Source organism: Podarcis pityusensis (genome assembly GCF_964106645.2).
Source record: "Podarcis pityusensis genome assembly, chromosome: 1".
Classification (NCBI taxonomy): Eukaryota; Metazoa; Chordata; class Lepidosauria; order Squamata; family Lacertidae; genus Podarcis; species Podarcis pityusensis.
Genome location: NC_138028.1, coordinates 27,116,569 through 27,188,657, shown reverse-complemented (window position 1 = coordinate 27,188,657; position 72,089 = coordinate 27,116,569). Strand labels below are relative to the sequence as shown.

At 44.9% G+C, this 72,089-nt stretch overlaps 1 protein-coding gene and 2 long non-coding RNA genes across 3 annotated transcripts; 2 read left to right on the top strand and 1 right to left on the bottom strand.

Annotated features, from left to right (window-relative positions):
• Nucleotides 1-24,520: 24,520 nt before the first annotated feature.
• On the bottom strand, nt 24,521-53,033 carry LOC308459301. The gene is made up of 3 exons (XR_013977964.1): nt 52,551-53,033; nt 28,023-28,175; nt 24,521-24,735 (listed from the first exon to the last, which is right to left on the bottom strand). It is a non-coding gene; the product is annotated as an uncharacterized lncRNA (long non-coding RNA).
• Nucleotides 33,985-34,827, top strand: LOC308486254 (uncharacterized protein; the record flags this gene model as incomplete). The annotated part of the gene is made up of 2 exons (XM_081022859.1): nt 33,985-34,314; nt 34,393-34,827. 2 exons carry the CDS (start codon nt 33,985-33,987, stop codon nt 34,603-34,605), a joined length of 543 nt encoding a protein of 180 aa, XP_080878985.1. The 3' UTR covers nt 34,606-34,827.
• LOC308459306 lies at nt 46,182-52,820 on the top strand. The gene is made up of 2 exons (XR_013977975.1): nt 46,182-47,132; nt 52,091-52,820. It is a non-coding gene; the product is annotated as an uncharacterized lncRNA (long non-coding RNA).
• Nucleotides 53,034-72,089: the final 19,056 nt, after the last annotated feature.

The window sequence follows — 72,089 nt, the reverse complement described above, 5'->3', positions numbered from 1 at the left end:
GTGGAATTTGGTATTTTAGTCAGCAATAAACTTCAGAATTGATCTTGGTTTCTCAGTCCTTGTTTTAGCATGTTTACAATCAGGGAGGGGACTGACTTCCTTTTTAGATCCCCCCCGCTCGTGCCGAATCCGAAAAAAAAATTCCTTTTTTTTTCCCTCCTTTTGTACCCGGTTACCCAATTACTCACGGGTTTTTGTTAAATGTCCGAATTTCAAATGGAAGAAGCCAGCGCTCTCCGACGAATGGCATGCGGCTGCACTCGGCAGGGGAAGCGATAGACTCAAAGTACCACGCCACTCCCAGGCACCCGATCCGTAGCCTTTAAAAAGGCTCCTTCACGAGTCGGGAGGGCGCTGACGGTACCAGCCGAGTCCCCATGTCCACGGGCCCCGTGCCCGTGGTTTTTAAGGGTCCCCGCGTCGCCGGCGCGGTAGGACCCAGCCCCTGCCGAGCCGGCTCCCTCCGGAGCTCGGAGGGAGTCCGCCATTCGGCGATGGCGCCAACCCGGAAGTCCATTTACTGTTAAATGTTGTCTACCCTGTATATTGCCTTTAAGCTATGCAATTTAATAACCCCACACTTCTTATTATAATATTTTTAATTATATTATATCTCATTGGGGATCTAACTTGGGTGGCTAACCCATGGTTTGGGCTGTACTTGGCTTCCCAAAATGTTTTTTGTGGTCCCTAAAAAACCAAAATAACTCTCTCATTTTACTGACTATTCCTGAAAGTCCCCTGTTGTGATACTCTGCTGCCAAAATCTTTTCATGATTCCTCACTGCCCACAGAATCGCTGATGGAAAACCCTTTTGAAACAGTCCTCCCACTTTTGCCTTACTATGCCCAGTTTGACATGAGGCACCTGGAGGGTTGACCATGGGGTCAGTGCAGCCTTTGTTGGCCAACTCTGATCTAATCACAATGCACAGAGTGGATGCTCAAGTACTTTTTATGTTTATGTCAGGATTTATCAGTCCTCTGATGCAATGGAACCCCCTCCAATATACACCATCAGCTGTGCTTCCCTTTTGTACTGTTTGGATTCTCCCCAGGATGCCCTTGAAAAATCATATGGCAGCTTCTGTGACTGTGGACTATTAGCACACTACATACATATACTGGAGCTGGCCTAATCAGTACAAACTCCCTTTATTCAACAAGCTGTTCAGCTTTGTGATTCTTATCTATCTGATGATGATGATGATGCGTGATCTCAGGCTATCTGGGATTTGCAATCTTGATGTGTACTCAGTTCAATGTCCTTTATCAAACTGGTGCTTTGCCAGTTATATTGTACACAGAGTGTTACTGATGGTCTTTTTTTAATGTCAAATTATTATTGTGTGTGGAGGGGTATAGTTAACATCCCATGTGATTGGTAATTGGGGGGACGGGACAAAACCAAACCTTAAACCAAATCAAAAACAAAAAAACCTACCCACTGAGACTGCTAATCAGGCTATATTCTAAGAAATGGAGGTACAGATCTAGTATTATGAAGATGTTGAGGTTATTCACAGAGAATTTTTCTAATTCCTGTCTCAGTCATCTTCAATGTAGAGATGGGGAAGAAATTTGGTTCATTTTGTATTTTAATGTAAACCTACCTAATTCACAGGGACGCGGGTGGCACTGTGGGCTAAACCACAGAGCCTAGGGCTTGCCGATCAGAAGGTCAGCAGTTTGAATCCCCACGACAGGGTGAGCTCCCATTGCTCGGTCCCAGCTCCTGCCAACCTAGCAGTTTGAAAGCACATCAAAGTGCAAATAGATAAATAGGTACCGCTCCGGCGGGAAGGTAAACGGCGTTTCCGTGCGCTGCTCTGGTTCGCCAGAAGTGTCTTAGTCATGCTGGCCACATGACCCGGAAGCTGTACGCCGGCTCCCTCGGCCAATAAAGTGAGATGAGCGCTGTAACCCCAGAGTCGGTCATGACTGGACCTAATGGTCAGGGGTCCCTTTACCTTTACCTAATTCACACTTCCCAAAACAAAGACAAAACCTATCTCCCACAACACATCCAATGAAGCTGTGCATCCATAAAATAGAAAGTACTTATTTATGCAGCACATACTTAAAACTATGGAACTCGCTTCCACAGGAAGCAGCGATAGCCACCAACTTGGGCAAATTCATGGAGGATAAGGCTATCAGTGGCTACCAGCTATGATTATGAACAGAGACTGTGATGCTTCCGAATACCAGTTGCTGGAAACTACTGGAGGGGAGAGTGCTCTTGTGTTCGGATCTTACTTGCGACTTTCCTACAGGCATCTGGCTGGTGACTGTGAGAACAGGATGCTGGTCTTGATGGTTCATTAGCCTGATCCAGCAGGCTCCTCTTATGTTCTTATCCTTCGCAATGTGAACTTTTCTAAAATTTTCAACACAGTTCTCTTACCAAAAAAAAAAAGTGTACAAACACGTCCCAGATTGGCTCTGCCAGTGCATTTGCATCATGTCAGCCCCGCTTCTACCTCCACTCCTCATTAGACACTTTGGACCTTTTGCTAAACATGCAAAAGTCAGAAGTGGAGCAAATGAGCATGCCAATATCAGGTGCAGCACCAGAAGATGTGGTCTGCTCTCACTTCTGTGTGTAGTGGGACTGAACGTGTAGTGGAACATCTTCAGGAGAAGAAAAGGCTAAGGCAGACAAAGGCAAACTCAGCCCTCCAGATGTTTTGAGTCTATAATTCCCATCATCCCTGACCACTGGGTCCTGTTAGCTAGGGATGATGGGAGTTGTAGTCCCAAAACATCTGGAAGGCCGAGTTTGCCTATGCCTGGGCTAAGGAGTAAACCCTACAGAAATCCAGAGTGGAGTGCCTAAGGCAGTTGGATGGCGTCTTGTTCTCCTCCTTTGCAACTCCTGCAGTCAAGCTGGTGCCAAATGAATGGCTCTGCTTTCCTTTGGACCACATCAGCAAGGCTGAGAGTGGGCTCTTGTTGTCTGGAAAGCCCAGGACCTCCATCCACACACACTGCCAAGGCTTGCATCTTGAAGAGGTCACTTTGGTGCTGCCAATGCAGCAAAAGCAATGCGGGAGGCAGCAGTTACGAGCTACCAATCTCTGCAGCCACAGCAGATGCTGTGATTCTCCATTGGTTTGACTTCACCTCCAGAAGCACACTCCAATATCTCTTGAGACAGATGGATGCCAACAACAAGTGGGAGTGGTGGTGGGGAAACCTCTGAAGAGGTTTTGATGATTGGCTAGCAACAAAAAGACCAAGGTGGAATCTACACACATATAAAAAACGCTGTGAAAATGCTTTTTGAAAAAAACATTTTGAAAAATACAATGAAATTGCCATAGTTCACTGTTGCCATCTAGCGTCACATTTGTATATTTCAAAAATGTTTTATTTGCAGCTATATAGCTGAGTCCCAAAACAGAGAGACTATTTTCTCCATTTATAGCTGTGTTTGTACATGAAGTTATCTGCTATATGGATCTAGTTTTATGCTATGTAACAATAAAAACAAATTCTGTATACCAAGTAACTGCTGATGAATACATTTATTTCACTGTGCCTAAGGTATAATCTCCAGTACAAGTGCTCAGCCTCTACCCAAAAGACTAAATCGCTATGTTATGACACATCATTTTTAGTTTCTTTATTCCACCCCATTGCCTGCTTACTAATTTTACCCAGTATGATCATTATCAGTAGACCATTAGTACAAATTGGCCCTGTTGTACAGGGCATTTTATTTTTCCCCAGTTGTTCAAAGCTGATAAGCTCTCCCCTGCATATCAGCAAAAATGGGAACAGCACCATGTGGCAGTGGGATATTGAAGGCAGACTTACTACATTCATCAAAACCTTGCCCAATTTATTATCATGCTTTTATATAATTCTACCATTCCACCTCTTGTTTGCCAGAAAAAGATACCTTTGCAAATGGGGATTGGGAAGCTGGAGGTAGAGAGATAATTTCAAAAACAGGTACCTAGCTGACTGTAGGCTGAATGCTCAGGTGTATCATTTTCAGGTTAGAGGCAGGCATCAATCTCCCAAGTCAGGGATGGGAAACCTGTGGCCTCCAGAAGTTGCGAGACTACAGTTCCCATTATCCCTGATCATTAGCCATGCTGACTGGACCTGATGGGAGTTGGAGCCCAACACATCCAGAAGGTCACACTGGCCACAGGTTTTTCTCCATTCCACTAAGCCTTCACCTCCAGCTGGCAACCGCTTCTGCCTTTGCAAAAACAAGCTGGTTTCTTTCTTTCTTTCTTTCTTTCTTTCTTTCTTTCTTTCTTTCTTTCTTTCTTTCTTTCTTGCTGGTAGATAAAACTGGCTGTGGAGGCAGGCTGCACAAAAATACCATTTGGGTTTTTGTTTCTTACTTTTCAGTCCTTGAAAAAGCCCTTACAGTTTTTGAGCAGTGCAAGTGAGCACTCAAAACCCCCAAATGATTTTTCAAGTGTGATGAAGATTCACACACCACAATCCTCCTTTTCCACTTGGACAGCGGCATAGATGGGCTAGTGTTTTTGCAAACTTCTGTTTTGAGGTTGTACATACACGGCTGCATGTGGCTACATTTGGATCAAGGCCTAGCTATTCTATTCCCTGCCTTTAAACCAGAACAAAGTGTAGTATGAAAAAACAAACAAACCCTGACAGATGGCTTGTATCCTAAAGGTCATTTCACACATTGTGAATTTCTGTTCCTGGGACTCAAGCAACAGATCTGCAGAAAAGGTTAGATATTGATGTAAAATGCAATGTGTTTCCTCCCAAATCCCATGGCAGGAATCCTAAAACAGGATGGGCTGATGTGCCTATACTCATGGAGCACATCTCCAACTGGCAGAGGAAATGAGATGCACTTGCTCTACAAAAAGTGAACAAAGCCTTTGTGGTGTTGTGACAAGCCAGTGACATGATGCTCCCAAGGGATTTGTTGCCGTGGCCTGCCAATCTCATTCTGAAATATGAGTTTCAAAAATATATATATGCATTTCCCAAGATTCAGAAAGTAAATACAGGTTGACATTAACAGGTCATAAATTAGCACAGTGCCTCACAACATCTCACTTTTCGGAATGTCACAATTCAGGACATGCTAGTAAAATTGTCAAATCCAGGTTCCAAGAATAGCAAACACCAATATGCCAGCTAAAATGGATAAAGGCAGCAAATAAGTCCCCTTATCTGATAAAGCTTAGTACATATCAACAACCTGTACAGCGGGGGTGGGGAACTTGTGGCCTTCCATATATTGATGGATTCCAATCAGTGCCAGCTGGCATGGCCAATGTTCAGGAATAGTGGGAGATGTAGTCCAATGACACCACAGGTTCCCCATCCTGCTGTACATTGTAAACAGACATTGCATTTCTATTAAATAGTTCCAGATGAAAGGGTGGAATCCTAGACTAGTAGACACATGTATGTTTGTAAATCTGCACTAGGAAGGCATCATCCAGGTCTTAAGTCTGGCTTGGAGGTCTATAGCAGATATCAACAGTAAGGTCACTGTTGTTTCCCTCTCCTACAATTTTTACCCATATACTCTCAATCTGCCTTCTCTGCTCCAGGCCATTGATCTCTTCACAAGTGAACACATCCTTTACATATAATGCTACTCCACCTCCCTTCCCGTTTGGTCTATTCCTTTTGAATAGGTTATATCACTCAATAGCCACATTCCTGTCATGAGTCTCATCCCACCAGGTTTCAGTAATGCCTATTAGGTCATATTTGCCATCCAGTAGCTCAAATTTATATTGCTTGTTTCCCATACTTGGTGCATTAGTATAGAGACAACTGAAACCACGACTCATTCCATGCAACTTCTTCTTTCTTGTGGTTTTCTACCCTTTTGTGGGTTTCTGAAGCACCACCTTACTTCCCTGTGCATTAATGAAGCTGGTGTTACAGAAATAGGGGGTGGGGTCCCTCAAAACACTAGGAAGAAATAAATACTAGAATTTTGATTGGGATATGGATTAAAACCATAAACTGTAGGGCTGTGCCAGACAGAGAATTCCTGAGCTGCCTTATGCAAACCAGTCTGCCTGGCTGAGGGAAAAGCAGAGCTGAGAGCCATTGAGGGTCCTCAGTAACTCCTTGCCCCAGGTGTGACCAGAGACTGGAGATTTGGAAGTTTGCCTGGGTAACTGTTCTGGGGGAAGGCAAGGAGCTTCTGAGAAGAAGAAAGAGGAAGAAAGGCTGAGATCCATTTCTGGCGAGTGAGAAGGAAGGACTTCCTGCAATGCTTTGGGCTGTGCTGTAAAATCTGGACTCCCTCCATGCAGACGGACGATGTAAATAGGTGAAAAGACCCTATTTCTTAAAGCATGACAGCCTCCACCGTGTCTTCTGTTCTCCAAGGGGACACAGACCCTGTGTGGGTGCCTGAGATCCCATGTGCTCTTTCCATGGCTTGGCAGAGAGAGGGATGGGTGCCAGGCTTTTGTAACACTATTATCCCCAGTACCAAGTGTTTCCCTGTCATCTGTAATTTTGTCTCCCTCCCCCTCAGGATTAAGTTTAAAGTTCTCCTGATCAGATTCTTGATACTCTTAGAAAACACATTCTTGCCAGCCACTGTGAGGTGCAACCCATCTCTTGCCAGAAGTCCTTTCTCGAGGAAGCATAGACCGTGGTCTAAGAAGCCAAACCTTTCCTGACAGCACTACTTGCAGTCATTGGTTTACTTCAGTGTTTTCCTCTCTTTTCCTGAGCCATGACCTTCAACAGGAAGGAGTGGTGGCAAAACCACCTGTGCCCCAAGACCCTTCAGCTTCCTACCTAGAATCTCATTGTCCCTTGCTATACATGGAAGACCGGGTCTGGCAGTATTGTTTGTACCCACATGAATAAGAAGGAAGGGGTCGTAATCAGTGAGCTTTATAAAACTTAGCATCTCTGTTACATCATGAATCTGGAATCTGGAAACCTCCTGGTACATCCTGTTTCCTCTGCACACTGCTGCCTCTGTCCCCCTCAGTAGGGAGTCACCTGCCACCAGCACATGTCTCTTCCTCCTCTGGGGAGTGGCAGGAATCATTCTGCACACTGTATCTTCCGCAGCCTCCTTAGTGGCCTGCCACTGCTGTCCTTGTTCCTCTGCCCCAGAATCGGAGTCTGAGGTGAGGGCATGGAATTGATTTTGCAGCTCCATTGACACAGCATGGCTCCTGATAGTCCCACTTCTGTGTGCTATGCTCCTCTAGGGGTTCATCTCCTGCAATGGGCAGTCTTCCTTCTCCCTAGGCACACTTCCCTATGTTGTTGTTCCAGGACAGTCTAGTGAGAAATTCCTCGTCTTTCCCAATAGCTAGGCAGTGAGCTCTAGTGAGAAATTCCTCGTCTTTCCCAATAGCTGGGCAGGCCTCAAGTTGCTGTACCTTCTCTTCCAGCAACACTTGCACTTGCTGCAGGTGTAGTTTTGCACATTTTCAGGGAGGAAGACAAACATGGTGCAGGTGCTGCAAGTCACTGCAGCAGCTCCCTCACCATCCATATCTCTTGGTCCTATGCAAGGCAGCACTCTGGGCCTCTCTCTCAAACACCCCTGCTAAATGCCCCTGTTTACATATACTGGTCATGAGCTCCCAGAGACTGTGACCAGCTAAGCAGAACTGCTGCTAACCACTCCTGCTTGAATTAACAATGTGACTCAATTGAATTTGTCCCCCATCCCAAGGCAGGTAGCATGTGCTTGAGAGCAAGAAAGTGCATTACTACTAATGCATTAGAAAGTCTGCTCATACAGGCCAGCTCTATCACATGAGGCAATGTGAGGCAGAAAATGCTGGGAGGCAGACAGTGGGCAGAGCTGTGTGCCATGCAGCCTGCCCTCTTTAAGCTAGCTTGCTGCTCTAGTGCCATGCCCTTGAGTGCAGTGGATGGCTTTGTGCCCTCGCCAGTGTTGAAATATGATGCAGGTATCAGCCCAGACAGCTTTTGTACATGGAGCGAGGGAGGCAGCATCTTTTCCTTTGCCTCAGGTAGCAAACCGCCTTGGGCCAGCCCCGTGCTAATGATAAAATGACTATCAGATGTGTGCTTCCTTTCATGTAGGTTTAAAAGTGGAAGAAATGCCTAAGTGTTTTATGTTGAAAAGGTACAGATACAGCTTCAAGAGAAACCCAGCAGAGATAAATAGCTAGTCTCCTTTGAGGGAGAAAACAGGAGGGCTGTGATGTATATACATGGTTAATGAACAGGCTGATTATGCGGAGACCTGTTTACCTCACTCTGAGAAGCCTACATTTGGGTAAGACACAGCTTCTGAAAAACACCTCCAGATTTATATTTCTTTAGTGTGTCTTCACCCACCTGTCACCATGGAGCTGAGAATCTTGAAGTCACGATTTCAAGGGGGCTTCCTAATGAGCAAGTCTACCGTCGAGGTCTTTGTTTAGTTTCACAGAGCTTTGTGAGAAGTGGTGCGGTGGAAAGGCATGCAGGTTTGAGGTCTTGAACATTTAACACGAGCACTTCACAGGACTTGTTCTCAGAAGGAGCAAGAACTGCACAACTCAGGACCCATGGCACGGATCACTGTGTCTCGTGTAGCATGCCAGGTACTTACAAACCCCCAGTTTCTTTCTTCTTTTCTGCAATTACAAGCAAGCCACATAAATAAGAGGCTGTCACATCTGGCTGATCATCTACAGTTGTGCAGGCCCAGCGCATATTAAGATCTTGAATCACATACCTTGCTACTTTATGAGTTTAGTAACTCCAGGACCTATTATCAACGTTTGTATCATGCTGATGTGTAGATTAGCAAGGCTGGCCCATGCCAGTTCTCAGAAAACACTTGGCTGGTAGAAAATCCAACCTTTTCGAATTTCTACTACATCAAACAAGTTTGCTAATTTGCAAAGCTGATACTTGCAAAACATTGTAGAGAGGAGGAAAATCTACTTCTTCCGACCACCCACTTCTTCCCCTTGGCTGGATCTAGACACATAAAAAAAAAACAACGTTTCAGGAAAACACATTGTAAACCTCATACTGTAATGGGAAATCATGTTGCTGAAAAGCCGAACTCTAAAGCACCATCTGGTGTCACAGTGTTATAACACATTTAACACACCCACCCACCCAATTTACTAATGTAGCTGAGTCCCTTGTCTCTCCTGTAAGATCCTTAAGTGCATATTATGAGCCTCATATACTGGCTAGGAGAAGAGGCTAGGGAAGAAATATCCCTTTTAAAATATGTTTGCTGTTCCCTGCTGATAGGCATGGATGAAATGATTATACACATGGTGAGTGGCAGCAGATGCCTCCAAAACAGGTCCCACCCAACCTTTCAAGTCATTCCCATTGGAGCTGCCCTTAACTTTTAAGCTTCACCGCCTATGGACACCTATCAAGCAGTAATTGAAATGGTCAGAGTGTTGGAGTGAGACCTGAGATCCTGGGGTTCTGGTCCCCACTCAGATATGAAGCTCCGTTGGTAACATTGAGCCATTCACTGTCTCCCAGCCTAACCTAACGCACAGGGTTCTGAGGATGAAATAGAGAAAGGAAGAACCACACATGCCACTTTGAGCTCTTTGTAGGAAATGGGGGAAATAAACATAGTAATGTGGTCTAAACCACAGAGCCTAGGGCTTCCCGATCAGAAGGTTGGCGGTTCGAATCCCCGCGATGAGGTGAGCTCCCGTTGTTCGGTCCCTGCTCCTGCCAATCTAGCAGTTTGAAAGCACGCCAAAGTGCAAGTGGAGAAATAGGTACCGCTCCAGCGGGAAGGTAAATGGTGTTTCCATGCCCTGCTCTGGTTCGCCAGAAGCAGCTTAGTCATGCTGGCCACATGACCTGAAAAAACTGTCTGCGGACAAACGTCGGCTCCCTCAGCCAGTAAAGCGAGATGAGCGCCACAACCCCAGAGTCGTTTGAGACTGGACTTAACGGTCAGGGGTCCCTTTACCTTTACCTTTTTAGGAAATGGGGGAAATAAACATAATAAAAACAAAATAATGGAAATAGGAGATTAAGGTGGCAATATCAAGGGAATGTCCCTGAAAACAGGTACATCTTCAAAAGCCAGCAGAATCGTCAGGACTTTTTTTCAGCTGGAACTTGCCGGAACTCAGTTCCGGCACCTCTCAGGTACGTACCATTGCCTTTCTAAGAAAACGAGGGAGATGTTCAGGGTGAGTTCTGGCATCTCTTTTTCTAGAAAAATAGTACTGAGAATGGCAACACAGATTTGGCCTCTTGCACTTCAGGAGTGTTGAAAGTACAAGTAGCCCCATCTGAATTTATTCATTTATTTGTTTTCTCTCCCCCAATGAGTTTGAGGAGTTGTCTCCCAGTTTTATCCTCACAGCAATCCTGTGAGGTAAGTCAGGCTAAGAGATAGTAACTGGCCCAAGATCACCCACAGAGCTCTACTCCTTGTTGGATCTATTTAGAAGTTTTTCTGTACAAAGGGTGGGCAACTGGATGCTTTGGCCCTCAAGGTTGCTCCGTCTATCTTAGGTGGTGTAGTATTCTTGGGTATCAGCCAACCACTAGTTGGGGAATTAGAGGAGGTTCAGAACTCCTTCCCAAAGAAAATGCTGGCTTTTCCAGTTATATCTCACATCTCCCTTTTCCTTTCATTACGTGGCCCACAGATGCACATGAAATGTATATATGGATGAACATTACCCTCTCCCAAGGCTCATTCTCAGAGGAAAAGCATAAATTGAGCCATTAGCAAGAGAAATGGCACCCAAATACGCAACAGCAACCGCTTTTTAATGAGCCTATTTGTACTGGGCCAGCGGGCAGCCCTGACATTGAGTCAAGCCCAAGACAGACCAGCTTTGGCAGCCAGCCAGCGTTCAGCCGAGCTGGAGCTAAATTATGCATCTTATTTAGTACATTTATTAAAAGATTTTCTAATGTTCTCAGGCAGATGCCCCTAAACAAATGCTAATCTTTATTAGGAGCTTTGCATCCCCACGTCCCATTTAGTGCCTTATACAATCTCTTTGTAATAGCTTCTTCTTTCTTGGTGTTTGCTGAAGTTCAATTGTTAATGAGTGTTATATGGGTTGTGGACGGGCATTCCAAGGAGATTTATTTCCCCTTTCTTGTATGGAAAGGAATATTGTGCAAGGCTCCTCAGAGGCCTGTTTCACAAGTCTGTTGTTTTTGGCTCAGGGTATCCTCAAAAGGTGCCTATGCATTTTCAGCCTAACCTGCTATGTTTCTAGCTTAAGGCTCCAAGACTGCAGAGATGTCTGCCATCTGGGTGCCTGTGCACAAATAGCACCACTTCTATGAACATGCTTTGGACAGTAAGCATGGAGATTGTACTGAAACCTACAGGAAAACAGTATTCCTGGACTGTCCACTACTGATAAATAATATTTAAACGGACACATATCCATCTTAGTAGCATGAGAAAGGGAACTGTGGAATGGATTCAACAGCCTTGTTCTCAGAGTCAACTGGCGGAATGACTCCACCTAGCACAATGGAGCTTCCACCATCTCCTGCTCCCCCTTGTTGTTGTTGTTGTTTAGTCGTGTCCGACTCTTCGTGACCCCGTGGACCAGAGCATGCCAGGCACTCCTGTCTTCCACTGCCTCCCGCAGTTTAGTCAAACTCATATTTGTAGCTTCAAGAACACTGTTCAACCATCTCGTCCTCTGTCGTCCCCTTCTCCTTATGCCCTCCATCTTTCCCAACATCAGGATCTTTCCAGGGAGTCTTCTCTTCTCATGAGGTGGCCAAAGTATTGGAGCCTCAGCTCCAGGATCTGTCCTTCCAGTGAGCACTCAGGGCTGATTTCCTTATGAATGGATAGGTTTGATTTTCTTGCAGTCCATGGGACTCTCAAGAGTCTCCTCCAGCACCATAATTCAAAAGCATCAATTCTTCGGCGATCAGCCTTCTTTATGGTCCAGCTCTGACTTCCATACATCACAACTGGGAAAACCATAGCTTTAACTATACGGACCTTTGTTGGCAAGGTGATGTCTCTGCTTTTTAAGATGCTGTCTAGGTTTTTCATTGCTTTTCTCCCAAGAAGCAGGCGTCTTTTAATTTTGTGGCTGCTGTCACCATCTGCAATGATCAGAGAGCCCAAGAAAGTAAAATCTCTCACTGCCTCCATTTCTTCCCCTTCCATTTGCCAGGAGGTGCCATGGCAGTGGCCATGATCTTCGTTTTTTTGATGTTGACCTTCAGACCATATTTTGCGCTCTCCTCTTTCACCCTCATTAAAAGGTTCTTTAATTCCTCCTCACTTTCTGCCATCAAGGTTGTGTCATCTGCATATCTGAGGTTGTTGATATTTCTTCCGGCAATCTTAATTCCGGCTTGGGATTCATCCAGCCCAGCCTTTTGCATGATGAATTCTGCATATAAGTTAAATAAGCAGGGAGACAATATACAGCCTTGTCGTACTCCTTTCCCAATTTTGAACCAATCAGTTGTTCCATATCCAGTTCTAACTGTAGCTTCTTGTCCCACATAGAGATTTCTCACAAGACAGATGAGGTGATCAGGCACTCCCATTTCTTTAAGAACTTGCCATAGTTTGTTGTGGTCGAGACAGTCAAAGGCTTTTGCATAGTCAATGAAGCAGAAGTAGATGTTTTTCTGGAACTCTCTAGCTTTCTCCATAATCCAGCGCATGTTTGCAATTTGGTCTCTGGTTCCTCTGCCCCTTTGAAATCCAGCTTGCACTTCTAGGAGTTCTCAGTCCACATACTGCTTAAGCCTGCCTTGTAGAATTTTAAGCATAACCTTGCTAGCGTGTGAAGTGAGTGCAATTGTGTGGTAGTTGGGGCATTCTTTGGCATCTCTTGCTTCCCCTTACCTCTCCCAAATTTGTTCATGAGGGTTGGGAGAACCCCCAGAAAGGTGGGGGGGAGGAGGAGGAGAGGCAAGATCATTTCATTGGGCTGGCAGGAATATTGTGCTGACAGGACAATCTCCTTGCAATTGTAAGCGTTCACTAAAAATGTCTTAGGTGTTTACCTAAAAATGAAATGTGGGAATTGGCTCTCCCAGAGGCAAAAGAAAGTATTTCTTTGCAAAACACATATTTAATTTAAGGAACATACTACCGGGGCTTCCTCTCATTGGGCTTTTAGAGATCGGGAAACACGGGCAGCTAAGAAATACATTTATTTATTATAATTTTATCCTACCTTTCCTCCAAGGAGCTCAAGGTGGCATATATGGATCTCCTTCCGCATGTTTTATCTTCATAACAACCCTGTGAGGTACGTTAGGCTGAGAGACAGTGGACAGTTCAAGGTCGCCCAGTGAGTTTCTTGGCTGAGTGAGGACTAGAACCTCAGTCCCCCGAGTCGTAGTCCAACACTCTAATCACTACACCCCACTAGATCCCACAGACTACCATAGACTGCATTGTATAACATGAAAGTAAGCTAAATCCCACACCTACCAAAATTTGAAAGCAATTCTAAAGAAATCCAAAAGTATATAAGGCAGAGAAACAGATGCCTCTTTTGTGGCGGAAGACAACTTTCAAGAAAGTGGAGGAGAGGTTTCAGTACAGCACTAATCTGCATGGAAAAATTCATGACACACTGAAAGCTTCTTGTAGCTGTTCCCATTTGGTTCAGACCCCCAAACTGAAAACATAAGTTGGGGAGGGGAAACCCCCAAACACACTGATGCCCAAGAACTGATGAATGGGATACAAACTGTGTGGATGGATCTCTTCTTAGATACAGTCCTCAGAAACATGACCTGTATCTAAGAGCTCTTGACAAGCTGTGCCATCCTTAGGGAGTGATTCTCAGGCAATCTTACATGGAAATCAAAGTAATCTTTGAATCTTTCCTGTTGGAAATCATAATGATATCGTTAAGCCCCAGCTGTGAACTTAGCAACATACAAGCTGTGGAGCATAATCCCCTGCTTCAAAGATGCTGCATTTTCATTTCACACAAGCAACCCCAGAGACACAGGTAAAGGTAATAGTAGTTTATATAGTTTACATTGTCTTTTTGTGTGTCTCCCCCTACCCCAGTCAAGGAATCATTTATGTTGTACTCTTTCAGTCAATGTAGACTAGACTCCAAGTTCTAGCTGTTTTGCAAAGGAAAAACAGGGCATATGGCATCATGGTGACATCAGGTGGTTGACAGGTGGGCTTGCCCACCTGTCAAAGTGGTCCAATGGAGGTGGAGGACTATAGGATCCAGCCCATTGGGCTGAATAGATTCCCCATCCCTGCAGTAGAGATAGCCCTCCTGGTGGCCGGGGCCCCGTTCCATTTGCCAAAGCTTAGGCAGTACCAATGGGAAAGAAAAGGAGCAGTAACCCTCACTCTAACAAGCAGGAGTAAGTTCATACCTTGATTACCTCCTGTCCCATTCCATGCCAACCCCATTTATTTTTCTTGGTGGCCCAGTTGTGCCAGAGGGTGCCGATCAGGCCTGCAGCATAGCCCCTGATCTAATAACTCTTGTCCTTACTGTTCGGCATGTTAGACACATTTCCCCTAAGCTAAGGGGCAAACGAGATGCGATGCTAAATGCATACCGTATTGGCCCAAAAATAAGATGCACCCGCAAATAAGCCACACCTTTAAAACTCAAGGCTTATTTGCAGGTGCGGTCTGCCTCCCGGCATTACTGCTCTGAATGGGGGGGTGGGGGGCAGTCGGCGCTTGGTGCCCCACTTCCCAAGCAGGCGCCGGTTCTCGGTTTTGAGTGTGCTGCGCGCCCTCCCCCTCGCACTAACACCTCCAGGCAATCCCAGCACTCCCTCCCCAAGGCGGCACCAGGAGAGGCTTGGGAGTGGCAGGCAGACCCCTGGGCTGCTTCGGGGGGGGGGGAGCCGTAAGGTCATGAATGTAAGCCGCACTTTAACTTTTCACGGCCCAATTTTTTTTGGGAAAAGTGTGGCTTATATTCAGGCCAATATGGTAATTAGGGAGTGCATTGGCTTTTAAAAATAATTATTAGCAAGTAATAAGGTGCTGGATTTTCATCAGAACGGCAGGATGCAGGGAGGGGATGTTAACCTATCATTTCCCAGCTACAGTCCCAGTGAGAATACGTCTTTCATTGTGCTCCGTGGTCCTGATGAGAATCTTGTCCCCAATGCTTGCTAATAATTGTTAACCACTGAAATTGATCAGGTTTCTAATGCCACCTTTAGTGCCACATCTAACTCAAGAGCTCTTTGAACCTGTATATACTAGTGTGAGCAGAACAAAGGATTTCTGTTGGTTTTCATATGCACATCTGCTGCTCACTCCCATGGATGAGCAAAGGCACAGATAAATGGGAGTGAACAGCTGATGTTCAAGGAGGAGGTGCTCTGCCAAAGCCTTTGACTGGCAAGGGAGGGGGAAGGAGGAGCATGAAAGCCTGACCATGGTTTATGAAGCCAGGAAAGATAATCCAAACTGACTCAATGAGTAGCATCAGCCTCTAATTCAGTTGTGGGTGATTTGTGCAGATTAACATTTCATCACAATGGGTTTGTAGCTTTCCCTGCAAGTAGATCTACTGATTATTGGCATTTATGTTCCTGCTCTCTTAAGGCCTCATTAATCCTCCTTGAAAGATAGGTAAAAATAAAATTTTGGGTGCCCTGTTTTTGACCATTAGTGATCCACTAGCAGAGCTGCAAAAATAATGCTGGACTCCAACTTACACAGGTTGACATGATTAGTATTCATTCCACTTTGCACTCAGAATGATGAGGATTTTCCTAAGCCTTAGTCCATGACCTCTATTTAATTCTGTCTGAGAAACCATCATGCTTCTTCTGTAGAAGACAGCTAAAGCCCTGCCTCCAACCCAAAAAGGCAGGTGAGGTATCTTGGCACTCAGGAGAGGATAAAAAAACAACAGCCTGCAAGACAGTCTCTCTCTCTCCCCCCCCCGCCCCCCGCTAAAGCCTTGACCCAAGCAAGCCAAGGAATGTATTGTGCATTTAAATGAAATTCATTTTGCTGTCACATTAGTTCCACTCGAGGATTTTATATTCAGCAGAGAGGACTGGGAGGCACACAGTTTCCACAACAAGTCTTCACGTGAACCCAGGGACAATGTTTAACTCACATGGGGCAGGAGTGGATTGGAAAAAAATCACCTCTGGTTGAAGTGGGGGCAGAAACAGAATTTTCTCGCTAAAATCAGAAAGGTAAAACTGACTTCATTTGGTCTAGCTTGGAGATGAATGACTATTAACTTATTCACATGTTATGTAAATGTGTGGAGGCTTGAAATGGGATCACTCCAGTTGTCCCTGATCATGTTTCTATGGATTCTAATTATACAGACAGTTCTTACTTCTCTGAGTTTTGTCCTTTAAGACTAGACTTAAGGTTTGTTCACACATTACAATGAATGCAGGCAGAAGCCATTCTACACATGTACAAATGTGAAAGAGTGCACACTTGTTGACTTATGGCACTCAACTATTTGCATACACAACTACACAGACTGTATACCCATTGAGCATTGCATGTGAGCACACATTAGTGGCCTTTTCAAAATTACATTCGCTGTTTGGGAGCTGCTTTTCTGTGAGTGGTTCCCCCCCCCCAAAAAAAAATTGGTTTCCCGCACTACGTTCTTGATGAGTCCAAATGTTTTTCTTGTTGCCACATTATTTCTAATTCACATTCCATTCCTTATAATTAACCTTATACTAAACCACTGAGCCTCATGGGCTTGCCGATCAGAAGGTCGGCGGTTTGAATCCCCTTGAGGAGGAGCACCAGTGATGGGGTGAGCTCCCATTGCTCTGTCCCAGCTCCTGCCAACCTAGCAGTTCGAAAGCACACCAGAACAAGGAGATAAATAGGTACTGCTGTGGTGATAAGGTAAACGGCGTTTCCATGCGTTCTGCCTTCCATCACAGTGTTCCGTTGCGTCAGTAGCGGTTTGGTCATGCTGGCCACATGACCCAAAAAGCTGTCTGTAGACAAACGCCGGCTCCCTTGGCCTGAAAGCAAGATGAGCGCCACAACCCCATAGTCACCTTTGACGGGACTTAACTATCCAGGGGTCCTTTACCTTTTTACCTTTACCTTATATTACAATAGCTTTTTGTTGTTTTTAAACTTATTTTCCTTAATCATCAGCCATCCACTTGCCAATTTGCGTGTCAGTGGGGTAACTTTTAACTTGCCCAACCACATGAGTGAGGGCCAATAGTTTGGGTCTTTCCCAGGGAAATCACACTATAGAGGAATGACAATTTCAGGATAGGGATTAAGAACACAGAAAAAAGTCTTATTCAACTCCATCCTTCCCAGTGTGAACACTAGTGGAAGTTTTTGCTTTTGCCCAACTTCTCTTCTCTTCTCTCCTCTCCTCTCCTCCTCCAACCCCCACCCCTGTGCCCATGCAGCAAAGCAAACACTGGAATGTGTTGCTTCTGCTTAGAACAGCTAATTTTTCAATTTACATACATAAACATACATAAATAACCTGCCAAAACTAATTACCTCTCTTCAAACCCTAAATATATTCTTCCACCCTTCCCCACTCAACTCTGTCTTGGTTTAATTATTTTTGCATCAGTTGTCATTATAGAAGCTAGTTTGGACTAAAAGAGGATAATCAGAAGTGTCTTGCTGATTTAATTTGATTAATTAAGATGGTTGCTTTTGTCTAGGTATACCCATGCAGAAATGGAGGGTCTGTTCATATTTTCATATTGGTGGTTTCTGAACAATGAAGAGGTGGTTGAGATCGAATATCAATCAGGCAATCAAGAAAGTGCCAAATAAAGGATTTCCAAAATTACCAACTGGAATTACAAATTATTCTTTGAAATAGTAGGTACTGGCTTGGGTCTGTTCATACCTCAGATGCAGAACCTGTGGCTCTCCAAGTGTTGTTCACCTGTACTCCTCCCTATCCTTGATAGCAGGTTATTGTTAGGCACATAAGCAAATCTTTAATTGTCAGAACTTGGGTGGAAATGGCATTGGGCAGCATCTAATCACGAGTGGACTGCCTAGGGGTCTTGAGGAGGCACACTAGCTCCTGTTACAAAATTGCATGCCCTCCAACATGTGGAGTCCCAAAACCGGGACACACACCTGCCCATCCATTCTCCCACGTGAGCCATGAAGGATCATGGAACCCAAAAGATGGGCATGTGTTCTCATGGCACCCCAAAATTGGTGTTTTGGGGCACCATGCAAGATCATGCCCCCCCCCCGTGTTTATTTCAGGGTGAGATCACGGCACAAAATCACGTACGATCACGGCACCCAAAATAGCCACCATGCTCTCGTGGAAAAAAAATGGGATGTCTCATTTTTCCAGGACACTTTGGGGGGTATCAGCGGGTGCACCAGGTCTGTTGCTGTTTATCTCAGATTGCCAGCAGGTTCATGGTCTGCATCATCCTGGTTCCTGATTATGCTTGTTAACTCCCCTGGGATTCCCCAGTGGATTATCTGGGATGGTATATTTAGCTTCAGATGGAAAGTCCTATTGGCCAACAGATTCTTACCCCAACACCACGCGAACCCTCCTTACTTTACTTTGTTCAACAAAGATGTGGCCTGTTTCAACCCACATTATTACATTCATCCACCCTGGCCTGAGGATGCTGCCTACTGTACCAGACTTGCAAGTAGTGCTTTTTTTTTTGAGGCGGTGTATGCTAGTATGCCGTACCACCACATCTCCACCCACCTCTGCCAGCATTACAAATTCACGTGACCCTTTTAAGTATGGCAAAGTTTGAGGAGGCCGGGGTTCCCCCAAAGTTGATGGACATTCCCATTCAAATGGTGTGTGTGCACTGCGCCATGTGTGGCAGGGCTTACTTGGGCCTCCACAATATTTTATTCAAGTTGGCACCCAAGTTGGCCTGACGATCGTAAAAAGGTTGCGCCAGAAACGGAGGAGCTTTGGTGTGACCCTTTTACAATCATCTGGCAAGTTTCTGGAAGGCACGTTGCCAGTTGTAAAAGTGTCTTGTGAAAGAGTGTCTGGGAGGCAGTGGCTGCTGCTGCGGGAAGCAGCAGAGGAGGAGGTGACAGGCAAGGGTGTGAGGGGGCGGGAGCGAGTGAGTGTGCAGGCAAGCGGTGGCCGTATGGTAGTGGGGAAGGGGTGTGAGCAGGCCAATGACAGCGGGATGGTGGTGGTTGGATGCAGGGGGCATGGTGCATACTGGCTCCTTTATTCCTAGAAATAAAGCCCTGCTTACAATCCACTTTTGCTCAGAAGTCTACATGGGAGATTTCCAGTAAAGTGCTGTACATGATTTTGCAGCTTTATACAATTGCTTTAAAAGGTCTCCATGCAGGAGCTCAAGGCCATTACATTCAAAATGATGAAGCATATATTTAGTTACCTGCAGTCTAATGTGGAGAAATTCCTAGTATTTGTCCTCTGTAAGATCTGCCTATCCGTAAAAAGGAACTTATCTTACACATTTGTTTTCAGACTGAAAGAAAGCTGTGGTGTATATTAACAGTGCTCTCGAAATGGTTATTTATCTATTGGAAGTATAAATTCATTATGTGTGCACTGAGCCTGGGTCTAGCTCTTTAATTTATCATAGGACTGTTTTATTTGCTAGGTATCCTCAAAAACTCCATCAACTGGAGCTCTCATCACCTTTAACTTGTATTCCACACACTTCCTCTGGTGCTTCTTGATATTTATTCTTTATGTGGTTTGTATTTGAACAGTGCTGATTTTATGTGTGTTTGAGGGCTTTTTGTTTTTGAAGAAAAACAACAAGCTTGTCAGCTTGCCTCCTTTTTTTACAATGCAGATTTATTTTGACTCTCCTGTGTACATGAACCATAACTAACTTATTCTTCATCTATACAAGGCAAGTCAACACATCAATAACCCTTCTTGGATCTTCTGGTATCTCACAGAGACAGAACTGATCAATTCCGATTGCACACATAAACAATAATGATCTTAAAGTCATAAATATTTAAAGTAGACATTTCTTTATCTAATACTCTTCTGGTAAAAAGATGGGGGAGCATTAAACATTTAATGTGTTCTTCAGTGACGTATAACTTTCACTGTTGCGACATGTTTATATTGTTATTAAAGCCTCATAACTTCCCTGAGCAAAAAGAAAGGTTCCAAAGCAATGTTTCTGGATTTGGCTTCCTTTGGAGGAAGGGTTACTAGAGATGGAAGGTGTTTCTGTAATATTTGGGTTTATCTAAAGTAGGAATATAGATTCATTTTCAGCCAGCGACCGGGGCCTGACTACAGACAGGTGGGTGGGGCTACTCACCAGCCAATCACCTGAAGTCACTATGACAGCAGGTGACCCATATTTCCTTTGTAGCATGACTTTTGTTCAAGCCACACTGCAAAGGAAGATCCAAGTGGGGGGTCTGAAGTCATTTCAAACCCAGCTTTCTGTAGTAGTTGACTGTGCTATGGAGATCTCTAGGATTTAGAATCCTGATCTTTAATTTAGTAGAGAAATATCCCTTTGCAGAAGGTCCCTTCCCAACACAAAGGGACAGGGACACAACAGGGCAAGGCCAGCAGCATGATCCTGAAGTGCCTGAGGAGGATTTACACATTCTCAGATCCCAGCGGTGCTGAGCATATCTGAGTGGGGCAGTGGGAAGAAGAGCAATACATCACCAACATGGTGCTGTTCAGATGCTGTGGGAATAGAACTCTTACAATCTCTGAGCATTGCAGCTGGTTGCAGCTGAGGCAAGTGTTAGGATCGTCCTACTCGCGTGTACGACCTTGGCAGAGACACATGCCCAACTGGCATGTTCTCTCCCTCCTGGTCAGTTGGTCGGGAGCTTTAAAAGCTTTCTCCAGCCCAAACATCACAGCGACTGATACCAAAAGGCATCAGCACACTTAAGGATCCTGTAGAGTATTAGTAGTGTGCGTAACAAACTCAGCAGCACAGCATTTTGGCTAATTTACTTTTATTTACATATAATACACTCAGAGTATTCTGACTCAGCTCCTTCCTCTTTCTCATCAGACAGCAAAGAGTAAGAACAAAGGACAATAGTCCCACTTCACGGAACACAGTAATACCAAAACATCCTGTCTCCGTCACTACCCACTCTGTGGAATGAAAACATACACCATCATGTGTTAGAAAATAAGCCCATGACTGCAAACATGGAGCAGGAATCCTATCTGAGTGGGGCAGTAGGAAGAAGAGCAATACATCACCAACATGGTGCTGTTCAGATGCTGTGGGAATAGAACTCTTACGATCTCTGACCATTGGCCATGCTTGTTGCAGCTGAAGCAAGTAGCAGCCCAAAAGTTTCTGGAGAGGAGTACCAGATTGGCTATCCGTGGTCTACATCAGTGTTCTTCCATTTGGGGTCCGTATATGTTGTTGGACTACAAAACCCATCATCCTCTGCCAACTTAGAGAACTAAGGTCAGGGAGGATGGGAATTGTAGTCCAACAATATCTGAAGACCCAAGGTCAAAGAACACATAAAAAGGGACTTGGTTCTCAAACTTGGGAAGTAATGCTCAGATGTAATCTGTTTTACAGCCCTCAGTCTATCTTCCCTATTATGAAATTGGAGAGGACACTGATGTGTCCAGAGCATAGGTATGGGGCTTTAGGGTATTTACTAAAGGCAAAGGCAAAGCTATGGTCTGAATCTTGTGTAAATACTGTTGTTGTCTCTATGTAGTATATTTACATAAATGCTGTTAAAATGCCCGCATTCCCATATTATATGGTTGCTGGAGACCCTTGGAACAGCAGATTGCCTGTAATCATAACAATCAACTCAGATGTGAAAGCTCCTTGTTATGCATAGCAGAAAGGTAGTAGCTGTTGCTGGTGTCAGCAGAAGCAGGTTGACAGACGCAGAAGTGCTGAAGGTCAATGGAAAATGGAATTGTGGACCAGAGTGCCAGAAAAGATAAAACCACAAACAAACGAGGTATATCGGAGCTGAGAGAAGTTACGGCTTCTCTTATTAAATGTGCAGAATCACTGCTTCTCTGCATTCCAACACTAGTGATTTCTATTCAAAGCTATGTCTGTTGCCTTTAAGTGCCTGAATAAAGGGAGGCGATTGAGGCCTCTGAGTTTGCAATTCAAGGGCTGAAATGGTCTTTTGTCATGCATGTCCAGCGAAGAAGAATGAGATGAAGAAAGATCAATTGCCACTCACATGCACAATGTGTTGGGAGGGAGGGGAGGGATTCAGCAACAGTCGCAAAATGGCTATTTCAAGAAATTTGCCGTGGTTTCAAGGACTTTCATTATTCTAATAGGCGTCATTTCTACACACAAACACAAAAACAGCAAATGCAAGCTATTGTTCAGTGTTTATAGAGTGCTGAATTCTGATACGTGAAACCCCAAGTGTTTAAAGAAGGGTTACATTAACACCATGCATTTTAAGTGCTATGATGCCACTCTAAACAGTCATGGCTTGCCTAAAAGAATACTGGGAGCTGCCGTTTCTTAAAAGTGCTGAGAGTTGTTAGTAGAGCCCCTATTTCCTTTGCAGAGCTAGAATTCTCAAAGTGGTTTAACCATCAATCCCTCTTCACAGAGACCTCTGAGAATCGTAGCTGTGAGGGGAAAGGGGGCTTCCTGACATCTCTCAGCACCTTTAGCAAACTGCATCTCCCAGAATTTTTCAGGGGAAGCCATGACTGTTTAAAATGGTATCATAGTGTTTTAAATATATGGTGTGAATGTATACCTTCCAACATGTTGAGGCTGAAAACTGGGTCCTGCGTCTTCCCAGGTGCACGCCTGCGCAAGTTACATGAGATGCATGAGAGCATGGAACCCAAAAATGTGTGTTTTGGGCTCCCCAATCTTGTGCGTTTTTTGGTGCTGTGCTGAGAGCACTGTGCCCAAACATGGGATGTCCCTTATTAATGAGGGCAATTAAGGGTCATGGTGAATGTAACTTTGGTGTGCCCCTTTTAATGTGTAAATTGCATCCCGGTAAATAGTTTGTGTTTGAGGTGGTGTGAGCCTCTGAGGGCTGAGCAATTACGACCTCCCAAAATGTCCAGATTATTAGGTGGCAAAATGAGGGACTGGGGACAGACACAGTTCAGCAAATATTCTTGGGGGAAGAGAAGTATTCCTCAGTAGTGTCGCTTATCATCAACGAGCAAGCAGAGGTTTATCTCCAGCCTTAGTACTCTCTGGCAGAAGAAACGTCTTCCTCAGACAAGGCATTGTTAATTTACATACTGCATTGTGAATTTACAGGGTTCACTGCCATGGTACACAAACAGTGGTGATGGTCACCGTCTTAGATGGCATAAAGAATTAGACCAATTCATGGAGGAACTGGATACCTATGGTTCTGCCCACAAGCTGGCCTGCCTAGGGTACAGGCTGCTCTGTTTCTCCGGCTATGCAAGGGCTCCTAGGTACTGCAATGGCTGCACCCACTCAGGCTGCCCACTGACTCTCCCCAAAGAAACCTACAAAAGCCAGGAAGCATCCAATGAGGTAAACAAAAAGAGCGAGAAATGTTTTTCAGGGATTGTAGCTTATTAACACATAAACCCAATACATTTAGTCTTGAATGAGCCTTCTTCAGGGTCTTGTTTCTTTACAAGCTGCTCAAAAACCACCTGTTTTTAAGATCTTACAGGACAGAGCTAATTTCTGAGCAGCATATAAAGAGGCTAGTCAGACACACCCTTGAAGAAGGCTCTTTTGAGATGACATGTATTGGAATGACATGTATAACTGTCATTCTTTCCAGAAGCATTGACTCTCTCAAATAGGAAGTTCTATAATAGCTTCCTGTTCAGGCTGAGGTTTTCCCTGGGCATCTTCCAGGCTCTGTCCTCAGTTTGTTGCTCCTGCCTGACAACTTGCTGGATTGAGAAATACTGATGAGGGATAGTGAAACATCTAGAAACCAGCCTGATGCTCCTCCACTTGTCACCTAATTAAAAGAAGAAGAATCTGCTGAACAGCTAAAGGCATGTGAATCCTTAAACTTGAGGTGGTTTTCTTGGTCTTATTTTGACTTATTGTGAAATTCCTCAGGTGTTTCTGCCCCAAGCGGCACCCACAAGCTCACTTCACACCTGGCTTTGTGTGAAATTTCACTAGCAACTCTAATCAAGCCTGGGCCCTGTGGCTGACTGCAAATGGTGCAAACGGTGAAATGCTGCAACATCAAGTGGACTGGAAGGACACATATCCCACAGCCAATTCCCTTCTCCTTTGTCAAATAAAAGTCCTCTGTCATATTATTAAACAATTCATAATTCCACAGGGCTTGTCAGACTTCCAAGGTTGGACCTCTGCAACTGCCCGAGAATTATAACAGCCCTGTGATATTCTCACTACATTTCACAAGAGGTCTGATGTGTCTGAAACCTGACAGCTGTCAGGGTCTTATTGCACCAAGCAGGACAGATCATTAATAACTGCAGCTTTATTATTCTACCTCCTTCTCTCCAGGCTCATATTGCCTTTCATCTTTTTTATTGCTCCACTCAAGAGCATCAAGAAAATAAACAAAGCCGGAACAAATGAATTCAATAGAAACACATATTAAAATACATCCATACATTATTTTATAGACATGTACGGCAGTAATTTCACTTATGCTGTCCTTGGTTAAATGTTCATGCTATCCTTACAGGCTCTCTGGTTAGATTTAAGGAGCCATAACAACACCTTCTCCATTCTCCGTCTCTGACTAGCCCATCAGGGAATATGGGTCATGTCAATTACTTTCAGTCAGTTCGCTGTGACTATCCCTGAACAAAAACTCCTGGGATTTTGTGGGTATTCATAACGAATCTGGAGAGCCTGTTCAATGTGGAGAAACTGCATGGAAACATTAAAGACTGATCTCCGTTGTACTAGTGTTAGACTCCACCTATGACCTCTAAATTACTATAATTAAACACAGTACTTTCAAAGGACAATTAGAGTGGGAGGTTCTGGCATTGTCAAATGTATTTATTTGTATTATTAATGGTAGTATCCAACTAAATAGATCCACTAGCACAAGAATTTCTGCTTGTGCAATGGAACTGCCTCTCCTGTCCCCATTTGCCCTTGTTCCTTTCTGAAATCTGCTCCAGAAGATTTTGGGGAAATCCCAGAGCAGATGTAGGGGGTGGAGCAGGGGGGTTCACAGGGAAAGGAGAGAGAAGGGACATTCCCTTGTGCAGCTAAAAGTCCTTAGTGGCTAAATAGTTGGTTAGTTAAATTTCCATCCCAGCCTTTCTCCCAAAGGAGCCCAGGGCAACAAACACTAAAAGAGTAAAACAATGGAATTAAGAAATAAAAACATTTTAAAAACATCTAAAAACATTTTAAAATACAGTGGTACCTCAGGTTACAGATGCTTCAGGTTACAGACTCTGCTAACCCAGAAATAGTACCTCGGGTTAAGAACTTTGCTTCAGGATGAGAACAGAAATTGTGCGGCGGCGAGGAGGCCCCATTAGCTAAAGTGGTGTTTCAGGTTAAGAACAGTTTCAGGTTAAGTACGGACCTCCGGAACGAATTACGTTCTTAACCCGAGGTAGCACTGTAGTCACATACACACAGAGCCAATAATGTAAAGGTTGTAAGGATCAGTATCTACTAGCTACCAGATGCCTAGGTAAATGAGAATGTTATTAAGTTCATCCTGAAAGTTAATAATAAGGGAGACAGATGCACTTTACCATTCCACAAAAGGGACACTGCCACCAAGAAGGCCCTGTCATGGGTTAGCATCAAGTAGCCAGTGCTTAGTGGTGACACTACCAATAGGGTTTCCCCTGCTGATTGTAGAGCCTAAGGTCATTAATAACACTGATTGTGGTTGCATACCTTCCAACATTTCCCCAATGAAAATAGGAACACCAAATTCCATAACGATAATTTTACTATTTATACCCCACACATCTTACTGGGTTGCCCCAGCCACTCTGGGTAGCTTCCAACATATATAAAAACATAATAAAACATTAAACATTAAAAAAAATCCTATACAGGATTGCCTTCAGATGGCTTGGTGGGTCAGATAACTCCACATCCTCCAACACTTCTCCAATGAAAATAGGGACATCCTAAGGAAAAGTGGGGCATTCCGGGATCAAATCAGAAACCAGGACAGCTTCTCTAAATCAGGGATGTCCCTGGAAAATAGGGATACTTGGAGGGTTTGTGATTTCCAGGACCGAAATGTTGATAGGAATTTCACTCACAGCAATGAAGAGTAATTTGATGCCATGGCCTTTGGCTACTGCAATAAAGTTTATGATGGAAATGACAAAGAGTATTTCATCTCCCATTTTGCTGTGTCTTGTTTTCATGGTGCATGGTACTTTTTAGAAAGTACAGGAAGGATCATGCTCTACAGGGGAACAGGCAGGAAACATCAGGGGAACAGAGGTTGGACTTAAACTCCCATTAGCCCCAGTCAACACATGCAGTGGTCAAGGATGATGGGTTTTGTAGTGTGTAACAACATCTGGAGGGCTACAAGTTCACTATGCTTGCTTTATACAGTATATTTCTAGATAGAAGCTATAGGGAGATGAGCAATGGACCTCTCTGGAACTGGCTTGGGCATGATCACTAATAACGAAGCTGAAATCACACTGTGGCAGCCCTCTAAGCATGGATTTCATTCAATTTATTTCCATTAATCTGAATATGGCTGAGATGACCAAGTAGAAGCGCTGGGTGGATTACAGATAGTTTGTTCAGAACTGTTTTAAGAAGAATGCATAGAGGCAACTCTCTGTGTTATGTCACCTTGAACACAATAAAGCCTCATTCATCTAGATCTCTTCAATATGGGTCCATTTGAGGTGGGAAAGGCACATATTTTATGTCCCCCATTGCTCTATAGCTATATGCTTTATGTGTCTATCTATTTTGGAGGCCTTTCTGTTGCATACAAATTTTGTAGCATTCCTGGTGACTGGATGTGAATGAGGCTGTGCTCGATTTGAAAGGGAAAATAGAAGGGATTGGTAAGAGAAACCATTTTTTAAAAATGCTTTACGGTTCTTGTCACATTCATCTTCACAGGTATAGGCAGGGAGAAAGCAATTTGTCCAAGGACACAGGATGATCTTCATGGATGATGGGGAGAATGGGCTTCAGGTTGCCACGTTTAATTGTCATGTTCAAATGCAACATGCTATTGCTGGTGCCCTATTGCCCACAAGCCATAAAATAAACTTGTTCGTTGTGCCAGAAGTTGTTGTTCCCCAAAGGACTTATATGTGATCTAAGAAGCAGTGAATAAATACCTTCATGCCAGTTCTAGAACTTTCAAGATATTCAAGCATCTTCATATGCCTAAATCTTTGTAAAAACAAAGGTTGATCCAAACAATGAATTTTTTCTGCCCGCTCTGCCAAGTGTTTATATTACGGTTTGTTTATATGCCGCCTTTTGGCTAAAAAAGGCATCTGAGGCAGCTCACAAAGAACTGATGCACAAATACAAATATATGAAAAATACAAATGCTAAGCAAAGAAAACAAAACATTAACATTTCAAGAGTATTAAAGCCCAAATACAAAAAAATAAATAAATACATGATTCCCCTCAAAACTGTTATACAAAAGCAAAAGTGAAGCAATGGACGCACCATGGAGGAGAAATTTGATCCAGTTCACAGTTAAAGCTGAATCTATCAAACTCACACTTTCAGAAACAAAATGAGAACACAAAGGCATCCTCCAAAATTCACACTTATCCAATTTTGTGATGCTGTTCTCCAGCCAAGTGGAGCCTAAAAATCAATATATTCATGAAATTAACAAAAAAAAATGTATTATAGTAGGATAAAGGGTTGCACAAATGTGTGTGCTAGTCAAAACTACATACAAAAATGAATTTATTAGGGGAATTCATACTAAAATGCTTTAGAATTTTCCAGAAGGGAGGGATTGCAGATTGCTGCGGAAATGTGGGGAACTGAATTGAAGATTGGGAAAATGAGACCATTCCATTCCTACTCAACAAAGAAAGAAAGAAAGAAAGAAAGAGAAGAAGAGAGAAAAGTCACTTCACAACAAATTGATTTCCCAGCTGCTTCTCCTTCCCCCACCTCTGGTGCTCTAATTGTGAGTTTATTCTTACAAACGTATGTTTGGAACTCCACAGCGAAGGAAAGTGGTGTCAGGGCGAGGGGACAGTCCACGGTGGAGAAACAGCAGGCTCAGCAAAGGTTCAGTAATTCGTACACCCACCGTGTCTGTGTTATAAATCAGTCCATCCCGGAGGACCTTTTCTCTGAAAAATGAGAAAAAGAAACCATCAGGGTCATGTTAAACACACAGGCACATTTAACTAATTCCTGAAAGGTAGCATCCATTGAAAAGCAGCCTCTAAAACAGATCTGGCACAGATTTGGCTGTGCTGTTCGAAAAGAGAATGGGAGAATAAATGGGCACTGCTTTTCTGATGTGCCCTCCTTACATTTTCTGTTCATGATTAACTTGATGTATGGAGCCTTCTGCTTTCATCAAAACAAACCACCTCCCTGCCCCTAAATCTCAGAATCCCATGAAGGGTGACTGTTTGACTTTTCTATACTCTTCACAGTTACTTCACTTTGTCAGGACAAAATGTTTCTCTGTCTCTGTGATTTCCTTTTTCATTTCTGAGGCAATACCACCATAGCCCATCCCTTTCCCTCCTTTTCTTTCTTCTCCTCTTCCTTTTGCTCCCTGAAATCTGATCTTTGAAGAGGATTGGACAAGGTGTGTTATCTTTGTGGACTTCAAACACCCGATGCTTCTTGGGAAGATCTGAGCTGTTTGATCTCACTCTACACCTCTCCCCCTCTCCCTCTTTGTGTTTTTCATTTCCTTTTGCGTGTTGAGTCCCACAATGCCACCCCCCCAAAAAATTCACACTTCACACGTCAATTTTTGTTTAAGGTTTTTGGCATAATTTTGGCCACAACTTTATTCAAAGTACAAAATGTGAGTGGTTGCTTAGGCATTGGTTATGACTATCTGTCCTTGCCCCAGGGACAGAGCTGACTTCCGGATTCCAGCGGAAGCCAGCGTGGGAAACAAGTATTGGGTGAGAAAGTGAAGCTGGGCATCAGTCTCACACTTCTCACCCTCATGTTCCGGTGGGGCTTGCACGGCCCAAGTCCGATACCAGGGACAAGGACGAAAGAATGGCAAGCCCCTGGATTCCTTTAACGGAATTCCCATTTCCGCACCACCATTGGAGGGGTAGGCACTTACCCCTCCACCAACCAAATTTAACCAATGCCTAACCGCCAACCTTACAAGTTGTGACGATTTGCTACGCAGTAGGCAAAAACCAAATGGCACCAGCCAATCAGCCAATTGGCAAAATTCCTACCAGGCCCCCGCACCAAGGCGGACGACCCCATGACAGGCATAGCAAGGTCAAGATCCAAAAAACCCCCCCCCTTTTAAAGGGAGGGTGGGCGGGTGAATCAGTGCAAAAGGCCAAGAGGACGCCCAGCGTTGGACGCCCTGTATTTAAGGCCTCTGACCCCACCTCCAAATTGGCAACATTCAAAACTCCCCAGTAACCCAAGTTAACCATTTAAATGCTTGGGTTCCTCACCAAATCTGCACAGTCACTGCAGGGTGGCATGTTCCCCCAACCGCAACACGTGCTCTCTTTTATGGAGAACACGCTTTGCGTGTTGAGTCCCACAATGCCACCCCCCCAAAAAATTCACACTTCACACGTCAATTTTTGTTTAAGGTTTTTGGCATAATTTTGGCCACAACTTTATTCAAAGTACAAAATGTGAGTGGTTGCTTAGGCATTGGTTATGACTATCTGTCCTTGCCCCAGGGACAGAGCTGACTTCCGGATTCCAGCGGAAGCCAGCGTGGGAAACAAGTATTGGGTGAGAAAGTGAAGCTGGGCATCAGTCTCACACTTCTCACCCTCATGTTCCGGTGGGGCTTGCACGGCCCAAGTCCGATACCAGGGACAAGGACGAAAGAATGGCAAGCCCCTGGATTCCTTTAACGGAATTCCCATTTCCGCACCACCATTGGAGGGGTAGGCACTTACCCCTCCACCAACCAAATTTAACCAATGCCTAACCGCCATGGAGCCCTCCGCTCACCGCCAAACCACTCACAGGCCCAGCCAATCCCTTAGCTTAGCCACCACCGCACCTAGCCAAGCCTCGTTCCCTAAGGCCGAAAGGTGCACACCATCATCTCTGAAAAATGATTCATTCTGAGAAATAATCTCGGGATGTGAGATTACGTCACCACCCAACTCGAAAACCTTTTTGGCCACCGCAGAATTGACACGTTTTCTGGCCCTTTCGATGGCAGCCGGGCAACGACTCCCTCTCCACGCGCGCCGTTGCAAAAACTTTGACCAAAATATCTTTGCAGTCGGCAACATAGCCCGCAGCACGTCGAGGTCGCCCAAAATTGCTGCACGTAGCGAAAAACAGTCCATGGAAACCAGGTCGTTCTCACCCAGCTGCACCACAATGGCTGCAGGAGGCCCCTCCGACACCATCTGCCTCCGAATCAGCGGCAGGAACTCTGACCAGCGCATTCCCCGTCTGGACAGCCAAGCCAAGTGGACATGTGGAGGAAGGCCGAGACCTGGTCCTAATCCGGATTGCCGGGCTCCGATGCCAGCCCAATGCACGATACTGTGCCCCACCAACCAGATGCGAACAGTCGCTAAACCTGAGGTAAAAGCAAAACAAACAACAAACCAGATGTAAACATACCAAATTGTCAACGGACGTAATCTCTGAACGCATTTGATTTCCAACGACCCAATTCCTTTATCCTGTCGGCCGACAGGCCCCAATGCGCTGCAGTCGTAGCCGCCCCAATTCTAAAGGAATGGGGGGCAAAACCATAAGCCGAATCGCCACAAGCGATGATCGCCTTCCGCATCACCATTGTGAACTGGTGTCTTGTCAGAGGCGGCCCATCCTCATGCCGCAGCATCGGACCCTCCCCTGGGGGGCGAACAGCCAGGTACCTTCTAACATCTCTTACGGGGCAGGGGCCAGCTTCCCCCGTAGCCGGGAGACGAATAAGGGCTCCCCTACCCTTCTGATCTGTTTTTGAATTCCTAATCGTGAGTCTCAGCTCCACCGGGGATAACTGTATGTCCTGGAGCAATAGGCCCCTAGAACGACCATCCCTGTGAACTTCCAACACCAGCTCGCCCACCCGTAAGGCCCCAAAGAAGGCAATGGAAAAGGCTGCCGAAAAAAGGCGAGCCTCATATGCGGACCAACAGACACTCCGCAATTTCTTACGCATCCTGCTAAGCAAGTCGAATGAAATCGGGCGCCGGGATGCGGGTCGGGAAGGACATAGCCTACTCCAACCTTCCAGGGCCCTACGCACTACAAACTTTGCACAAGGATCTTTGTCAAAATATGACTTAGAGAAAAACGCTATTGCCGCTGCCTGAATCCTAATTGTCTTGGCTGCACGCCCCAACTGAAAAAGGTGCGCCAAATATCTCAGCACCTGAGAAGTGGAGGGTGGAACCTTCCCTACCACACTGACTGACTGCTGGGTAAAGGCCAAAAAGTCAGCCCATGCTTTAGTGTATGACCGGAGGGTAGAGGGGGAAATAGATGCAGCTACTCCCTGGAAAACTAATTGCTGCCAAGGTTCCAGAGATGATCCGGGAAATATTCCGGACGTTCCCGAGCCTCTGGAACCAGAAGTCTGAACCGCTCCATCTGAAAACGGGACAGAGCATCAGCAATTTCGTTAGACACCCCCGGAATGAAACGTGCAGAAAACACTATATTATAACGTAAACAATGTAAAACAAAGGCCCTCAAAAGGGCCGACACCCTGGGGGAGCGTGAAGACAGCTTGGCCAGCACGTTCACCACCGCCTGGTTATCGGTCCAGAAGCAAACACGGCGGTCCCTGAACTCATCGAGCCACAAGTGCACTGCCACTGCAATGGGAAAAAACTCAAGAAAAGTTAGGTCCCGCGTTATGGCTTCCCCCTGCCAGGCGGGTGGCCAAGGCATGGCGCACCATCTGCCTTTCCAATACAGACCAAAGCCCAAGGAACCTGCAGCATCTGATTGCACTTGAAAATCATTATGCAAGTTCAACGTGCCTTGCCACAGGGATACCCCGTTGAATTCCTCCAAGAATTCAAGCCAAATGCAGAGATCCGCCTTCACCTCACTAGAGAGGCGGACCCGATGATGCGGGGCCCTCAACCCCGCCGTAAGTCGAGCAAGGCGTGAACAAAAGGGGCGCCCAGGCGCCACTACCCTGCAGGCAAAATTCAGGTGCCCTAATAGCGACTGGAGTTGCCTCAGGGACACCTTCTTCAAAGGGAGCAATTCCTCTATGACTTTCTTCAAAGCAACCAGCTTATCCTTTGGCAAGCTGGAAGTTTGAGAAACCGTATCTAAGAGGATACCCAAATAAGTCAGCTGGGTCGAAGGACCCTCCGTCTTTTCCGCAGCAAGCGGAACGCCCAATTCTTGCGTAAGGTCAGCGAAGGCATGCAGCAGCACCGCGCAGTTGCCGGTATCATGCGCCGAGGCCAATAAAAAATCATCCAAATAATGAGTGACTCCGCCCAATCCAGTTTTTTGTTTGAGGGCCCACTCCAAAAATGTGCTAAAAGATTCAAAAGCGGCACACGCTATTGAACAGCCCATAGGCATAGCTTTGTCAAAGTAATACTTGCCCTCAAACTGGAAACCTAGTAACCAAAAATCCTCAGGATGAATAGGCAATAAACGGAATGCCGATTCAATATCGCATTTTGCCAATAAGGCGGCAGGGCCGAACTTCCGAATCATCTTGATCGCATGATCAAGAGAAGCGTACTTCACAGAGCAAAGCTCCTGAGGAATAACGTCATTGACTGAGGTGCCCCTAGGGTGTGATAAATTGTGAATTAAGCGAAACTCGCCTGGGGCTTTCTTTGGCACGATGCCCAATGGGGATACGTGCAACTTACGAAATGGGGGAGCACTGAAAGGACCAGCCATACGATGCATAGCCACCTCCTTTGCAATCTTCTTCCGAGCGATTTCAGGCAGCTCGCAAACTGATTTTTGATTAGAAGGATTCCGTGCCACGGGAGGCATGGCTACCGGAATCCGAAAACCAGCGGAAAAACCATCAACCAGATAACGTGCAGCAACCCTATTGGGGTAAGACTGCAACCAAACTCGAAGGGTCGACAAACGAACAGGGGTATGAGCCAAGGAAGACAATACACTATTTTCCTGTTCCTGAGGTGGAAGGAAGGGGGGCTGACTTGGGGGGTTGCTGAGAACCCCCCCTTCCCCCCCGAAAGGGCCGCCTACCGCCAAAACAAGAGGAGGCAGGATGCGATCCATTGCATTTCTCACACGAGTGAGCGAATCTGCACGCTGGACGCTGGCAGGAGCCCTTATTGAAATCCCAGCATAACAGACGCCGGCCCGGCCTAAAAGGAGAAATCCTCGGCTTCTGCTGCTCCGGCGCCTTTTTATCAATGAGTGGGGCTACATAGGTGGTCCACACATCGAGATCCTTGCGATCCCAGCGGGCCGAAGGGATCCTGGCAGCGCGGCGCCTGAAATTCTCATCATATTTGATCGCAGCTTTTTCACCAGCTTTGGTGAATGCAGAGCGAACAATAGATAGATAAACTATCAAATGAAGAGATCTCCGAGGGTAAGCTGCCGTCACCACGCCAGCGAAGACCTGGAAACAATCGAGCCAATGTTCGAATGTCCGGTCCGCGGCAGAGGCCCCAGAGCGTTTCTTAGCAGAAGAACTCCCCTTCTCCTGTTCCTCCGAAGGTGGGAGCAATTTGAACATGTCTATGTAGCGGCCATTCAAAATCCTGGACCGCAACTTTGCCGACAAATGTGAGCCTGGTATGATGTCCCTGGCAGAATTGGTTGAGACTTTTATGTCGGGAACCAACACACCATCCCTATACTCCAGGGTAGCCCCGTATTTTGCCCGATGTGTGTTGGCCCTTCGTTCCCACGCCCACCGTGGAAGTCCCGAAACCGACTCGCCGAAACCCCAATAAAGTTCCATGGAGTTACCCTCATCATCGGAACTAGAAGATGATGTACCTGAATAAGAGGAAGAAGTGTCGTCCTTCCTCCGTTTGGCACGCTTCCGAGACGCTCTCCTGTGGCGACGCTTCCCTCCTGAGGACTTCCTGGCCGGGACAGGAAGACTGTCCTCGATGGACGACTCGGAATCAGGATTCAGCAGGGATGGAGCTGACACTGACTGCGGAGAGACAACAAGTGAGAGGCCAGAACCAGATGCCACCTCGGCGGGCGGCTGAGCAGACGTACGCCGACGGGCAGGAGCTACGGAGGGGCCCTTTTTTCTTGAGGCCCTTCTGGCGGGACCGCCAGACCCGCGTGACCGGCCCCGGACAGCAGGTAAGACAGGGGATTGGGCTAACTGGGGGTCCACAATCAAACCGCCTGACGATGACCCTTCTCTCCCATCTTCACTAGATGACGGCGAAACCGGAGACGACGCCGTTGCTGAGGGAGTCGGCCTCCCAGATACCGACGACTGGGTGGAGCAATGTTGAAGGAAGCCGTCCATTTCGGCCGCAAAACGAGATAAGGCTGCTGGGTCACCGGCCATACTTGCTACCAAGGATTGCACCCGCCCTGCAGGTTGACCCACCGGGGGTGAGCGGAACGCCTGGGATGGACCCTTAATAGGCCGTTTTGAAACGGTGGCCGGACCCGAACGAGCAGCAGCCTTCTTTGGCGCCATACCTGCTAGGCGGAAATAATATTATTATCAATAAACTCGACAAGCAACACGACCAATAAATCTAACAAGCTTCAAATGAGTGAACCACTGCTGGCCCATACACCAACAACGCCGAAGCACCACTGCTACCTGTCAGCCTTTTAAATCAAAACATTAGAAGTAAAATAAATCAGAATTATAAGAATTAAAGCAAAATTAACTCAATTAAAATAAATTAATAAATCAACCAACTTGTCTGTGTCGGGATAATTAAGAAACAAAGTGACGCCCTGAATTCAAACCAACGTTGGAATATGGAGCCACGCGTCCACTTATCTGTCTATCTATCTATCTATCTATCTATCTATCTATCTATCTATCTAATTGTCTATATATACTGACTAAATGTCAGCTTATTTTACGAAATGAGCCAAAGGGAAGTGAGCCTGCACTTCCCCTAGCCAGCCAGCAGAGGGCCTCTCAATTACCAGAGGCTCAGTGGCTGAGTCAGCTAAGCAGGGGGGGGGGGGAGGAGGCGCAATACCGCGCCTTGCCACTGGGGGAGCTAAGATGAATCAGGAGCAGTGCAGCCAACGGCCACAAGAGGGCCAACAATCAGCACGCAACGCAGGCAGGCACTCTCCCAGCCCCCTGCGTGCCAGGAAAATTAGAAAAATTAGAAAAAATAGGAAAAATAAGAAAAAATTAAGGCCTCACAACTGCGCAGCCAGCCACCCCGATGGGACAGGCACAGGCCGCGCCCAAGGACCCAGGGAGGGCCGCGCAGGCCCCGCGCGCAGAGCGAAAGGCGCGCGGCGACCAGGCCCCCGACCGGAAAAAAGACTCCCTAGAGCCTAGCCGGAGAAGGCGCCCGGCGCGCCCCAGGAACCGCGGCAACGGCCGCCCGCAGCGCCGGGGTCCAACGGCCGAGCCCGCCGCCCCCGGGAGGCCCAGGTAAGCGGCCTCGCGGCCCCGCGGGTCCCCGCCCGCGCGGACGACGGGCCTCGGCGACCGGCGTCGCCGCGCCGCGTCCCAGGGCCGGCCCCCCGGCCGGGACCCCGCGGGCAGGCGGGCGCGCCGGAGCGGAGTCGCCCCGGCTCCCCGAGCGGGGAGTCTCCTAATAGAGGGGGGGGAGGGGGTGCGAACGAGCAGGCCCGGCGACGCTCCGCGGCCGCGGAGCGTCGAAGAATTAAATAAGGGCGCTCGCGCGGCGCAGGCGGGAGGCGCCGCGAACCTCCCCCCGCCGCAGGCCACCGCCGGGGCCTGAGGGGCGGCGAGGCAAAGCCTCCCGGGGCTGGGGGGGGGGGTCCCCACCCACAGCCGATCTCCTGTCGCCCCCCAAGCAAACAAACAGAAAAGTAAAATTAAGTAGGGTATTCAAAGCACAGGAAGGTATAGGGAGGTAGGAAGAGAGAACAGGAGGAGTGAGGATGGACAAGCAGAAGGGGGCTAAGGGATCAGAAAGCGGATTCGAATTAGCAAGGCCTAAATACAACCGTCTCCAGACGCAGACTGCTCCTGAATCAGTGCAAAAGGCCAAGAGGACGCCCAGCGTTGGACGCCCTGTATTTAAGGCCTCTGACCCCACCTCCAAATTGGCAACATTCAAAACTCCCCAGTAACCCAAGTTAACCATTTAAATGCTTGGGTTCCTCACCAAATCTGCACAGTCACTGCAGGGTGGCATGTTCCCCCAACCGCAACACGTGCTCTCTTTTATGGAGAACACGCTTTCTAATAGTGCTCACACCATCCCTTTCCCCAGACCTTTTGTTCTCCTCATAATCCTATTCTTTTATTTCTCTCGTAAACTTATTTCACCTCACAGATGCCTCCCACTATGCAACCCCCCCCCCCTTAATAGTGATGCCTGCTACCATGATACTGAGCTGCAGTTTTTCCCATCGACTCAATTCTCTGAATTGTGTTCAAGAGCCTAGAAATGAAATTAGGAAACCTTTACCTTTCTGTTTAGCAGGTTGTGCGTGATAAATTAAATTATTTGTATATATTAGCAAGCTTATATATTTCAATGGATGACCTATGAAACTTCTAGTTACAGATAGGTAGCCGTGTTGGTCTGCCATAGTCAAAATAAAAAAAATCCTTCCAGTAGCACCTTTAAGACCAACTAAGTTAGTTCTTGGTATGAGCTTTCGTGTGCAAGCACACTTCTTCAGATACACTGAAACAGTGTATTTTGACTATGAAACTTCTGTAAGCAACTTGTGTGTGATGTTCTCAGGTAGGGCTGGTGTGGGGGGTTGAGACATGACTGTGTCAGTTATGCAGCTAAGTTCCCTGTGGGGAACTGAATCATACAGCTAAACCCTCCAGAAAGCAGGGTTGAAGTCACCGCTCATAAGCTGAATGATGTCATAATTAAGTTCCATGAATGACAGGTGGGTTGTCCCTCTTACCTGTCAGACCTGGTCCATGGGTCTGGCAACCAATACGGATCTGGCCTGTTAGGCCAAAAAAGTTCTCTACCCTGATCTACAGTATACCTCAACCAGACGATTCCTGTTTCTCCATCTGACTTTATGCAGCATCTACCTACAGTACTTACCCCAATACTTTTCACCACACTACCATTAATGCAGGAGCAATATTATAACTCTCCTATTGAATTACTAGGCCTTGCTTCAGGTTTCCTTTTTGTGTGATGTTCAGCTTTGTGGGGCCCATAGCAGCTGGATCAAGCAACCCAGCAATGCTTGCCAGGCAACTTCCATGTAGGACTTCAGATATGGAATTAAATTTTATATGTTCTCTCAGACTTTTTTTAATTTAAAAAGTTAAAGTTTTAAATTGCCTCCTTCATTTTATTTTTTTTGGTAGATCGCTACTGCCATTATTTAAGGGACACAGGTGGCGCTGTGGGTTAAACCACAGAGCCTAGGGCCTGCCGATCAGAAGGTTGGCGGTTTGAATCCCTGCGATGGGGTGAGCTCCCATTGCTCAGTCCCTGCTTCTGCCAACCTAGCAGTTCGAAAGCACGTCAAAGTGCAAGTAGATAAATTGGTATCGCTCCAGCGGGAAGGTAAATGGCGTTTCCGTGTGCTGCTCTGGTTCACCAGAAGTGGCTTAGTCACGCTGGCCACATGACCTGGAAGCTGTATGCCGGCTCCCTCGGCCAATAAAGCAAGATTAGCGCTGCAACCCCAAAGTTGTCCGCGACTGGCCCTAATGGTCAGGGGTCTCTTTACCTTTACTGCCATTATTTAAGCTGTCATATACTTGTATGGAACTTTTCTGTTTCTTAATTGTACATCTCATTAAATGCCTTTTTAGGAAGCCAAGTAATACATAATTTTAAGAATGTATAATGTAGCATGCAAGTGTGGAGTACTGCCTTAGGATACTAATTCAATTCCCTACTCAGCCATGAAGTCCACTGGATGACCTTGGGCCAGCCACCATCTCTCAGTCTAACCTACCTCACACGGATGGTGTTTGAGGGAAGAGAACCATGTGCACTGCCTTGAGTCCCAGGATATTCATGTAATAAAATGAATATATAATTGTGACATGGAACTACTATATCTTTATATCTGTCTTTCTATCTCTTCTCAGTTTTATGATTCCCACTTCCTGAAATGTCAAGAGGTAGGAAGCATGAGCAGTCTTGCTTCTCAGATTATTTTATTGGTACTCCCTTCACCCGCATCTGCAGTAGCCATTACAGACCCTCATCCATCCATCCATCCTGTCACCCAAACCCAACTTCAGAGAATGCTACGAATTACAAGCCAATTGAATTTGATATACTTTCCCCCAAAGAAATGTATTTAAAGTCTGAAATTGCCTTCAACTCACAGAATTTAAAAAATAACCTTGTTTTCCCAGCCTTCCGGTTCATTATGAAGTAGCAGGGGGCAGGCAGCTCAGTCAATCCTCAGGCCCGATGTGTCATCTTCACCTGGAACAGAATCAGTGTCCTAGCCTTCAGAGGCTCTGAGCTACAACAGTCATATGGAAAGCAACAACCCACCGGACACGGCAAACATATTTTGCTTGTGTCCATATTTCTCTTACCCTTGTTACATGAAATGTCTTTCTCGACTGTTGACCAATCACAAAGGGGGAGAAAGCCAGTTGTTTCCAAACGATGCTATTAAAAAACAAAATGACCCGTCTTGCACCAAATGGCACACTCCCCAAAGTGATAAGTAAGCTTGCATTTTCTTGAGCACTCTGTTTGCGCTAATAATTTACAAGAGCATGAAAATAGCTGCCCTGACAAAGTCTCTGGCTGGTCAAAATACAAACCTAGCCTAATGTCTGGGCTGTCACACTCCAGAATAATGTACATTTCTCCTCTAACAAATCAAACTGCTCTGTTCTCTCCCTTAGGCAACCTTTTCTTTATTACCGTCTACAGCTGTCTGCTGAGCCAACTTTTCAGTTTGGTACAATGACCCAGTGGTATTCTACTGTAAATTCCCAAAGCTTATTCACTCTGTCTTCTGAGCTGCGAGTGTTGGTGGGGAAAGGGGCTTTATTTTTATTGTGACAATAAATTCTCCTTGCGAGAGAACCAAGCCCTTTGCTAGTAGCACCGTAGGACAGAATGAGGGCCCAGAAACTGTGGAAAACAAAATGTTCACAATAGAAGCAACTGACTGGTAGGGAAGACAAGAGATTTGTTATTCTGATTGGACAATATTGGCAAGGGAGATCACGAGCACCTGCTCACAATACATTCTTGGAAATCCACGATAGTTGGTACAGAATGTGAGCCTCCCCCAGGAAGCAAAGTGGTAAATGCTAGATCAAAAGTGAGGGAAGTTTTCTAACCTGAGGGCCACATACGCTCTCAGGCAACCTTTCAGGGTCCACATTCCAGATGGATGTGAATCTTACACAGCAATCCTGGAAATTTGCTAAGGCTGAAAGAGAAAGTGATTGGCCGATTGGCTTAGCAGGAATTTGAACTTGGGTCTCTCCACACTGCCCAACGCTGTAGTCCAGGTAGCTAATTCAGGGTGCTCAAGATGTTATTGATCCCCAACGCATCTCAGCCTCAATCAGCATGGTCAATAGTTGCGGTGATTCTTCCAAGACAACAATGCCCATTTACACCACAAAGAACTCATAACCCACCTACTTTCAGCAGCCAGAAACAGCATAACCAGACACTGGAGAGACCTGTCAGGAGTAAGTATGGACCAATGATACCAAATAGTATGGGAAACAGCCCTACTAGAAAAATCAACCAATAAACTGATACTGACACGGGGACAAATAGAAGAAGACGCCTTCACCCTGGTATGGCTCCCCTTTATCACATACACAGCCCAACAAGACAATGACAATAATCCACCAACAGCATACAAATCATTATGGCTAACCTGATCCAAAACACCCACCCACCCCACTCACACACGAAAACAAAGATCACCACAGCCAATCACAAACAAACAACCACACCCTAGGCCAACCCCAACCTCTCTCACCACCAAAGGAACACAAGTGAACAGCACAAGCAACGCTGACACCAAACCCTACATACATTAAGCATAATAGAAACATTGCCACCTGACCCCACCCATCTTCCCTCCCTCCACCCCCTTTTTTTCTTTTCTTTTTTCTCCCCCTAGTGTCTCAACAAATGAAACGGATTTGTAAAAATGTTACATGGAAAAAATACGAGAGAAATTACACTTACTTCTGTAAAACAAGAAAATCTTTAATAAAAAACAAACAAACTAAAAATAATAATAGTTGGAGTGATGTGGTTCCAAAACATCTGGAGGGCACCATTTTGGCCACGCCTGCTCTAGCCACTTTACTACTTAGCCACTAAAACTGAATGACTCAAAACTTTTGTGGAATGGCCGAAAGTTGCACGGGATGAGATCAATTCCAGTTATCGCATTTGTGGATCACCGAGTCCATTCTTGTGTTCCACATGATTTAACAGGAAAGCAGATCATTCAGAAAGTTCAGCTTACGTGCTGGTTAGCCTGCTGCTCACAAGAGTAATATTACTTCTTCTTTTTTACAGGTCAATCAAACATCAGGCGGAGACTCTGAAGCTGCTTCTGGACTTAGGAACACCCCTTTACAACAACTGAAAATATACTTTATTGATATTCTGCTAGAAAAGCATTCTAATAATAGCGTTCTAGATGAATGCAAAGGTCTGGCTACTGAAGTGAAATAAATGTAGCATCTGTCGATGTGCTCATATTTGAATTATTTCATATCACCACGGAAAGCAGTGAGTTAAAACTGATGTATAAAGTCATGATGCTGAATATTTGATTTTTTAAAAAAATGTGGTAATGGTTGTAGTAACTAGTAGACCCCTGTGTATAGGGAGGTATATAAATTCTAATAATAATAATAGTAATAATTCTAATAATAATAATAGTAATAGTTTTTGGATCACTTTTGAGGAGGGGAAGCACATACCTTGAATAAATGCACACAGTGGGTGGTAATAGACTAGGGTTTCTCCTCATATGTCATACCCTGCTTTTTGAGGACTGAAAGGCGAGGTACAAATGCTTTTGTATGTAAAATGAATATAAAACAACATTTTCCATTCCTGTGAATTGGACATAAAACATGAGCTTTTAGAAGAGCATAGCCCTACAGATTTGGAGAACTGCATCTCATCTAATCCAACTTTCTTTGCTGTTACATGGAAGTATATGTAGGAAATGACCCACAAACCTTCCGTTCCAATACGTGGCATGTTCACAAATGCATTATGCTGAGGTTCAGAAGTGGAAAGTTTCTCATTTTTTATTTGCCAGTGCAAAATAGTTTTGCCAGCCAGTTAGCTGAATATTTTTATTAAAATACCCTGCTGAAACTTCCAGCTTCATATTTGGTCATTAGCTGAGTAACCTGCCAAGGTAATACCCTGTAGTTAATGACCTTATTTTATGTCCTTTAATATTCTTTGTTCCTACAGGGTTGTTTACGGCAATGAATAAAATTATATGATCCATGCATAAGATCAAGGAATAGAAAACAGAGCAGTGAAATTAATGTATATTTATCTATACCACAGCTGAAGAAATATGGATGGACGTTTTGATGGGTAACAAAATGAATTAAACCAAAATTAATCACATGGTAACTATGTCTGATATAATAAACAATTTTTTTCAGGAGGACCTCAGAGATACAGGCGCCACAGCCACACAGTCACTTGATGCTGGGCATTCCATTCACTTTGAGGATGTTGCCAAGGTTGGCCACATGAATTATTTGGAACAATTCCAGCCAAAGAGTCCTTGAAGTTCTACCACAGTTGCTCGAATGAGTGGCTCAATGGGAAAGCTGGCTTTATTTATTTCCATAATTTTTAAAGGCAGTTTTCACTTGCTCTTCATTAAAGTAAATACAAAATTGTAATAATAAAGCCATTTTAAAAGCAAATAAGAACAGTAAATATTAACCAAATCCCAAAACAGTTCAGCAAAGGTGAAAACAATCATTTTTGGTTTTCTTCTGCTTTCCAACTCAGGCATGTGGGTGTCCGCAGCAGAAATATCAGAGTGGAGGTGTGCATTCAACTTTATAGTCAACGGTTGTGCAATCTGTGTACCTGTGTACAAACATTTAGGTTGCACACTTGCAAATAATAAGCATATTGCATTCAATGGATGTACAGTCCATGCACCTATTTGCAAAACATGAGTGGTACAAATCAACAAGTGTACACTCTTTTATTCAAACATATGCACATGCATAGAATAAGTCTGCACTCATGTTCAGTGTAATGTGTGAATAAGCCTGAACCTCTTTTTGTACATATAATTCTATTATAGGTACGGTATACACATTCTAGATCTAGGATTCTAAGGTCCTAGCCTAGGATCCTTTCTTTTCATTTTATCAGGTATTAAACTTGTGTGTAAATATGGTCTGAAGCTCAACATCAAAAAAACAAAGATCATGGCCACTGGGCCCATCACCCCCTGGCAAATAGAAGGGGAAGAAATGGAGGCAGTGGGAGATTTTACTTTCTTGGGCTCCATGATCACTGCAGATGGTGACAGCAGTCATGAAATTAAAAGACGTCTGCTTCTTGGGAGAAAAGCGATGGCAAACCTAGACAGCATCTTAAAAAGCAGAGACATCACCTTGCCAACAAAGGTCCGTATAGTTAAAGCCATGGTTTTCCCAGTAGTGATGTATGGAAGTGACAGCTGGAACAAAAAGAAGGCTGATCGCCGAAGAATTGATGCTTTTGAATTATGGTGCTGGAGGAGACTCTTGAGAGTCCCATGGACTGCAAGAAGATCAAACCTATCCATTCTTAAGGAAATCAGCCCTGAGTGCTCACTGGAAGGACAGATCGTGATGCTGAGGCTCCAATACTTTGGCCACCTCATGAGAAGAGAAGACTCCCTGGAAAGGACTCTGATGTTGGGAAAGATGGAGGGCACAAAGGAGAAGGGGACAACAGAGGACGAGATTGTTGGACAGTGTTCTCGAAGCTACTAGCATGAGTTTGACCAAACTGCGGGAGACAGTGGAAGACAGGAGTGCCTGGTGTGCTCTGGTCCATGGGGTCACGAAGAGTCAGACACGACTAAACGACTAAACAACAACAACAAACTTGTGTGTGACCCATGGAAGACAACCCCGATCTTGTAGGCCAATTCTCTGAGATTACTATATTCAATGTGGAACCTGAATCTTGAGTTTTTGTTAACAAACAGTTTGAAAGACCTTGGTCTCTGATAATTTTTTTCATCATCTCTAGAATATTGCATTCTCTTAAATCACAATTATCAACATGCCTACACAGAAGTCAGACCCAGTGAGTTCATTGAGGCTTACTCCCACGTTAATGGTTAGCCTTAGAATGCAAGCCAGAGCTTTTCAAGATTGGAAGGTATATGTAGAAAGCAAAGTCCTCAGTTCTCCTAAAAGTCAATTGGCTAGTGTCTGCCAATAGATACACAGCCAAAGGCACTATAGGTTCAAAAAAACAGAATTAGCTCACTGGCATTAAAAAAAATCAGACATTGAAAGTGACAACATTATCCTTAGTTTTATATTAGTTCCTCTTCTGCTGTGCATAACAGCCAACCCATTTTTATTTAAGCTTTTAGTGATGTCAAAGAACCCCCAAATGCAAATCCTGGTTTATACTTACAATGAATAATATCCTCATCTGTTGCTTACGTAAGCTTCACATAAGCACAGATTTCTCATTAAAGGGAGGTACCCTTGGAGGATGCTACTACAGCTGATAGCAATAACTTAAGAGGAAATGGAAGGTTTTCTACAGATAAATCTATGACCATAGGTGGGAGGAATCCTTTTTTGATCCCAATGAGTTACAAATAAGGAAATAGACCAGAAACCACAAGATATTCTGAATTAATTGGAAGCCAGTAAGCTTCTTTATTCATTCAGCTTCTACAGAAAACCCATTCTAGAATATTCTGTTTATCCCATGAAATGAAAACTTACCTCTATGGAAAATAAATGTGAAGTTTTAATACTTATATTTATGACTTTTGCCCAACTTGACCAGTTACAAGGGTGTTCGTTAAAATCTATTATTATTATTATTATTATTATTATTATTATTATTATTATTATTATTATTATTATTATATACCACCCTATACCCACAGGTCTCAGGGTGGTTCACTTATTAAATGAATGGCAGGTGCCTGAACCCTTGAAAAAGGCAGGTGTTGTGAGATCTGCATGGAAAATAACCCCCCCTTACATTACATAACATTTATACACCTCTTGATTTAAGAAAAACCCTCAAACCGGTTTACAAAAGATAAAACAGGAAAATTAAGCAAAACTCAGAACCATCTTTTAAAACATACATAAGTTAAAATATTAAAACACAATAAAATTACCTCATGGTCATTTTCTAAGCTGAAAAATCACAGGATGGCACTCTCAAATATTTCATTTTCAGATGGGAGTGAGTTATGGCACACTATCTTTCAGCTTTGTTGGAAGCAGTTGATTTTCTGGACCTATTTCAATCTGACTCGGCCCAAATGGACTTTAGGCTCCATTTAGTGTACAGTGCTCGACAGAGAGATTTACGAAACCTGATCATCAGGTTTTGTGAAGCCCCTTGCAAAGGGAAACATCACTCTGAGTGTTAGTACAGCTGTGTGACTTTCTTTGCAGAATTAGTAATCATAATGTACCAAGGTGATTTCAAGATTAGAACACTGCCATGTGCTATACAGTGGTACCTTGGGTTACATATGCTTCAGGTTACAGACTCTGCTAACCCAGAAATAGTGCTTCAGGTTAAGAACTTTGCTTCAGGATGAGGACAGAAATCGTGCTCTGGCGGTGCGGCGGCAGCGGGAGGCCCCATTAGCTAAAGTGGTACTTCAGGTTAAGAACAGTTTCGGGTTAAGAATGGACCTCTGGAACGAATTAAGTACTTAAACTGAGGTACCACTGTATATGTATGGGGCTATGGAAATTACAAAATTCTGCAAAATGCAGAATAGTGGGAATGCAGTAGCTAGATCTCTTCTACTGAGAAAACGTCAGCCGCTATCCTCATCAATCAGCCAGAAGTCTCTCTAAGAGAGGAGTAGGAAACATTTGGCTCTCTAGATGTTTTTAGGCTCCAACTCCCATTGGCCCATCCAAAATGGTCAATAGTTAAAGATGAGGGGAGTTGTACTCTCTACGAATGCCTGGAGGGCCACAGATTCCCATCCCTCCTTGGCATTTTCACTCATCAGTGAGCCAGGATTAGCTGAAACTTGCTGTTAAATGTTCACTTTGCCATTGCCAGGCTGGGTGCCTCATACTGTGCAGAGCAACCCTCAGAACTACCTGTTCTTGATTTGCTTTAAGTACCAGAAGTGCCATGTAGATGGAATCAATTTACACCCTGATGTCTCAGCATTGATGAGCTACAGAGCCAATTTAGGTTCTATTTAAATGCATGAATAAGATGAAAGCTTTTGAAATTAAGTGGTTTAGTTGTTTGTAAAGTAACACAGGATTTCATTTTTTTAAATTTTTTTTAAAAAGAAAAATATATGAGTATATTATCTTGGAATGCTTCCTCTTCCTCATATATTTGAACCAGGGCTATACAGTTGAAGTTTCTCTTATGTATGTGTGACTACCTGGAATACAATTGCTATTTTAAAATAATTTTGAGCAACTTCCCCTGTATGTACTTTAGAATCATGTTTTCATCTTGATACAATGAGATGAAACCAGCCAGCCATGCCCCTCAGCCCATGCTTTAAAAACAGTAATCTTGCAAGCTTTAATTCCTCAACCATTAATCCTGTTTCCTGTTTTCTTGTTAGTCTGTTTCCTCAAACCCCCATTCATCCTCCTCATCTAGAGTAGCTCAAATGTATTCAGTTTCGCAACCTATTTTTGTGTGTATGAATGTGTATGATGTCTCCAAGCCCTCAGCAAGGCATCTGTAATGTTGTGTAATGACAGGATTAAGAAAGGAAAAAATACCAAACTCATAGCTTTAGACTAACAATTTACTGGGCATTCATTACTGCCAAACTCAATGTGAGCCTATAAATTTGCATGCATTTTATTTTTTTTACTGATGTGACCCAATTAGAGAGAGAATTGAATTTCATTAAAACGTATATATACACTGCCTTTCATTCCAATAAAGAGCTTCTTTCCTCTGTGCCTTTCATGTCTTACCGAGGGTCTTCTTTCAAGGAAAGCTGCAGGCTGATGCATTGTGTATTTAGACTCAGATCTTTACCTTTCATTTCTGTCAATTCATCCCCCCCCTTCCCATTTTCTAGCGAGCCAGATGTGTCACTTTCAAGTATGAAGGATAATCCCTCTCGCTTCCACAGACATTATTGTTAGGTTCTTTGAAGTGTGATCAGCAAGAACATGCATGGATGAGTGTGTGTTCCTGCACTCACTCCAAAGCTCTGTAACTTCCACAATGCCCACCTTCTCTCTTATCTTCAATATGAGAGCATACAATGTGTATTGGGTCTTCTGCATTGTTCATAAATCTCCAGGGCATAGTCTCCTTTTTTTCTTTCTCTTTCTTTTTTTAAAGGCCTTTTTGTGTGACATTTACCTTGTGAAAGAGAAAGAATCATCTGGGGATTGCACTTCCAGATAGCTATAATTCTGTCCTAAGGGGGCATTTTAGCTAGTCCTGGTTACTGCCAGTCCATTTTGGATGTGTGTGTGTAATGTACAACCAATCAGTAGTGCTGGGCATTTGTGCCAAGGTGGGTGAGCTGGCATCACTGATGCCTGCAGACTGCCAAGATTGAGCCCACGGATAGCGTTGGATTGTTCTGGATCACATTAGGCATGACTGAAGGGCAATCTGTCCAGAAGCCCATCAGAATTCTGGCCCACAGTGCATTGGCTCCTAAATTTGAGCCTGAGGGATATTTGGCAGGGATTTAGCCAGCATCATTCATTGGCCAAGGAAGGGAAATATATTGGAACAGCCAGACCAGCGATGAAACCTCTTTGACAATAGGCCGAACCAGGTCATTAGGTGTTATGTACTGAGTTGAATAGGATCCAAACTGTAGCAGTCTGATTGGTCCTAGAACAATAGGATCCAAAAGGCAGCAGTCTGATTGGTCCTAGAACAATAGGATTCAGAATGCAGCAGTCTGATTGGTCCTAGAACAATGCAGCAGTATGATTGGTTGGCAGGAACCACCCAATCCTGCTCCAGATAGAAGTGAATCCACAACCTGATTGGCTTACAGTAGAATTCCAGAATTAGCCAATCATGTGCAGCCCATTGTGTAAATAATGTATATAAAGCAGATACTGTGAGGGGACATTCATTCATTCCTCCTCACCACTATGAGCTGAATAAAGAGCATGAAATCACTTTGCGACTCTGAGTATATTTCACTGGCGACGAAGGTGGGATCCCGCTGAGCTGACTGCCACACACAGCACCGCAGCACCGCCAACTGCCGCACCGCTGCCTCGCACCGTGTATCCAGGCTTCAGCTCCGGGGCACAAGGAACTCAGAATGGCAGCCAACAGCAGCTTCTCGCCATTCAACCCAGCATCTGGAGACTGGGAAGCGTACGCCTCCCGTTTCACCTTCCTCCTAGAAGCCAAAGGGGTCACCGACGAAGAAGACGCCAAGAAGAGGGCGATATTCTTCAGCGTCTGCGGAGAGGAGACGTTTGAAATCGCCCGGGCTCTCCTTGCGCCTGAAGACGTCGCTACTGTTCCATACAAAACAATAATGGAACAGCTGAAGGGGCACTTTTCGCCGCAGCCCTCAGTGGTGGCTCGTCGAAATGCCTTCTACGCAAAGCGGCAAGCCCCTGGGGAAACCATAACTGGGTTTGTGACCTCTCTCCGCCAAGCCGCCCGGTTCTGCAACTTCTCAGAGCTGGAGAACATGCTTCGTGACCGCCTCGTCGGTGGCCTGAAGGATGAGAAGCTGCAACGGCGCCTCTACGCTAAGAAGGACCTAACGTTCCAGGTCGCTCTGGAGGAGGCCCTGGCAACAGAAGCTGCCGAGAGGTCGACCCAAGAGGCACGGCCGTGCCTGCCATCCCAACCGAGGGTCCACCATGAAGACCTCACCGACGACTCAGGATCCGACAGGGAGGAGGTGCACCGAGTACAGCAGCGCACTCAAGCAGCGCACAGACCACAGCTGCCTCGACGAGAAGGAGGGAACTGCGCAAGCTGCGGGGAGAGTCACGAGAGGAGGACCTGCCGTTTCCGCAACGCAGAGTGCAGGCAGTGCAGAAAATCGGGACACATCGCCCGGGTGTGTCGGGCTCGGCCCACCCGACACCAGGCATCAGATGACCAATCCAAGAGCCCCAGGTCCCGGGGCCCAACGCACCAAGGCAACTCGACGGAGCTCACGGACTTCCAGGTATACCAGTTGCCCCACCCCAACGTAGAGAAAATTTATGTAGAGGTACAGATAGAGGGGGCCCCATGCCGCATGGAGCTTGACACGGGTTCAACTCTATCCATAATCTCGGCAAGGACCTTAAGGAAACTGTGTCCCACTGGGGGTCCCAAACTCAGGCCGGCCCCATTCACCCTCCGGGACTTCCAGAAACGTAAGGTCCCCACAATGGGGGTGGGGACCTTCAGGGTGCAATACCGAGGGCGGACGCGGCAACTGGACTTGCTTGTGGTCAAGGGCCCCTACATTAGCTTACTGGGATTGGCATGGTTTGGACCACTGGGGCTAGCTGTCACCGGGGTGAACCACACTAGCTTACAAGTGGACGTGGACGCCATATGCAAGGAATTTCCAGGGGTTTTCGATGGGAAATTGGGACAGTATACGGGCCCCCCCATTGCGCTACAGCTTGACCCCGCAGTACGACCGGTCAGGCTCAAGGCCCGCCGGGTCCCGTTCGCCTTGAAACCCCGTATAGACGAGGAATTGGACCGACTCGTAGAGCAAGGAGTGCTGGAGCCGGTGCCTAATGCTCCCTGGGAAACCCCAATCGTCACACCCGTCAAGCCTAATGGTTCGGTCCGCATCTGCGCAGACTACAAATGTACCATAAACAAGGCCCTCACGGCCCACGCATACCCAGTGCCAGTGGTCAGCCATGTCCTTGCCACCCTGGCTGGGTCGAAAATTTTTGGCAAGCTGGACTTGGCCCAAGCATATCAACAGCTGCCAGTAGATGAGGCCACAGCAGAGGCACAGACGATTGTGACGCACAGAGGAGCGTTCAGGGTAAAGCGGCTGCAATTCGGTGTCAGCGTGGCACCAGGCATATTCCAGAATATAATGGACTCTCTCCTTAAAGGGATTCCTGGCGTCACCCCCTTCTTCGATGATGTGTTGATTGCCGGCCCCACACCAGAGGAGTTTGAGGACCGCCTCCGCACCGTTCTGCACCGTTTCCAGACGGCGGGTCTCAAGGTGAAGCGGGAAAAATGTCTACTAGGAGTGCCTCAGGTGGACTTTCTGGGATTTATGGTGGACGCAGAAGGGGTCCACCCGACTGGGGACAAGGTACGGGCCATTTGTGATGCCCCAGCGCCCAAGAGCAAGACTGAACTTCAGGCCTTCTTGGGACTATTGAACTTTTACCATTCCTTCCTTCCCCACAAGGCGGCGGTAGCGGAGCCCCTACACAGACTCCTGGACAAGCGGGCCCCTTGGGTGTGGGGCCAGCGCCAGGAGGCCGCATTCCAGGCAGTCAAGGACTTGCTTGTCTCAAACTCGGTCTTGGCACACTTCGACGAGAGGCTGCCGGTGGTGCTAGCATGCGACGCCTCACCCTATGGCATTGGAGCTGTCCTGGGGCACCAACTCCCGGATGGAAGAGAGGTACCGGTGGCGTACTTTTCCCAGACACTCAACACAACCGAGCGGAACTACTCGCAAATCGACAAGGAGGGTCTGGCAATCGTAAAGGGAGTAAAAAAATTCCATGATTTCTTGTACGGGCGGCCCTTCACCGTGGTGACTGACCACAAGCCGTTGCTTGGCTTGTTTGCCCCCGAAAAGCAGACCCCCCAAGTGCTGTCTCCTCGCGTCCTCAGGTGGTCAATTTTCCTTGCCAGCTACCAGTATGCACTGATTCACCGACCTGGGAAGGCGATGGGCCATGCGGACGCCCTCAGCAGGCTACCACTACCGGAAACAGGCCCTGACCCAGCACCTGCACAAGAGGTTATGAGCCTGGAGCTGCTTCCCGACTGCCCCATTCAGGCACAAGAAGTTGCACACCATTCCAAGAAAGATAGGGTCATCTCCCGGGTCCTAGACTGGGTGTGGAGGGGATGGCCCAGCAGCAGCCCCGGGCCAGAATTCGCCGGCTACACAACCCGCAAACATGAACTGTCGGCCCACAAGGGGTGCCTGTTATGGGGAAGCAGAGTCGTTGTTCCCCAGCCCCTCTGCAAAAGGGTCCTCACAGCCCTACACGAGACACATCCAGGGGTAGTAAGAATGAAGGCCCTTGCCAGGAGTTATGTGTGGTGGCCGGGGATCGATGGAGAGATAGAGGCCTGGGTCAAACACTGCCAGGCCTGCCAAGAATCCCGCCCAGATCCCCCAAGGGCCCCAGTCCAGTCCTGGGAGTCCGCCCGAGCACCATGGTCACGCCTGCATGTGGATTTCGCTGGCCCCTTTCAGGGGAAAACATTCTTCATAGTGGTGGACTCCTACACCAAATGGCTGGAAGTCGCACTGGTACCGTCCACTTCCACGTCCGCAGCCATCCGGGTACTACGCAGGCTGTTTGCAACCCACGGGCTCCCTGACACTCTCGTCTCAGACAACGGGACTGCATTTACGTCAGGAGAATTCCAAACCTTCACAGCGCAGAACGCCATCCGCCACATCCGTTCGGCGCCGTTCCACCCTGCCACCAATGGCCAAGCAGAACGCATGGTGCGGACCACCAAGGACACCCTTCGCCGCATGACGCAAGGGGACTGGGAGTACCGCCTTGCCACATTCCTTCTAGCACAGCACAGCACCCCCAGCTCAACGACTGGCCGGAGCCCCGCTGAACTACTAATGGGTCGGCGCCTTGCAATCAGATTGGACCGCCTTCACCCCGATAGAGCTCAGGATGAGGTAGTGGTGGGGGAAGGCAGGAACCCCCGGACCTTCGAGGCCCAGGACCCAGTGTACGCAAAGAATTTTGGGGCAGGCCCAGCATGGGTACCCGCCACAATCACCAGGGTCACTGGCCCCGTGTCGTACGAGGTGCTAACGGATGGGGGGGCAATGCTGGCGCCGCCACTGCGACCAGATACGGCGACGATTCCCGGGAGAAAACCAGGAGGAGGACAGGTCAGAGGAGTCCCAAGGGAACAGCGGGGCAGTGAGGCCCATAGAGCAGGAGGGGCCAGCAGGAGAGGCAGAATCAGTAAATACAGAGAGGACCCGTGAGGCCGAAAGGACACCGGAACCAGAACCACGACTGAGCGAGCCGGTTGCACCAGACCAAACAGCCGCATCACAGCCAGCATCCTTGGAACACGAGCCAGAACCCGGAGCCCGGACCAGGGAACATCCCAGGCCACAACGCACACGTAGGCCGCCGGCATACCTTGAGGACTATGAATGCGACCTCCCGGGCAGGACTGGAACTTAGAGGGGAGGGGTGTTATGTACTGAGTTGAATAGGATCCAAACTGTAGCAGTCTGATTGGTCCTAGAACAATAGGATCCAAAAGGCAGCAGTCTGATTGGTCCTAGAACAATAGGATTCAGAATGCAGCAGTCTGATTGGTCCTAGAACAATGCAGCAGTATGATTGGTTGGCAGGAACCACCCAATCCTGCTCCAGATAGAAGTGAATCCACAACCTGATTGGCTTACAGTAGAATTCCAGAATTAGCCAATCATGTGCAGCCCATTGTGTAAATAATGTATATAAAGCAGATACTGTGAGGGGACATTCATTCATTCCTCCTCACCACTATGAGCTGAATAAAGAGCATGAAATCACTTTGCGACTCTGAGTATATTTCATTAGGTAAAGCCTAGCTTCTGGGACAGGCCTGCTTCCTTGTCTAAATAACAAGGCAATGTGGTTTCTTGTTCATTGACTGTGCCTCACTTCCCCAAATATGGCCCTGTTGATGGCAGAAGCCAGGTCTTGCAACGCCTCTCCCTTTTCATTGAGTTTGTTCATTGTTGCAGTCTGGCATTTCATCAACACACCTAGTGAGTTTTGGTGTCTGTTTGAGAATTATTAATTTGGAACTTGTATGACATAAGCATGACCTAAAGAGATCATAATGGGATGGAACACAAATGGAAGGACATCCTATCTGTAGAATGCTGAAAGAGGGACCATTTAGAAGAAGGTTGTGTAATAAAAACACTCAGTTAAGCGAGCATGTGGCGTTTGCCTGTTTGTTTGAAAATGTCTGTACAGGGGGAGAGAAGGGGTTAATATGTAGACCAATAAGAAAGCCGGAGGCGGAGCCTACCTGTTTATAAAAGGGCTTAGCCCGAGGTTTGGGAGGTGGGTAGTTGGTTGGTTTTAGTGGATTGGTTGGTTGGGAAAGGCAGTTGGAAAAGCAGTTGGCAGACAATTGGGATTAGAGAGACAGTGCAGTTGGTTCTTGTGTGAGGGGAGGTAGAAGAGTTAGAGACAGGATAAAATAAGACTAAGAAGGTAAAGAGTAACAACGTTTTGAATGCAGTTAAAGTTTATTTGTGTCTGCAATAAACTACACTCTTCTTTGTTAAATTAAGAACCTGACTGAGACTAAGTGATTTTACTAGGGAGGACCTGGTTGGTGGCAGCGGATTAGTGGTGTACGGGTCAATAGTCTGTGAGACGATCGGGGGCTCCGTACAAACGCCACAGAAACCAAATGCCTCTTCTTGTTTTTTGCCTCAGACTTGCCTCATGTTGTTGTATTTAGTTTCTCTCATTATCTTATTTTGTTACAGTTTTCTTTACTATAAGGGGGAAGTGGGGCAGATTGATGCAGAAAAATTCAATCTCATATTTTATGTACCAAAATGAGTCAAATAATAAAAAAATTTGCTTTATGCATGGCATAACTAATCAATATTATAATAGCAATCAAAAGAACCGTTGAAGTTAGAAGATAATGAGAATATAATGACTTGAGTAAAAAATGGGTTTGTATCATTCTGCCCCACCTACGGGGCACTTTGATACAGTGGATGGGGCACTTCGATACAAAGTGTAAATTGTATGAGAATGGTAATTATTTACAAAAATTTAGTTACAAAAAACAATTTTTATTGCGAGAGATCATAATCAGCTTTACAATTTGTTACTTAAAATCTAAATTATGTATCAACACTAATAGTGTTTCACACACATATCATAGACTTTATGGCAGGTTTTCTAAACAAAACATCAAAACTTATATTAATCTTTCCTCAAACACCTATCCATTAAAAAAAAAACTTTGGAAAAACTTTAAAAAGTATAAGAACTCACATTTGGTAGTCAAAAAATAGTAATTTAAACAAAATGCTTATATAAAAAAAAATAATTAATGTTTAGCTTCTATTGCACATTATATCCACTGAAGTCAAAATAAAAAGTATAAAGAGATGATGTTCAAGATGTGCCCTTTGAAAAACTTGGTTTTGGCAACTGCAAAACAACATCCTTGAAATCAACACTTGCCTTATCTTCTACAATGGGGAAGACAAACATACAAGATCCTATTTTTTTCCTGAGATATGACACTTGATAATCAGTCAAATTATATTTAGAAATGACTTTGGCCACGTAGTAAACAAGTTTTTTTTCTTTTCAAATTTCATGAGTAGGAAATCAGTTTAGAGATGCAAACTGGTATATTGGGGCACTATTGTACATTAGCGGGGCACTTTTATACATATCAGTGTGTATCAAAGTGCTCCAATGGACATTTTCAGAAAACTAACAATTATTAATAAAACCACTGAAATTCTTTAAAAATCACATGTAATCCCGATTACTAAATGGGATGACTTACCTTTGGTATTTTTAAATCTTAACTAAATGACGTAAAATAGCATTGGAATACTTTTACATTTCACATAATTTTTTAGTTGGCCAAGCTAAAAACACACCTACTGTTGTCAAACGCCAACAGCAAACTGGTGGTCGGCGCGGTCGCAGCTGTCATACTCATACATGTATAGACACATTTTAGTGATGTCACAACACGAATAATGTTTCTCGATATTGAAATATTCTTGGTGTATCAATGTGCCACTTGCATCAATGTGCCCCGCCTCCCCCTAAAGCTTAGTTTACATTTACGTGAGCCACTTATTCTTCTCAAAGAAAAACTAACTCTGCTGAAGTCTAAGTGCTGTCTTATGTAGGATGGCCTTGGGGGTGACAGCAGAAAGGGAGCTAATGGCATGCTTAGTAGTGCATTTAGCTTTTCACTTCCTCACACTTATATTTGAATAGTTCTTGGTTTTTGAGGTCAACAAGAGACTGCTCTGCAAATTTTGATCTGCATATTTTTTTGTGGGGGGTGGGGTGGGTGGGATACAGAGAGTTCATTAACTTGTTTCTTCCAAATATTTTCTTTATAGTGCCTTCTCTTTGAAATTTATGGGAGTCACTTAAGTGTCAAATAAGCTAAGTGGTGCATTTCATTAATGGGATTTAATAGAGAAGACCTTAAGATGGTTTGCCGTACTTGTTTACAATACATATAATTCATAAGAAGGACATCAGTCAAGCGAGAATTGCTGTGTGATTGTAGCAAGGTTATAAATGGGATTTTATTCTCTCTTTTTCGAGTTAATGGTAGCCTGACTGGGAAAACTACACATAAAAGAGATTTAATGAGTCTTTAGAAAAGTGTTAAAAAATACAATACACAACTCATAAATTACAGTTATAATCTTGAATCCAATCATGTTGGCTAGAATATTATTGGCTCCAGCAGCCATTTTTGTTAGGCTATGAACAGGCTGTTCCTATGTTGCAGCTACTCATAAGGTTCTGTTGTAGACCCCCTGACTTTTGCTTTATAAAATAAGCAACTGCACTGGACTGAATACACCTGACAGGAATCATATGAGCGCAAGCTTAAGTTCACGCTAAACTAATTCGTTCACGCTAAACTAAGGCCTCAGTTTGGTTTGCATTAAAGAATCTTGAGAATGATCCTTAAGCTGCATGCATGCACAATCTGCTTTAAAGCAAACTTATTCCATTGAGTCTAACCACTGTTGTGCCTTTCCAGGCATTTCATCAGCAGTGGATTAATAATGTAAAGTATTCTATGAGATGAGTTATTTGTTTTTGCTAGGAGATTAAAAGGAATCACTCGGAAAACCATGCGGGTTTATTACAATAATAACTTTCATAAAGTGATAACAAATACGAGTGCCATATTATCATCCAGATCAGTCATTAATAGTCACAATTGCTACTTAAGGTTCCTAAATCAGTTACACAGACCAGCTCAGAAGATCATTTCATTTAATAATACTAATAAACGAAATGAGTTGCTGATTACATTGATCGTAAGCAGGAAGAAAAGATGCTATAATTAAAGAAGATACACGGGCAGAAATAAGCCAGTGCTCATCAAGCTTTTTTAACAACAACAAAAACCCGGCTGCTTTTAATCAGCTTTAGGAACAAACTCTTCCCTCCTGAGCCACAGGTGTCAAAATATGCATGGATTAGGCTTTTGCAAACCTCCACTATTCTGGAGGATTGCTGAATTTTTAATGTGCATGGTCAGCTGCCTTAAAAGCATGGGCCTAAAGGGAGAAGGGGGAGTTTAAAATAAATAAATTAAGAATGTTGCATAACATAACAGCTTAAGGTAGGGTTACCAGATGTCCCCGTTTCCCGGGGACAGCAATTCCATACCCGGAATGTCCCCGGATTTCATCTAATGTCCCTGGGAAATGTGACAGCAGCAGCGGCAGTCTCAGCAGCCTGGAGCCAGCCTGGTAGTGTAGGTGGGTCTGGCTGGCTTCTGGAGCTGCCGGCTGCCGTGGTGTCCAACATTTTGCATCACTGGAAGTCCCCATATGATGTGTTGCACACAAGACACATCATATGGGGACTCGTGTAGGGGCTGAAGACGTGGTGCTGGGCACTGCCGCTGGGCAAGAGCTGCGCAGGGTCATTGAGCTCGGTGCGCCGCTGCAACTTTGCACTCAGCTTGCCGTCAGCGCCGTTGCCCCAGGCCATCGGATCGGGCTCTGGCTCAGCCTCTGGGTGCTGCTTGGGCTGCTGCTGCTGCTGCTTGGCTTTACCATTGTGCTCCTCGACTTGCAAGCGGTAGCTCAGCTTGTTGGCCAGCTCGTCGTTGGCCATCATGCATGAGATGCAAGCAGGAAATGAACTGATCTGGCCCAAGTGAGCCTCCTCCTGCTCGCTCGCTACTGGCTCTGCTACCGGACCCACTGACTGGGTGTGCCATGCAGCAGATGGGCAGCCACCGGACGATGCCTGTGCAGGAGACGCCCAGACAGGCGAGCAGGGCAGCAGCAGGAGGAGGGGGTTTCTGCTATTGCTTACCCCTGAGTAAGCCTGTAGGGGATCACAGTGCAAGGAGGGAAAGGGAGGGAAGGAGGGGAGAAGCACAGCTAGCACTCCAAGAGAGGCCGGGACCCAGAGGAAGGCCACGCAACAGAGGAGACCACAGAGGAGATGATATTAATTCTTTCTTTTTTAAAATAACCTTTTCCCTCTCTTTTTTAAAATATTGATTGATTGATTGATTGATTGATAAGGTAAGCTGGAGTGATGCCAGCCTCAGGAGAGCAGCTCCACGCTCCGCCCCACCACACCAGCAGTTTCTGGGTATGACTCAAATGCACCACATATTTTCTCAAGTTGTGAGATTCACATTTTTGCACTTTCAAATGGAAGTTGCACTTGGAGCCTCTTTTATAAATGTGTTGACGTTCATTTCATGGGTGAATTTAACTGGAAAGATTACACTGCCTTTGATTTCCAAAGTTGCTATGTATTTTTGATCAGTGGAAAAGACCTTAGTGTTAACTTGAAAGAGCCTGACTTTCCCCATCATGTACTTTCTATCAATCCAGCCTATTATTGCAGCAGTGAATTTACATGAAGAGCAGGATCTTGAGCTGTCACTCAGACAGGAAGCCTTAGGACTATCAGGCCACGGACCCTGAAGTTGTTTTTAGATAATCATACTGTTAGCAGAGAGAACTGACCACACGCTGTCTAAAGCTTTCGGCGCCATCCTGTGTATGTCATTTCTTTTCCAGAAGCAAGGCCCACTGGTTTCAATGCTATTTACTCCCTAAAAGTGCTTAGAATTGCTGCTTTGGAGTTGAGCTGCATTTGATCTTTTCTGCCTTATGAAATTAACAATCTTATTGGGGGGGGAGGGGAGATCTATACCTGCTGGCCTTGCCCTGCATTCTCGGTGGCCCCACCCCTACTGCCCACCACCACCATCCCAGGCAGGCAAAGGTCCGAGGGGTGTGCGACTGAGCAAGTGAGTGGGTGGGCAGGCAAGCAGTGGAGGTGGTGGGATGGGAGGGTGCGAGCAGGCAAACAGTAGCGGGATGGTGGTGGGGGGATGGTGAGGCACGATGTACACTGGTACCATTTTTCATACAAATAAAACACTGGATATATCATATCTATGATATATTATGATATATTTTTGTTGTAATTTGGTTTTGGCTCCAACTGTATAGCGTATAACTACTTCTATCCGTTAGAGCATTTTTTAGATATGGAACTCAAACACTCCCTGGAAAAAACCAACATATTTCTGTTTTGCTAGGTGAAAAAACCACAGAGTCTAATGGTTATTCTCACTCTCTTGTGATTTTTATTTGTTTGCTCCTCTGCATGTTTGAAGAAACTCTATAATAGCAATAACCTTGGCACAGTACTTTTCCAAGGGAATTGGCTTAATGAGTGCTCAATTTTGCCTTAAGCCATCATGTTTCCGCTTGGCCATTAATCCTCAGCTGGTGCCAAAGGCCTTTGATTGTTGCGGTGTTTAATTCATGGAGGTTATCCAGGCTGCTTCCCGTGAAGATCTGCTAATGCAAACTTAGCAATAGGGGTTTGCTTAATTTCATTCTTTCCAGGAACTCTGTGATTTCTCATATGCAAGTCCAGGCAGAGGAAATGCAAGGGATAGATAAATAAATAAATAAATATTGGATGCTCCCCTCTTGCCATGAAGACCATTTCTTTGGGATCCATCTTCACCTGCATAACCTCCTTTTTAATGACTGACGTGTCTCATGCTTCTGTGAAAACTCTGGACCCTCTTCTAGACAACCTGAGCAAATCTGAAGTTTTTCTTCCTCATCAGACTAGAACTTGGGGACACCTAATGAGGCTGAATATTGAAAGATTCAAGATAGATAAAAGAAACTTATTCTTCCCATATAGCATAGTTATACTATGGGGAACTCGCTGCTACAGGAGGAAGCAATGGCCACCAATTTGGATGGCTTTTCTTGAAACTGGGTGGTAGCTATCCAGCACCTTAGAGTCCACTTATGGGGTCTTAAGAAGGTGCTGTATTACTGCCTTTTCCAAGCTACCAATAGGCATTTCTTCCTCCTGTAATGAGATACTGATCACCTCCTGGAGCTACCTGGTCAATCCCTCTCAACTAGACCTTGCAAGTGATGATGGGCAAGGGTCAAGAAGGCATGTGATTGGCGTAACGCCTGCAAATGTCCTGTCCACACCCTCAGGCTACAATGACTAAAACTGATCCCCAAATCTAGACACCTCCATGGGAGTGGCCCCAACTGTAGCATCAAGTCTACACACATAAAGATACTCGACTTGTGTGATTTTAATGAAGAGTGTTATATATGACCTAAACAAACAAGTACTAGGCTCTCACTTGTCACATCTGGTCAGGAATGTGGGAAACTGCCTTGTACTGATTCTGATTAGTGGTCCATTTAGCTCAGTATTATCTACACCAGGGCTTCCCAAACTTGAGTCTCCAGATGTTTTTGGACTACAATTCCCATCATCACTGACCACTGGTCCTGCTAGCTAGGGATGATGGGAGTTGTAGTCCAAAACCAACTGGAGACCCAAGTTTGGGAAACCCAGGTCTACACTGTCAGGCAGTGGCTTTTCAAGGTTTCAGATGGGATCTTTCCCAGCTCTGCCTAGACATGGAACCAGGAACTTTCTGCATGCAAAGTAAGTGTTTTGCTACTGAGCCACAGCCCTACTCTGAAATAAGAATATGTTTTAGGCAGCAGGAGGATAATCAACAGGGTGTTGGTTGCTGAACAGTAGGCATAAGGAGGTTCAGATGATATTTGTTTACGGGCATGTCCCGACTCTGGCTGATTGAATGCTGAACTGCGGCTATTACTTCCCAAATGTAAGCATTTCTCCTAAAGTATGCAGACTGTTCTTTTCTCTACACTTACAGTGTAGATCTTACTTTGTCCCCAAATGGCCTTTCCAGTGCCAAGGCCAATATGATGACAAACTGAATGTGTGAGCTTAAAATCCTGCTATCTGGCTATGCACTCCTAACTGAATGACAGAACCAGCTTTTGCTCTTATTCCACTTTGAGGAGAAGGCATACCCTTGGCTTTACAAAACTTTCTCCTACTAACTTCATTCTCTCCTTTACTGGAGTCCTGCGCTCTCTGGCAATCAATCATGAAATGCTTAGACAGTTACTTCCATGTCCCCTTAGGGAAGAGAGCTGCAGTGACAAGGTGATGAAGCAACAATTCTTGGCATTGCACATTCTGTGTGGAAACACAGAGGGCATGAATGGGACTGAGAACAGTCAATCTGATTTGTCTCAGTGTTCCAAAATGAAAGCCACACTCGTATCAGGCAGATACTAAGAGTCAAATAAGAAAAAAAACTGGCAACGGCCAGTTACTTTAGACTGTACTGCGGATATCTTTGCAAGCACTGAGCACATAGATAATATTTTTGTTCTAATGAGAGCTGCAATCCACAAGTAGTGTTTCGAAAATGTGTGTGTCTAAAAGCTGGCTTGTCAGGAACATAGGCCTGACGGGGATTATTAAGAACAGTGAACATATTTAGTCCCAGTAACAGCTGTACCCAAGTACAAGTGCTCAGCACTATTTCTCTTATAACAAATTGGTTTGTTGGTGTCCCTGTGACATTATTATCACCGCTTACCCTATGGGCAAGTGCAAAGTGCTACACATGGAAACATGGTAGTGTTTAGGGCAAAGAAAACCAGCAACTGCCCAGCCTTCAGTGATAAGTCTTCACCAATCCCTTCCTTTGCCTATAAGCTGCCCATCAAAATGGCAGGAACGTGAGACTGATGGTTGTATCCTTTTGCTCTGCACTCTGAGTAGAAGGGTGGCTGGCTTACAGAAAGAATAAAACAATGATAATGTAAATACAAAGCCATAAATAAGCTAAAATGCTACAGAATGATAAAAACAGCATCAGGCAAAGCCTCTGACTTGCTTATGTGGGAAGCAGGAAGCTGAAGTTGATGGACTTAGTGTAAGGGTGTGTGTTCATTTCCAAAGTGAAGTGGAAATGAAACTGAATACACACCATTCATTTTCAATACTTTTCCATGAGAAGCAAAGGAAAGTAAAAAACAACAAAGGAGGACAAAAAAGGGAAATCCTTTCATTCTGTTTTTCCCATTTGCTTCTCATTGCGGGGGTGGGGGATTCCTGAAACTGGAAAGTTTAGCAAATATTCCATCCCTCAAGAATGCCCACAAGGCACATCCAAATAAGTAAATAAAAGCATTGAAGAGCCTTAAAACAAGCCAATGGAACCAATATTCACCAGGTAGGAATAAAATATAATAAATGTCCAGTGGAACAAAGGGGATTTCATCACTCAACTGAAAACCATTAATGAGGGAGCCAGTCTAAGCTCTCTGGGGAGGATATTCTACATTCATTTCAATGGAACACCTTGATCTCTTCTATGATGTGGACCATGAAACCAAGGACCACAGCCTTGTGAATTCAGCCAATCCCAATAAGACACACCCCTTGTAGGATCATGAACCCAGAAACTGACGATAGGGGTGGATATAGTCTCAAATGCATACAAATAGTGCAAGGCAGTAAGTGTTAACCTGAAATATTTGGCATTCTGAAAACTGAGTGAAGATTCAGTTTCCCTGTCTTTGGGCTGTGGGTCCACACCATAATGGAACACTGATGCAGACCCCAACAGTGTGAAAATTCAAGGGAGGTTTCGGTAAATTAGTATAATTAGTCATTGGCATAAGTACTTCCATATGTTTCACAATAAAGTTGGATCCAAATAGGATAGGGACTAGAAGTGGGAGCAGTATTAGATGCTACCCTCCCTCAACCAAGCAAGAGGCAAAAATGATAAATGAATGGGGCACAATCAAAGCCACACCAGTTATCACAGTGGCACCAGCTGACTGTATCAGTTGTAGTCACACCAGTGACATATTTCCTTCTCTGTCGGAAGCACTATGCCTCTGAATGCCAGTGGCTGGGAATCACTAGTGCTGTTGCACTCTGTTTGAGGCTTCTTATATGTATCTGGTCTTGATCCAGTAGAGCCCTTCTTATGTTCCTAAGATTCTTTGAGAAATAGTTAGTATCAGTATGTTGTTTAGTCGTTTAGTCGTGTCCGACTCTTCGTGACCCCATGGAATAGAGCATTCCAGGCACTCCTGTCTTCCACTGCCTCCCGCAGTTTGGTCAAACTCATGCTGGTAGCTTCGATAACACTGTCCAACCATCTCGTCCTCTATCATTCCCTTCTCCTTGTGCCCTCCATCTTTCCCAACATCAGGGTCTTTTCCAGGGAGTCTTCTCTTCTCATGAGGTGGCCAAAGTATTGGAGCCTCAGCTTCAGGATCTGTCCTTCCAGTGAGCACTCAGGGCTGATTTCCTTAAGAATGTATAGGTTTTATCTTCCTGCAGTCCATGGGACTCTCAAGAGTCTCCTCCAGCACCATAATTCAAAAGCATCAATTCTTCGGCGATCAGCCTTCTTTATGGTCCAGCTCTCACTTCCATACATCACTACTGGGAAAACCATAGCTTTAACTATACGGACCTCTGTTGGCAAGGTGATGTCTCTGCTTTTTAAGATGCTGTCTAGTTGGTATGTGTTGACCAATTAACCTTCCTTCTCCCCTACAATTTTCCCACTAGAAAAAACAAAACAAAACAAGTTACCGATAACACTGATGCCATTGGAAGGTTGTAGCAGTAGTGTGTGTGTGGTGTTATTAATTATTAGCTTTTTTATAACATAGCAAGCTCACGTTGCTCTTTTTCCTTCTTGTTGTAATGATTTGATGGCTCCTTTGAAGCTTCGTGGATAATTTATTATTATTCCCAGGTATGTTTAATTGCACGCCTGCCCCATCACAACCTATTTGTAAGACAATTTTGCTCTGGTTTGTTTGCCTCGAGGCTTTCTTTTGATTTCAGATTGGTGTTTTTTTTAATGAACATGAATTGTTCTGACTGGGGTTGGTTTTAGGGCATGCATTCAGCTGGCTAGGAATTGTAGTCCATGGAAAAGTAAAAGTACTGAAAGTGCCATGGGTTTGCTTTCTTGATTTCACCTCTGCTTTTGAAAGAGGAAGTGAAGGACTCCTAGCCAGTTCTAGTTGAGAAAATTGAAGGCACTGCTGTGGCTTTTCTGTTCTCTGTAATGCAGGCATTCAGAGTATTTGGATAGGAATTTCTTGCCAACATGGCAAGAAACATGTTTTTGGCAAGGAATTCTGGATCTCTACATATGACCCGTTTTCACATGCAAAAATGTTGTGAGACTGGAAAACAAGTAATCTGAATTCAGTGTAAGATAGAGCAAATAACTTATTCCTTGGGGCCAAAGGGACATGAAGTTCACTTCTTCCCAGACATTTCTTTAAAATTATCTCCCTATTCCTAGCTGTAACATCTAGTGCTGGTCACTGCATAACTCTTCCAGATGTACAGTGGTACCTCAGGTTACATACACTTCAGGTTACATACACTTCAGGTTACAGACTCCGCTAGCCCAGAAATATTACCTCGGATTAAGAACTTTGCTTCAGGATGAGAACAGAAATCACGCTCCGGCGGTGGGGCAGCAGCAGCAGGAGGCCCCATTAGCTAAAGTGGTGCTTCAGGTTAGGAACAGTTTCAGGTTAAGAACGGACCTCCGGAACGAATTAAGTACTTAACCCGAGGTACCACTGTATAATATTTGTGGGGATTATCCCTATCAGCCCCTTCATTTTATATACAGTGGTACCTTGGGTTAAGTACTTAATTCATTCCACTCTATTGTGTGGAGGTTTTCCTTGTCAATCACATAATCACAATAGGATATCTGCACTCAGTGTTGCTTTTGGAAACTGGGACAAAAGAGTGAGGGGCGAGGCAGCGAGGTCAGTGTGGTGCAAACACACTGGCAGAGCCAATCTGGTGCTCTTGCTGGTGTGGTTGCACCACTCTGAATTCACCACTCCTCTTCTCCATCCCAGTATTCAGGAACAGTGTCACCCTGCTGCCTGCTACTGGTGTAGAGAGTCTCATTCTCATAGGAAGCAGCCATGAGATAGTCAATGGAAAATGTTACAGCAGGGAGTAAGGAAATGCAGATTCCCTGTAATATAATGCATTTTTTGATGTCATGTTCACATATATGCATTTATAGACACACTTTACACCAATGTGGGATGCGGGTGGCGCTGTGGGTAAAACCTCAGTGCCTAGGACTTGCCGATCGCATGGTCGGCGGTTCGAATCCCCATGGCGGGGTGAGCTCCCGTCTTTCGGTCCCAGCTCCTGCCCACCTAGCAATTCGAAAGCACCCCTAAGTGCAAGTAGATAAATAGGGACCGCTTACCAGCGGGAAGGTAAACGGCATTTCCGTGTGCTGCTCTGGTTCGCCGGAAGTGGCTTCATCACACTGGCCACGTGACCCGGAAGTGTCTCCGGACAGTGCTGGCCCCCAGCCTCTTAAGTGAGATGGGCGCACAACCCTAGAGTCGGACACGACTGGCCCGTACGGGCAGGGGTACCTTTACCTTTTTTTACACCAATGTGTGCATTTTTTAATGTATTATTTGTTTGGGAATCTGAACTGCTAAAATTTGGAAAAGTATGGATTTTGAATGAATGTTGTCTTTTGGTTTGCATCTTGTTCTGGCAAATGGTTTGCTCTTTAATGTGAGCGAAATATAATTTATTTTCCCCCTCCCCTCCCTATTCCCAAGTGACAGCAGTTTATAACATTATTAACTCGGTTCCGTGGATTTCAAAAAAGCTCCACAATACCTATTGCTCTGCATCTGCAACAGAATAAGACATTAAGAGCTTCTGTTTCCATTATGATAAAAACAAGAACCTCCCTGCTGAAATGTCCATGTGTGAAAATTGTAGGGCAGGGAAGTCTCTGGCTCTGCCTAGGAATTGTTGCAGTCAGAGATGTGTTGGTGGCATTATGATTTCTGCTGCATCCTGAAAGAGATCTCATGAGTTTGGGAAGTATATGTGCCTGTGCATTCCTGTTTCCCTTTCTTATCTACACTGTTACTGTGCATTGCTCTTTAGTACTTCTTCTGCGCAGGATCTGAAAGACAACAGCCTGCCAGACCACCTATTTTGTCTTTTGTGTTCCATATTCAACAAAAATGTAGCTCTGTTTCTCTTCATTCCCATTTACCAGCAGAGGGTGCTATAAGTATATGTTTAAATGATACATGAATTTTGGATTAAAACATACGCTGAGTTGAAATGGTGTGTGTGTGGACTTGTTTTCATGCACCCGTCCGCCCGTCATGAAGAAACACACTTACTTTTAATGTTTTTTGTACTCCTTTGCTAATATGCTTGGTAAGGCAGTGGGTGTCCAGGAAAAGCAGTTGGTGGGCTGAGAAGCACGTGTACCAGTGTCCAAGGACCAGGGCTGGCACATTGTCTATGAGTTGCAGAGGTGGGTGAGGCTATACATTGGATTGAACTACAACTGTGTATGTATCTCATTGGAAGTATTGCGGCATGGATGGGCAAAAGCAAGTGCATCTAAATGTTGATATTGCCTGTCTACACAATGTTCATACCTGCGAGTGCCAGTGTGGTGTAGTGGTTAAGAGCGATAGACTCGTAATCTGGTGAACCGGGTTCGCGTCTCCGCTCCTCCACATGCAGCTGCTGGGTGACCTTGGGCTAGACACACTTCTCTGAAGTCTCTCAGCCCCACTCACCTCACAGAGTGTTTGTTGTGGGGGAGGAAGGGAAAGGAGAATGTTAGCCGCTTTGAGACTCCTTCGGGTAGTGATAAAGCGGGATATCAAATCCAGACTCTTCTTCTTCTTCTTCTTCTTCTTCTTCTTCTTCTTCTTCTTCCTCTTCCTCTTCCTCTTCTTCTTCTTCTTCTTCGGTCCACCACTGGTGCTGCTACACAGAAACACATGGTTAGGCAGCTTTTGCTGGCATGTAATGAAACTGCCAGTGCAGTGACACACAGTAAGAGGAAGCATATCAACCTGGTTTCCTTGGCAATAGGGTTGTGCTCTCCATCCTCTCCCATTCAGAATAAGGGCAATGCCCAGACTTCAGTAGTAGAATTGAACTGAAACTTCTTCAAGGAAATGCCAGATATTTTTCTGTGTTTCACACCACTAGAAAAATAAAGCCACTTTGCAGAATTTTTACTGAATAGTCTCATATATCTGTAGCTCATTTTTCCTTCAAAATGTTTCATGTGCAAAATGGTGGCCAGACGGCCAGCACAGTTACTGCTGCCATTTGTAATGGGCACAAAAAAGGGCACAGGAAAAGAAAATAAGCTAGGCTACTTCTACTACTAATGGCAAGCGCTGCCCCTGAGAAATTGCTGCTTTTCCCTCAGGGGAAAATTTGGAGAAATCCCCCACCCCCATTTCTTGTTGGGGGGATTTCAGAAGGCCATTTCCTCACAGTTCTGTTCCTTAGTTCTCAGTCCAAGACAAAGAAAAAAAATGATGGGGTCATAATGCTCACTTCCACAAGTCTTCAGTGTTACTATTCTGAGCTAAGGCATTATGAAAGTGAGAATTTAAGGATTCCCCTCCCAGAGCTACAATTCCCAAAGTGGTTTAACAAACAATTCGTCTCTCCTTCTGAAAATTGTCGTTTCGCAGAGGGAACAAGGTTCTCCACACCACTCATAACACCTTTAACAACCTATAGGTCACAAAATCCTTTGGGGGAAGCCCTGACTGTGGGCTTGAGTGTGAATGTGGTCTCAGAGTCTTTTAAAACAGGAAATAATTTAAGACAGGTATTTTGAATGCTCCTGTTGTCATACTCATCAGTGGGAAGAACATATAATCTCCAGATATCCAAGTGATATGTTTCATATGTTAACAAAGGCCAATGCAACAAGATTTTCTGTGTTTTCTGCATGAAACTCTTCTCTGCACATAAAAAAAAAAAGCATGTCAAGAAGTTTTGTAGCCTAACCTTCTACCTGATGTGCAGGGATGTGCTCCCTCACCTGTAGCATGAAGTGAGCAATACAGCTCAGGAACTGGTCTACCTCCTCAGCCACTGTATGTAAGTACTAGGCTGACACAACAGGCAATACATTTTTTTTGGAGGTAAGGTTAAAAGTTAAAGGACCCCTGGATGGTTAAGTCCAGTCAAAGGCGACTATGGGGTTGCAGTGCTCATCTCGCTTTCAGCCGAGGGAGCTGACGTTTGTCCACAGACAGCTTTCTGGGTTATGTGGCCAGCAGGACTAAACAGCTTCTGGCACAACAGAAATGATGGGGTGCCTTGGTGTCAAACTGACTCCGATTTCTTCTTCCGTCCCAAGTTCTCTCTGTGTGAAGGAGTCCAGTGCAGACAAATACTAGTTTCATCCAGAGGCTTTCTCCAGTTCTCAGTGCAAGAACTGTGGCAAGACCATAAGCTATCTCTCAGTATCTGAAATGACTGTTTTCTGACAAAACATCTAATCTGATGCAAGCATGGCATGGCATCTGCGCATGAGGAGGAGGAAGCAGGCAGGCTGTGCATGAGTGTTTGTGTGTGTGTGTGACTGATTCTTGGCAAGTTCCCTCAGCTTAGGGAGGAAAACAGTTTAGGTTTTTATCAGGAACAGCAAGGGCCAAAGCAAACTGTCTAAGCTGCATAGATATTTAATCTTTATTAACCCTCCCTCCCCCCAATCCTACAAATCAAGAACATGCAGAAAAGAGACAGCTTACTTTGAGGGAAGCTTTCAAAACATTTTTCTACAGGACCTGGTGATCTGTATCCTTTGAAGGTTTCTCAGAATTGGCCACTTAACATGTACAATGACATGTCTACTTTTTAAATCCACTTCTTGTGTCGCACTCAGGAATCGTTGTAGCTATTTAATAATTCCTTTAAAAAATATTCAGGATTGAAGACAGGCTAAAGTTTACTGCTGGGTTATGAGTGGAGAGAAACATTTCACATGAGCACTGCAAACTTGCTATCTCTGTCAAAAGCTGGTGGAACGAAGCATTCCCTCTCAATTCCTTATTGGGCCACTCCCCAGTTCCAGACAATCGCTTCAGTACCTGGCTGAGCCTTCCAACTCAGTTCTTGTGTAATAAGAGGCCATGAAACACGGCAGCAACAATTGCCATTGTAATCTGTTCTCTGGCTGCTTAAAAACAGGGCCAGGTGGCTCATTAACTGGTAACAAGCTACTTGGTGCCGCACACCTGGAAAACATTAGGTATCTGGAATTTACATATTCATGAGCTTCTAGCATGGAGGCCTTGTGGCTCTTTGCTAACATTCGCTTGTTCCTCACTCTGTTCTGTGCAGCTTTCAAGCCCCTCTTTCCCTTGCTCCCCCTTCCCCAAGACAGACAAATCTGTCCATTTTGGTTTCGCTTGGTTTCTCATTTTTCCACCCTTAAGTTCAGCTCCCCACGTTTCCAGAGCATTGGTCTGGGTGCGCTATGTGCACGAGACAACTTTGCCAGGCTGTGTAGGGCTCTGCAGGCAGTGGTGGAGGGGGGACTACATTTCCTTGCTGTGTTCTCACAAGATGGCGACTGTCCCTTAGGACTGCATGAGAAGGAGGAGAGGCGGTGGGCTTTAGAAAACCTTTCCCTCAGGGATTCAGAGCTATTTTCCTTCCCACCCCATCCATATGGTGTAGGTGGGCCTTTGGATGACAAGGCCAGAAAGGAATTTCCCCCTCTCAACCACAACTGGAGCCTTTGCTGGCGGTTGGGGTTCTCCTTTCCCTCGACGTATTTGGAGGTTTTTAATGTTTGGGGTTTTACTATGTTTTTATATAGTAGTATAAATGGGCAGGGTATAAATATAACAATAACAATAACAATAACAATAACAATAACAACAATAACAATAACAATAATAGCTTACATTAGGTGTTTGCAAGTATTTTTGTTATGACTTTAGGGGGAAATGGCATTGGGCAGGATTAGCATAGTTAAGCAGGAAGCAGGATTTACTAAGGGCATGCCCTAAGCTTTGGTTAGGGCCTCTGTTGGGCAGGAGTCTCTCCTTCCCTTGTCACCCAGATGCTTGGCTTTCACCACAACAGTCTGGCTGACTCCATAATAGGCTTTGGGTAGTTCCCAAGTCTGAGTGGAGTGCCATTCCATCAGCAACGGCTGAATGGAATGAGGAACTGATCTTGCCCTACCACCATGCTAACCCTGCTTCTGTTAGCCAGGAAATCTGGCCTGATTATCACCCAACACTGGTGTCTGTTTACATTATTTCCACCACACACATGAGCCCCAAAATGCACCTGCCAGGGCAATCAGTTTACAGTGCTGTTGTTTCTTTTAAAGACGTATTTATGGTGGACTTCTTAGCATTTTTGTGCAAATTTTTTTGGCAAAGCAAGTTTTCCATATATAATGCATGTTTATGTGTCATCTTCACAAATATATTCACTTCCCCATATTTTTTCCCCAATATTAAGTTCATTTCTCCACATTTCTACATCAGTTTAATTTTTTAAAACAGCAGCATTTTAGTGTGACTTTCTCCTAATCTACACATATTTGTACGGAATTTTGCTTTATTTACACACTTTTGCAAAACCATTTTCTCCAACAAAGACCTTTCTGTATGTCATGTTCACAAATATATGCATTTTTACCCTAGAATATGCATATTTGGGCACATTAATTGGCTGGCGCAATTTGGAGAAGTGCAAATCACAAAGGATGGTTGTGATTCGGTTCCTGTATTGTATTTGAAAATTTGAATTAGGTTGGTTCGCTTTTAAGTGTTAACTGAGTTGACTCTCTCTCCCACTGCTGCTCCCCAATAGCCACAATTCAAGATAAATGCAACAAGAGTTATCAGCAAACATGTCCAAACAAGACTACTTTCTTTCCTTTCCAGGTGCAACTAGTTCAATATGTTGCATGTAAGTGACTGATAGAGTAACTATTTCCTGGGAGCTGGAAAGGAGGGGCACAGCTGAGGTTATGATGAATGTTTGAGTCATATTCTCTGGGTAAAATAACCTCCATTAGGGGAGATAAAAAAAATTAAATAAAATTAAGGTCTTCCTCTCTCGCTCTTTCTTTGAAAAGGTCAGCTCGAAGACACAGCGGAGCAAGTCACCCTTTGAACCCATTTGTGTTTCACATGGCAGATGCATTATGAAGCATGAAACATTTATTATGGTGGTCTCCCAGTCAACGCCAAAGATGATAAATGGGAGTGCAGCGGTAGCTTATGGGAAATTTTGAGTATAGATCAGCAGCCTCCTGGGGCATAAGGGTAAGAGAGCCTGCACTTTCCAGGCACCTGCTGTAAGCAGGTTCTCAACCCAGAGTAATGGGAGGGGGCAATGAATGAGCGATTAAGATGCATGATCATAACCACAGGTCATCTACCAATGTGTGTAAGAAAACCTTGGTGGCATCTTTGTCTAGGCAAAGGAGAGCCTTGCAGCAGATAAATGAAGGCAGGGCACATCTAGAACCTTGTGTGGTTGGTAGTGGTTGCAGAAGGGTTAAGCACCTCTTTTACTGCTACCTAGTTCACCCTTTCCCTAAAGTGACTTGGTGCATAATAAGGGCAATTAGGGTTTCTTTTATTGCATTTCTTTCAAAAAGTAAGGCAAAGACAGAAATCACCTTTAATTCCTGGTGAGCACTTGGAGCCACAAGTTCATAGGGTTTGTGTTGGTGAGGGTTAAGTGCACCCTTCTGAATGGCTGCCCAGTGAGGATGTGAAATAACAGAAACCCCCTCAGCTAACCTTAATGGTAAGTTGTCCTTGATAGGCTCATATAAGCTCACACCTGAGGAGAAACAGGATGTATAACCTCCCATCACAGATATGGTTGGCCCACAGATAGTCAATGCTCATTCCTTGTTCTAACATATATTGATTTGTTAACCATTTAACCATATTTGTCTTATGTCTTCATTGTGGGTGTCAGGGCCATGCGTACACATCATGGCTTGTATCCAAAGCAGCACTAAGTAACTTTCCCATCAGCAGAAGGGTATATGTTTCCACAGTGAGACTTTCCCTCTCCTGCCCTAAACCTGTTCTGTGTTTCCTCCCAACCTTCTGCAGCAGATTTGGGATGTGTTTAGAGTGTGTGTGAGGGGAAGTCCCATTGTGCAAGCATAAATCCTTATTTCTACATTTTATTTGAGCTAGTGTTTGGCCCTTAGCGGTGGAGATTGGGTTAGGGAGGCTGTTTTGTTTTTGCTGAATTCAGCTCTCCTTCATTTTTATTTTTTTCAGCAACTCGTTAATTTGTTCCCCTTTGAAATATTCTGAAGTGTTTGTAAAGCTGTTCCATTAGCCTAGGATTCTGTCTCCTCTTCTGTTCCAGCAATTTGAAACTTCAATGCTGGTGTGCGTAGGTGACAATTTTATTAAACAAAAAGAAAAAGAAAGAGTAGGGGAGGATGGAAAAGCCTAAGCACAGAGATAGATAAAAGATGCTAAGAGAGAGAGGGAAATCGGCAAACAGACAGGAAAGCTGTTATGTTTGTTGACAAGTTTATATAGAAGATCAAATGTTCTTTTGAGTATTTGGTGCTGTCACTCCTGCCCCTCCATTCTCATCACCTCTAGTAACATTTGAGGATTTACTTGACTAGATGCACAATTGACATTCCCTCGGTGAGAAGGCTGATGACAGAAAAGATATAAAGTAAGGGTATACACAGGTTTCCAACATCTTTGGGTGAAATCAGTTCAGAAGTCTTTCAACAATCATTATATTGCCTTTTTTTTTTTTAAATAAGACAAAGACAGTAGAGATGCATTTCATAAAATACAAAAGCCCTGGTGCCCAGTGCAGTTGAAATGTCTAGTTTTCTTGCTATTGTAACTTTTGATCTTCTGGAAGACAGCAGGAATCAAGCTGACCTGAGACCGCAAGGACAAATATAGGAGCCACAGATTGTGTATTCAGTTTGGTATATGGGTTAGCCAAATGAAGATGGTTAAATTTATTTTTAGCTGCCAGGACATTTATCAGAAGAAAATGGAAATATTTAGGGGGGGGGTTAAATAAAGATTTATATCCCTGTCAATCTGGTCCAAAGCTATACAGACAACTATGGGCAACTCATGGTTGTTAAAAAAGAATATCTGATGTCAGGATGGGGCCAAAAATATGGCCCCCACTCTAGACAGACATGCCTTCAGTTTTTTTCTAAAGGTTGTGTAGTTACTGATGGTTAACTAACTAGCTGGAAAAACAAAGAAGCCATGCTTGCCCTTTTGTTTTCAGAAGATACATCCAAGATGACCTTGTACCTTGAAGTCCTGAGAAAGTGTAAGGAGGAAGTTGCAAATGTTCTAAACTTCAAAGGACAGAGATCAGACAGCATGGAAATACAGGTAAGGGATCATCTGGGAATCTGGAGGTCTAAACCCCAGTCAAATCCCTCCCAGTAAGTTGAGTTGCACCCAAATTTCCCACAGAACTGAGGTGTCATAATATCCTTTAAAAAAACCCCACACCCAGCAAATTAAATAACAAGCTTTTCAACCTTGCTATGAAACTTGACATAGCTCTCCAAGTAAATTCCTTTGTT